The following is a 50,787-nucleotide window of genomic DNA, read 5'->3' as shown; positions in this document are numbered from 1 at the left end:
TCTCAACATGTCTTTCTCGTTGCTTAGATGCTAGGCATAAAGGAAACATTGATTTTGCAGAAAGCTTGAACCATTCAACAACAATTACCATGTCCCAATAGAAAAAGTTCATCAAATACAAAAGACATGTCTAAGCAATTTGCTAATCTTATAAGAAAGGCAACATAACAGCAGCTTATCGATTACTGTCAGACCAGACAAACACTGGTTTGTTGCCTCGATCAAAGCATAACCAATTCAAAAAAAGTTAAAACAGTTCGAGATATACTGATTGAAAAGCATCCAAGTGCTTCAACTTGTGGATTCAGGTCACAAAGCAGACTTCATTCACCCTATCATCTTTGATGGCTTTGATCGTCTACTCAAGAGGTTCTGCAGGTCCTTCCAGTGTGGATGCCACAAATCGGAAACATCTAACGTCTATGTACAGCATTTCATGGCTCCTCCAAAGCTTGATGTAATGCTTTGGCATCTTTGGCAAATATGTAGATCCAAATGATGTTACTGCGTTATTTGCCTGTCGCCTTATTCCACTAAATAAAACCCTTGGAGTTAGACCTATGAAAGTATGCAAAATGATACATAAAATTTTAAGAAAGCTATCCAAGACCTGTTCAGAAATTTACCCTGCTCTTGTGAATGGTTATCGGAAACCATCTTGCTTGTTTGTAGGAAGTGAATGTTTACTATGACAGAAATACCACTCAAGAAGACCCTTTAGCAATGGCAATGTACGTCTTAGCCATTGTGCCATTGATAAAAAGACGAACACTAATGACACTTGCCAAGTTTGGTACGCAGATGACGCTGCCTGTGCTGGAAAAATAGACTCAACTAGAGAATGGTGGAAATGGCTTACAACAATTGGGCCTAAATATTGATATCATCCTATGGTGCTAAAAGTTGGCTATTAGTGAAACCAGTATGTTTTGAAAGAGCCAAGTCTACTTTCATCAACACCAACATCAATATCACAACAGAGGGACACCATTATCTTGGAGCTAAAATTGGTAATCAGAGGTAATCAGAGCTTTCGTGATAATTTCTTGACTAACAAGGTCAAGGATTGGACAAAAGAAATTGAGACGCCCTCTTTCTTTGCTCAATCACAACATCAGGCTGCATATTCAGCTCTTATTCATGCAGTTATTGGCAGATGGACCTATGTGGCTAGGTGCAATGAATGTCTATCAGACTTTGTACAACCTTTGGAGTCAGCAATTCAATCTAAACTTATTCTAGCTCTGACTGGCCGTCTTTCACCCAGAAAATCATGGAGAAAAGTCTGCTCTTCCAGACTGTCTTAGTGGTTTGGGAATAACTGATCCAACTTCTCTATGGGGCTGTCCGTAAATAGCGGTAGTTTTTCACTCCGTAAACTTTACGTTTGTGAGTGATGAGTCTCTGAAGTTTTCAAAGTAAAAAATATCAATGACGTCTCTTGACACACTTTGTATTGAGTGTATGTGTCCAGTTAAAACAACTCCTACTGACAGACACAGTTTGCGCATATAGCTAACCAAGTGTCAACCACATGTTAATCACATGTCAAGAAAATGGCTGTATATAGGCGACGTTGTTTGGAACTCTTCTTCGCAAGGGACATTTCTTTAGATGGTTGGACGAACCTGATAAAACATGGATATTATGCAGTTATTAAAGCACTTTGGACACTGCATAAATCTAGCGACAGGACTTCCTTTTTCACGGAAGCACAGCAAAAGTGGACTGTAACTTATTCAAAGGACGTGGAAGCGAGAGCTCAGCTGTTGCAGAGAGCTGATCGCATACAATCAAGAGAGAAAATGACGATTGGCTGCTTGGTTTACGAAGACTGGGAAGGAACGAAGCAAAAACACAGTTGTAGCAGATGCTGGCTCTGAAAGTCCAAATGAAGCATACTGGTACATGTGTCTTCAATATTTTATGTAGCACAAAGCAGGACGGTGGGTGGTGGGTCTGGGAAACTTTAGAAAATTACAGAGTAAAAAACTATCGTTATTTACGGACAGCCCCTAAGAGATGAATATGTTAAATCCCAGGAAGTCTCTGTGTAATCTCAAACTGCAGCAACATTTACACCTTGGAAATGACTCACAGCAACAGAATTATATCAAATCTAATCTAAAACAACAGACAGTATACAAATAAGACAAATGCTGAACAAGTTGAAACTGAAATTACGTCAGATCTGAAGCGTGCACTACAACTAAAGAAAAAGGCACGTCCACTTGGCTAACAGTTCTTGCCTTGGACGAATACCATTTCTCATTAACACAAATCGGAGTTCCAAGATGCTCTCTGCCTTCACGATGGGTGGCACCTTCTTCGTCAGACTGACCAATGTCCATGTTAAATCATTCACAATTGATCATTCAATGTCATGTCCAACTGGTGGATTTTCCACAAGTAGACATAATGAAGTAAGAGACCCCTTTGCTGCCATGTTAATTAACCAAAGTTTGCCATGATGTTGAGATTGAACTGGTTCTTCAACTACTAAGTGGAGAGATATTACCGCAATGATGTAACAAAAGAAAAGATGAAGCAAGACAACATTTCTGCCTGTGGTTTTGGGAGGAAGATTTCCAAAAACATTTTTTGACGTCAGAATTTTAATATTAATGCTTGTTGATATAAATCTAATGCCATTAGCTCTTGCTAAAAGAAGAGGAAATATGAAGAACGTATTAGAACAGTAGGGCAGGCATCATTTATAGCTCTTATCCTATCTTCCTATCTTGCACTGAAGGTGCCAGCCAACATTCAACAAAAGGTTGACTCCACAACTGCCAGAAAAGAACGACACAACATACAGCACCACAATCTGTTGGATAAGATGTCGGCTTGCGTTTGCACTTTTGAGGTCGTTCATTATGTGCATATGTGGCTGCAGAATACAAAGACATCAATTGAACACTCAGGACAGCATCATTATTCCATTAAAAGACTAAAACCATTTAATTAGACAAATCTGAGTCTTTATTACTGTACTGACGCGAATAATACCTCACCCCCATGGTTGGCTAGCATCAAAGGTAAACTAGGGGATGGGACTTTACTCAAAACCTGACACCTGGAGGTGTTAATTGGTAGAAGTAATTAACTTAATCAATTGACAAGTAATTAACCACCTGACATGTGTCTCACGCAACCAGATAATTTGTCGGCAAAATCTGAGGTCATCTTGATAATGCTTCGGAAGGGCTTGAGATTCATTCATTTTGCGCCGTAGTCCTACGTTAAAGCATTGCTTCCACCTGACAAGCCATCCATTGCTTGCTTTAAAGCCTACAATGTTTAGTTCTGCAGCAACTAGCTTTGCTTCGTCTATCAGTGTGACGCTAGAAACTGCCAGGCCAAAGTTTTGCCTCTCTTGCAAAAATTCAAACACCTGGTCATAAGCTGTACACTTAATGGTTCACGTCCGTCGTGCATCTTTCTTGCTTTCTTTCTTTTTGGAGTTGCTTCATGTCGCTTTAGTTCCTCCTATTTTGCATTCCCGTCCCCACACACTTCCTGTCAATGCTAAATTGGTTGGCGGTTTTTGACACCACCGAGCCATTGCCTCGATGCCATTCAACAACGCTGATCTTGTGTTCAACAGTGAAGCTACGATATCTCTTGGGCATAGCTGCCTAGAACACGTTGCCAAATGCGTAGGCAATTAAAGAAGCTAGTCTATATAGAAAGCGCCAATTAGCACCAATTAAAGAACAAAAAGGTATGAAAATCTTAGGACCTGGACCAAAGGTGGGGATGGGACTTTACTCGAGGCCTGGGGTATTAATCGTGTCAGTACGGTAGTGTTTTATTCAGTAGTACTTTGCTGTTAATATGTATACTTAGTCTATTAGCTGAACTTGTCAAATACACCATGTCTTTCAGTAAAGCCTATCTGTAAAGACCCCTAACTAACGTCCATTCCCAAATAGGAGAGTACGTGGGAACTGCGGATAACATATTTCCTCAAAAGAACGCCACGGTGTTCATTTGTTTCAAAAGGCCGGACCCTTCAGTGTTCATTTAAGGGCGATGTTCTTTCAATGTCACTTTCATTTTACAGTACCACACGCATAATCCACACGTCTGCATTAGCCTATGATCCAAAACCTGAAAATCCCTTTAAAACTTGATCATCGTTGCACCCCTCGTCCGACTTTAGTTCTTTGCTTTTAAAATGTTGGTAGACTTATATTGAAGAGAAATACGAATGTTGCCTTTTAAAATTTTTGTCCCAAGTTAGAGATTTTGAAGACTTTTCAATTGTGCACTCATGATCAGTACTACGACGCCACATTGCATGATAGTAGTGTGATTCTTTTCAGTTTTCATCGCGTGATAGACAGTTGCTCGTGTAACAAAATGTAATATCTATATAGTAAGTTGCATTGAAAACGTGAAGCGACGTCATCCTGATGTAGGAAATTACTAAACCGGTAAGTTCCAACATGTAAGGATCCTTACTCCAAGGCCATGTTGCGTGGTAGTAGCGATTCTTTTCCGTTTTCATTGTGTGATAGACAGTTGTTCGTGTGTAACAAAATGTAATATATAATAAGTAAGTTAGTATAGATTTATTGATTGAAAATGCATGCATTCAGCATCTAAGAATGAGGTCATTTACGTAACTAGGCAGACTGGAAGAGTACAGCTGTAGCGTTAGATGTATAGTAATGGAATTGCACTCAGTATATTAGGTTAACGTTATATTGGATCTGATGTCACTAGAAGTAGCTCCAAAATAGTACGGATACACATAGTGTTCTGAAAGTCCCGAGTTTGCATCAAGCTTTTCAAAATGCCATGCAGGTTTACTAAGTGACAAGTGCATGCAACTCAATGCTGGAGGTATGTAGTAGTCGGCTAACGTTTGTGAATCAGAGTCTACACAAGAATAAGCGGACACTCGATTTCCATTCATGACCGACAGAAGTCAGAATTTCGGGACAACGCTTTCAGACTTCTGCTTGGTTATTTGCGCAACGGATATAGCTATATGAAGTCACAGAGAACCACGACATGAAGACAACTGATTGACAATGCCGTTTGTGCAGAACATTTGATATTGAACGCTGTTATTAGTTAAATGTCGTGCAACCTAGGCTTTCCCTAAAAAGCACAATCTTTCCCATATGCCAAAAAGGTTTTCATCAATTTCATAAGTTTCTCCTAACCTAATGAAACCTCAATTGCCATATAGCCAAAGCATGCATGCATTTCAGCCTCTATGCATTTTAGCACGACCTGCAAATGAGCTGGTGAAATCACATCCAATATAAATGCATACAAACCGACGAGAGCTTGGGAAACTGGGCCTACAGTGCAAGACATTGCGGACAAATTGATAAAACAAACTTGCTGTTTTGTTCCTGTTCAAAATATTATTGCACAAGGAAATTTTGGGGCAAGAGTTCACCCTGTAATGGTGACATCTGTGTCGAGTAAAGGAATCATGAAACTAGTGGCATGCCTTGCATGAAGCGGCAATTCGTTTCTGAAGATCCGACATCATCAGCTATGCAATGGTCAAATCAGTTGCCGGCTCCAGAAGTGTTAATGGCATTCATTTCATGTTCTTGCAGCACTAACTGCACTCTGGGTGCTGCTTCTGTTAAGGCAATGAACGTTTCCAGTGCACTGATGCTTCTAGGTGCTCCCAGGAGCTGTAGGTTGTAACAAAAAGGCAGACCGTAAACTAGGTGATACCGCAATGTTGTCTAAAGCAGCGATAACTGACTCGTTCTTGATAAGATTTTCTTTTAGTGTTAGACATTCCAAAGTTAGAATTGTTGAAATGTAGCTCTTCTTAGTAGATTAGTAATACTATAAAGTCAATTAGAACAATACTACTCTACTGATCATAACAGTTGCTCGTATAAACCACTCGCATAGCACATCAAGTCACTAGACTACTAAAGTGTTGTGTTTCAGATGATTTATACTGCACATATAACAAATCAAGTACAGTAGAATATGTAGAGCTGTTGTAATGTAAAGTTTTCAATACAAGAAGTGGTTAAATTACACAGAAAGGGTGTGTATGGTGTGTGGTTGCCAAGGCAATGAGCTCATCGCTTGTTTCTCCTATTTAGGACACTTTAATCAAAGGGCAACATTTGGATTTGCAATAAGCACCTTTTAGTTAGTACAAATCCACTGAAAGATAAAAGTCGGACGAGGGGTGCAATGACATGTCACGATTCTGGAGTTCGATCATAGACTAATGACCCAAGGCTGATCTTTCTTCCTCTTCTCTTTAAACTTTTCCTTGTACCAACATCGGCTTTGAGGCTACTTGTCTTTCTTGTCGCTCGAGGTTTCTAGTCTCTTTTTGCTTGCCTGTTCCTAAAGTGCCGCGCGTACTGTACTACTTTGAGTTTAGAGGCAGCCTTGTATGAGAGCTTCTCTTCAGCCGTGCGGTGCGGTTCAGACAATTTAGGCACGTGTCAAGCATGCAGGAGGTATGTATAATGAATATAAATTACCTGTCCTGCAGTGTTCATTCAACTTAGCAGTGAGAGCCTGCGATATTTATTCAAGGGCAGCATTCTTTTAAGGCAGCATTCTTCGAGGAAATACGGTATAGTTAAGGAATTGATGAGCAGAGATGGCTGTAGTTAATTACTGCTACTGGAATAAACGGTTCCAGTATAGAAACAACTACATAAGCTTGCTAGCTACAGCTGTTTTACTTATCAATCCATTGTTCAAAGTAGGTCCGCTTCAGATTTCAAGTGGTGGGCGCTACAGTGGTGACTTTGAAGTTATCTGACTCCTGGTGTAATGGAAGAGTAGGACAGGACCAAGCGGGTGTCATACAGGAAGTTACTAATTGTGTGATGTCATACTAAAGAAAAACCCACGAGGACGTCCACTTCAGGAGATACGTTTTTCCTACATATTCTCCTATTTGGGAGTGGACTTTAGTAAGTACTAGTAATACGTGAACCTCAGTTGAGCGTCGCTTCAAATGAAAGTTACAAAGCAATCAATACAGTAGAACCTCACTAATCCGAACAGCTCTGTACCACTGTCAGCACAAACGAGTTCGGATTTGTGAATTGTTCGGATTAACAAACAACGCTGTTTCTAGGTCTTCGAAAGAACAAGACTTCATAGTTGTTGATCGTTTTGCGCCCAATTCAGTGATCTTTTTCTTGAACTGGCGTAGCTTGGGCTCTTTTTTCTTCAAATCAGAAATAGTGCCACGTCCTACGCCATAGCGCTCGCACAGAACCAAATAGGACACAAGTCGGCAGGTCGTCCAGTAGAAAATCTTATCTTCTATTGTCAATGTTTTGTGACGACGCTTAGGCTTCATGGTGTTGTGTTGACTACTGTCTGTTCCGAAAATCATCAATATCTCCGCTGTTTTTTGGACTTTTGCGATGATCTCAGTATCGTTAGAAACCGCTAGGTCTGGCATTTCTGTTTATCAAATTATCTAAGCCTTTCCTTCAAACAAAACTGCAGGAAAATACTTTTGCATATCAAAGACAAATAGGTGGAGCAATGGCTATTATCCAATTATCTCGTAAGACCAACGGCTCAGTAACTGAAACCATTTAAGATAAATAGTGTAACATGGTCCAACTGGAGCAGCTCTTAGTGCTCTAATGAGCACACCTGGTGGGACCTCTACGTCATTACTCACTTCTGAGTTCACACTTACGGGAACAGACAGTAGTCGACATTGATTCTCTCTATTACGTGCCAGTAATGACCCGGATCTGCTTGCTTCGGAATTCCGAACCTGATCTGGACCCGCAAGGCAGGGCACCAAGACCATTTGGATTAGCGAGGGTTTGGATTAGCGAGGTCCGGATTAGCAAGGTTCTACTGAACTAGTACGTAGCTTCTATCTGCAATAGAGCTGAATCGAAATTGATTAAAACGTTTGCTATCATCTAGACAGCAGATTCATGATCATCTAATAGAGATCTGTTAGTTACTGTAGAGATGTTCTACCTATTCCTACCCACAATGGTACATACAGTTATTCCTATGCATGCATGACTCGTTACTTCTAGCTTAAAAACTGCTTTTCTAGTACTGCAGATTTGATATGTAATCTTAGCAATGAAGTTCCGTACGTAATACCTTCATTAGGCTTCACATTTGTGCGTACTACCGTAGACTGATCAAAATTGGCGTCTTCCAATTTTCTCCAATGCTATAGCAATGTAAGTATGAGAACCACTCATAATGGTATCCTTGCCATAAGCTTACGCTTTAAACAGCATCCTGCACACCTTGTAATGCTAACTTTGTTTGCATGCCATATTTTCTGTTTAAGTTTATTTAATTAACGTGACTCTGTATTGCTTTCAGTGTTGTTCCCACAGCAACATCTGCTGTTTTAATGCATGTTAAAGAGAAATAGGTTATAAACCATTGTATAACATTTATACCATGGTCACGTGGTGTGCAACCAGTCATGAGCGCATATTGAAATGGTGTATATGCCGTATTGCACAACAAGTGTGCAATAAGTTACTTCTAGTTAGCTAATATCACAGTCTCACTTATATTTTATACATGTCACGTGACAATGGTACATGTAAAATTACTTATCGTATGACTAGCGTGCTTTAGGACTGTTACCAGCAGTCAGAGCGGGGTTACAGCCCTTGGCTTTGCCTTGAGTGATAACCCCGCCCCTTTGCTGGTAAAAGCCATTTAGCACGCTAATCATACGATAACCTATACATGCTATACTACAGACTATACAGTACACCATCATCACAGACATGCACTGTGACCTTGAGATGTCTAAATAGAAGTGTGTAAAATTCACTGTGACTGCACCTTCAAGTTCTGGCTCTTCACCAAGACCTCCCATTGCTATTGTATTTACATTCCACATGCCTTTTGTAAAGCCTTGCTTTTTGATTTTCAACTGTTCAACTTTTTTCTGTCTCTCCCTTCAAGCAAACATTATACTTGACCGACCATCTTACTCTTGATATTGAAAAAATGCTGTTGTTTCATCACCTTGCTTTTGATTTTCGCTGTTCTTCTTCTGCCTTCCTCTGCTCTGCAATTTCCTCATCTTCTGAGTCATCACCTTCTGATTCATATAGATGAAATATGTGATGAAGGTAGTCAGACTCCTAATTGCAAATATCAGTCACCCAACAAAAAGCTTCAAAAGAAGTAATGACTGATCCAACTTTTCGTGCCACAAATTTTAGAAAATCGTCTGTGTTAATTGTTGATTTCCACCATAACCTCCAATATTCATATTGACGTGATATTCGTAGCATTTCTGATGGTACCAAAAGTAATGAATGTGTTTTCTAAAGAAACAAACAGCTGCAAAAGAGACTCATCCAAGACAACAACAAAAGCAACCATGTACTCTGATGGAAGAGGGCCATTATACTGATTGCTAGAAACACAAATGCATAATAATTAATAAGGTCCACCATCAACATGCATTCTATAAATAATATACAACTACAATAAATACAACTTACTTTAAATCAATATATGTCTCAGAGTCATTTTACATGAAACTTATTGAATAGAAAATCCACTCTGTTTAATTAGACTGTTTGTGTCACCTCATATGGGCAATTGATTCAACATCAAATAGCAAGGAAAGATAGACTAAGACTGACATCTCACATCTATCAGAATGAACATGCACAGTGTGCAATAGACTTGCAGAAGCTGTTCTCATGTATTCAACAATGCCAGGAGATTTCAAACGTCATCATCTACAATCTCCAAGCTAACCTAGACATTCACACGTAAGCAAAATTTCTCTCAAAAGTAAAGCTGCCTCATAAAGTCAAGATCCAACCACTAAAGCAAGTCAATAATGCATATCCTATTCCTTGTCTAATACCGTAAACATGCAGTGAGAATAATGTCCATTGCAATAACTAGGTTAAGGTGGGTTGCTGCTTGATTACATCAAGACACTTTATAGTAATGTTATGTACATGTTTTGACACTCTTGACAATAAATAGCCAACACCAATGAATTAATCATTTAACCGGGGGTGCTCTGTGATATAACAACATGATCCAACTAAACAGAGTGAGCTGCCTTACAGTTGTGGAGAAACATAAGCCCAATCAAGAAGCATACAGTCAAACACTATTCGAAACAAGAAAGTAACTTCAAATGTGCACACTAATACATAGCCACCTTGTCACAGATCATTGAAGGACGATAAGTAGCTAGGTGTACACACACAGCGGAATTAAGGGACACACTGAAGAAGTGGAAACGGCGGATGACTCACACAACTATACTTTGATGATAAACAAAACAAAAACTAATTTACATGTATTCAATTGTACATGTTACCGGTACGCAGTCATTTTACTTGAGTCATTGTTTGCCCCTCCTATTTCTCCAAATAAGGTAAATATTAATTAATAACCCAAACTACATTGCCGCTAACATAACACCACTCCCCTCCAAGTTGATCCATATAGTCAACGTCATTAAGCGGGCGACTGAGAAAGTCTGCGGCATTGTTATCACATCCTTTGATTGTCTCTATCTGCATCCTGAGGCCTTGGAGAGACAGAGCCCAGCACATTACACGATCATTAATGTACTTTAATTTATTCAGATGTAATGGATGGTAGTCTGTCTGGACCATAAACTCACATCCGTATACGTACAATAGATATTTCCTAACCGCCTATATGGCTAGACATTCCCTTTCAATGAACATTTTCGCTCTGCATCGGTGAGCTTCTTGCTTCCATAGACACAACCGGTAACAATTTTCCGGCATGACATTGAAGTAACACAGCTCCAATACCAACCTCTGATACATCGACGCACAACGTATAAGGCTTGCCATGATTGGGAATATGTAACACGGGTTTGCTTGTCACTGCATGTTTTAGTGCTGTATACACTCTCTTGTGATTCTCCCAACTTGATCTTGTTGGGTTGTCGCTGTTTAGTAAGATCGGTAAGAGGTACAGCCACCATACTGAAGTTGGGAATGAAGTCTATAAAACCGACAAGAACTATGAAGGCTTGAAGCTCCTTCTTAGTTGTTGGTCGTGGTGTGTTGCGTACTTTACAAATGTTCTCTTCCTATCTTTGCAGGTATGGTGGCCAATGAAATCCAAAGTCTCAGCTCTGATCAAGCACTTTGACAGTCTCACTGTCAAGCCTGCCCCTTCAATCCGCTCCAATAACTCACGAAGAAGTTACATGGTCCTGCCTCGTCAATGCATGAACAATGATGTTGTCCACATATGAGTCTCCCGTACCTATCCCTTGACTAACTTGTGGCAAGGGGCAATGGGAAAGCCAAGTTTTTGCAGTTTGAAGCGTGGTATCCTAGTTTTCTTCAAGTTCCAGTTGGTAAAACTCCTACATCTCTGATCAAGGGGAACTTAGAAACCACTAAGACTCAGCAGCAATTATGTAGTATTCCGCAGCCAGCTCCTCCTCCTCCATCTACTTTCAGTGGTAATGCTCACCATGTTCCCATGGGGTAAAAAGGCAAGCCACTGATATGTTTATCAATACAAACACAACAGCGCGTATGGTGCATGCCATAATGCTAAACTTTTAAAGTTCTTGACGTTTGTCATACCTGATGAAGCAATCCACGTTTACATGTGGGCAAATTACCCCCTAAAAGAAATATTATGCAACACTGCTAAGTGATAACATGAAGGATTAGTCTCGCGTAGCAGCTCCCCTTTTGGCCATCCAATAATAGAAAAGTGGGATGGGGTGGCTTACTCAAGACTAAAATGTAGCCGCAATTCCCATAATGTCTTATATAATTGTAAATGTGTTTCCTGTCTGTTTGCGATGGATGCCTAAACCACTGAAATAATCATAAAAATTATTGGGAAGGTCATTCGTCTTGGTCTTGCAAACAGCACGAGCACTGTAATTAGACTAAATTATTATCCGTTAATTTTAAAACAAAATATACGTGTAAGTATCCGGACCGTTATATCCGGGTCTTAGTCAATATTCCATTTGGATTGTGATGTAGCAATAGTTGATTATGATACAAATGGCTCTAACAGTCAGAACAATGACATTTGTCTTCTTGAAAAAATGGACTGTGCATGTACCAAGTTATAACAACAGTAAGTGTTTCTAAATCTTTGGCAAAGCATTTGTCATTCACAGTCTATAAAGGCAAGGTGGTACTGATAATTGCTCCAAACAAACAATCAGTCCACATTACAGATACATATGTACCACAAAACCAGAAATTCGTGCAACCCTAATATTGTGCAAATTTGCCCCAAATGAACCCTTCAAAAACACTATATGGTTTCAATTTGTGAGATATCGAGACAGCTCAAATATCTACTCAAGTATAATAGTAACAGTTTTACATTGACCAAACAATAACCACCATTACAACAACTACAACAAGAAAGCCTCTATGCATAGATGTTTACTGTCTGTTCAACTTTATTCTTGAATCATAGCGTCACGGATTTACAGAAAAATTGAGAGAGAAAATGAAATAAATACGCATGCGCATGTCAATGCGCAGTACAAATTCAATTTGTGCGATAATATTTTGATCAAACGATTTGCACGATTTAACTTATCGGCATGAATTTCTTGTGATACATATCTTGCCAAACTGTAAGCCATAAACAATTGTATGGGATTCCACTGATAATGAGTTCTTGAAACAAAAGTCTCAGTCACAGTTTTGTTATTAAATTAATGTAAAGACAAATCTGAGCCGCACGGGAATACCTACCAACCGCCCTATTCCTGATTTGCTATTGTGCCTATGGTACCTCATAATCCATTCTTGTTGATCCTTGCCAGACCATGGCGGATGCTGTGCATGACGAAGATCTGCATTTATGATACGACGACTACGACGATGGTGTAATGTCACAGAGCTGAACATATCATTGATATTAATCTTGCCCTCAGCAGTAGGCTCAATAATCTCATCCTAAACACATGACCGGCCATTAATTTGGTAAATAATACATGCATGGCAAGTGTGGAGTGTGTGTGTGTGTGTGTGTGTGTGCGCGCGCGCACACGCGTGCATGCATGCATAGGTGTAATGTGTGTAAAAGAGTAACTGACCTTGTCATAAATCAAATGCTCATCTTCTACTGTCTGCATAATTTCCTCATAAACATGTTTAATTTCTTCTCCACGATACAAATTTCTGTCCATTAATTTTACTTCTTCGGGAGAAATCTAACCAAGTAAGCTATGAAGGCAAGCCCATTTACACTGAATGCTGTGTTCATACCTCTCCCAGCAGCTCATTGTAAATTAGACCACAAGGCTTCAGAAGGAGACAAGATTTAGGTATCCTTTCTGAAACCCTGACATCTGACATCCGAACAACATCGACAACATGTTTGTACTGAGTGACAAAATTAAATCATATTGACGACAGTTTATAACAAATTGTGAACAGTCAGTTCTAACCAAATCTGGAATTCGAGTTGTAACTACAGCTGGCTGTACATGTGGCTTATCACTAAATAAAACGCAATAACTAATTGAACATCAGTGCTAAGTAGTCACCCATACTTAGTAGTAGTCTCCTCATTTGATGAAGAGATGTCATTTTTTGTGTCATCCTTTCTATATCATACACAATACCTACATCAAAACAAATAGGCTAAGTAGTCAAACCTACTTTTCCTTGTCTCTTAAAGATACTTCATTAAAGTTTTCCATGCCATCATCTCTAAACAACCCACAATAACCAAATGAAAACAAACAACTAATTAGTCAACCCTACTTTTCTTCATCTGTTTGAGATTCGTCATTGTCATCATCTCTAGACAAGACACACTAACTAATCAAACAAAGATCGTAAGTAGTCAACCCTACTGTTTTTCATACATTTGAGATTTTTCATCATCTTTTCCTCTGTGTCTGGAAGAATCCCGAGACTTCCTGGAGGATATTAAACCACTCCATTGACCAACAGCCTACAAACCACAAATTATACCAAGAGTATAAATATGATATCAAGCAACTATGCAATCTTCATCAAATTTGTTAATGCATTCTTCTCAACCAAGTACTCTGCAAGTGGGAGCAAAAAATTTCAGTATCTTTCTGCCACACAACCAACCAACCAAACAATGCACTTTCAGCAAATAACGAAGACAACACAACTGCTAAGTTTGCTCTTGTTAGAAGTGCTCCTTGTGTTGTTTATGTTTATCACATCTCACCTAAACCCTCAGTTACAGTATATTGCAATGAAAAAATCTGTGTGTTGCACATGATGGTCCACAAATGTTGTGTTTCATATGTTGATCTGGAAGTAGCATTGCTTAGCTGTGACACAGCACACCTCACAGCCTTCAATCGTACATTCAAATGCTGTTGACCATCTGTGCTTTTGGCAAAACAACAGAGTTGCAGTATATATAGCTAATTAAGAATACATGTACATTATTCTGTTTAACATGTTCACCCACAGTCTACGCTGTAGCTAGAATAAGTCTCAAACTCTTCTCCATCAAACATATGATGACATACATTGTATATGTACTAAAAAAGGCTAAATCTTACTTGCAGTAGAATGGGTAGGTCATCGATTCTGGCTGTTTCTACAACTGGAGTAGAACTTTTAACCTGTAAGAAGAATAACTGCTGCATAAACACCTCAAATTTCATATTCACCAAATTAACACAAAGTGCAAAAACCAACCATCGGTTTTTTGCAGGTTAAAGGTGCCTCTATCTTGCGTAACACATCAGTGTCTTGTACATCACCATCCAACAAATGATCCTCTCCTTCGGATTTCTACAGAAAATTAATTAGAAAGATCAAGCTGATAGTAAAGTTAATAGCAAAAAGACACCTTACACTTGCAATGTCCGTGCTAGAGAAACCGTGAAGACTGCCTTCAATAGCTTTCTCTGTACATAACAACAAACTTACTAAAAATGCACACATTTGCAATTGGTAACAGGTAAGTGTTAAGTACCAATTTCATGTTCGTCCTTCATTGCCACCAATAGAGAAGAAGACTCTTCTTTCACTAGCTAGACATGCATGAAAGAGTAAAATAACTAGCTGCACATGTTGATGTATGTAGGAGAACCCAACAGTCACACAATTTGACACACACACACACACACACACACACACACACACACACACACACACACACACACACACACACACACACACACACACACACACACACACACAGGGATATGTAAACGCACACACGCACAAATGCTATAACCATAAACCCAGTCCATCTCGAAAGATAATGGCCTAAACAACGAAAAAGCAAATCTCTACTCAGTTCATCTACTATTACCAGTTTGTAAATGTACAGTGTCCTAAATCGTTCAATTCTTCATACAGCAAGAGATGTCAAATTGCTGCTTCTTGCTAACCCGGCAGTAGAGATCGCCCACACGCACCACAGACAATCTTTCTGCTTCTTTCCATGCTGGTGAACAACTTCTTTTGTCCATGCCAAGCCACCATTCTCACTGTTGGACTATGTGCACATGGCCTCCATGCCCCTCAGCGATAACCGGAAATAGATATAAGATCATAAAAATAAGTACTTCAGCATAGCAAGCGATCGAAGCATTTTACAACATGGGAGTAGCACGACGATTGCTCTTCGCAAAGAAACATGTTACCATACGCTCGCTCCTAAATGCTAGGTGTGGCACTCCTGTTGATCTGAGATGGTTTATCGTACGATGATGGTGTTGCAGATATTGCAGAATAAAGATGGTAAGTGGGAGAGAGTAAAATCCTCCAGAGCCAACATGCTCAGGAGGCTGCCATGGTACAACCAAGCACACTCACCCTCCCCCCTACAAACATTATGTTCCAGGGTTCACCCCAAAATTTTAAAGAGTGAAAATTGATATTAATTACGTGACATCACATGATTGACAATGGGCATTGATTGCTGATCGCAGTGGCTCGTAATGCGAAAAGCTGTTATGCTTGTCTGTGCCATCTTTACACACGCTGGTAGTAAATGTAGCGTACGCAAGACACGTTTGTTGCATTGTCACGCCCATCCAGAAAGGCGGAGTAACGTAATGCTTGTCTGCGACAACTTGCTTTACGCACACAGGTGCTATTTCTAAAGCTAGTGTATGCAAGACACGTTTGCGCTGTTCCTGAATCTAGCGTATGCAAGACATGCTTGTGCATGTGCAAAAAATATTGACACGCCCACCCACAAAGGCAGAGCGGCCCGCTCTGCTGAGAGATCCTGGGGACAACTCTGTCAGTTCATAGTCGATACAGGAAAGCAAATACAACTGTACATTCACCCAGCAGCCATATATTGTAATACCCGTGGAAAGTGTTGTATCTCTTTTTCTAATTCCTCTCTACGCAGTAAACACACATCACCAACTGTTTAAGCAGTACAAGTATTAAATATCATTATCATCACCCTTTGTGCAACTGATGACTTTCAGAACTTCGTTGTTGCTCTTGTTTGTGAGATTCAACTACAATACACCAAGTAACAAACAATACACAGCAAATAGTTGACAAATCAGCCCTATAACCCCACTGTCATTTCCGCCTCCCTGTTACCAACAATACCTTCTGCCTTACCTTCAGCTAGTCTGAAAGAGGTGATGGTTGGCATGCGCTGTGTGAGCTGCACATATTGCAAAACAGAAACACAATCATGATACACATTATCAATACCAAATTACAACATACATCCTTAATTTCGTTAGCAATAGCTCGTCTCCTCTCAACTTCTTCTGACACTGTCTCTTCATGTTTTGCACCAACAGCAACACGCTGGAAAAATAAATGATAACAAGCTGTACAAAATAATCAGATTAGAAACTTTGATAATTATGCAAACATGTCCATAATCATTCCTCAATGTCAACAGACAACATTAACTAAACTTCATGCGCCACTACAAGTTAACTTTAATTTCCAATACATTGTTGGTTTATTAAAATTCATTACCAAGATTTGATTACAATGTCCCCAAGATTCCGTAACACCGTAGTGCCAGAACCAGAACCAACTGGGAGTCTGAGACGGAACTCTGTATTCATGACACATTTGATCACACAAGGTTTTATTCTAATCTGCACAGCTCCTACTGTATATCATCATGATGATAATACTAATTAATTTTAATTAACACTTGCAGGTGCCTCAGTGATTGAATATGTTACCCATGCATTTAGTTACTTCAACTCACATACAATTAATAGTCACAAAAATTTCACTGATTCACTGAAACTTAGTGCTACCAACAGCTGCCTGTTCTTCAGTTTGGACAAGTGTATACAGCTTGGTCAAAGTTGTAGTAGATATTGAAGGACTTGGTTAGATAACTCTTTTTTCTATGTCTTCAAAGGAGCCATGCAGTCCAAGTGTTCTTTGTAGTTTGATGAAAGCTCATTCATCAACATTCTATAAATGTCAACTTTGGACTTGAAACAAGTCTACTATAAATCAAATAACTGCTGGTTAGAACAACAGTGAAAAGAATTTGTGGTGTTGGAAGAAAGTCTCATGCTGACATAACACCAGCTGCTGGTGTTATGTTGTTTGCATTGACGCCTTTCACTGATATGGTAAGAAACACAAAACTTCACTTTATGTCTTCATTGTTGGAGTCTTCTAATTATTAAGTATGTATCGTCGGTTCTTGAATGCTGTATGAAGTCATCATTTTTCAGTTCCATCAGAGAAATAAAATTGCTTTACGGTATTAGATGCAAATACTCAATCTCCACGAACAATTAACAGATCGATTAGCTCAATTTCTGAGGATGATGAAGGCTGTGCAGTTATAGCTACGGAATGTCTGAAAAGACCAATGCATATTTGTCGGGGCGGGAGGGGTTGTCACAGTTCTTGCGTGTTGTTTTTCATTTGCATGCAGTGGTTCAGCATCCTACACTCATCCTAGATGATATTGTAACCAGAAATGATCACACGTGATCATATATTCACCACAGCACAGTGCAGCATCTCTACTCCACACTGTAAGAAACCACTGAATCTTAATTAATTGTAATAACGTAATGTTATGTTGTTAATTCAATTAACTTCAAGATACAATAATTACAACTAAAGCTAGAACTACAACATCTAGTACCATTTACAACAATTATTAGATGATATTGAGACATATCACAACAGATAATACATAAGCATCATGTACGTACAACAGTAGTTGTTCTGCTTTTGCCGATTGTTGAGTCTGATTTCAATAATGTTAAACAACGGCGACAAATTAATGAAACGTTAAGTCTGAAAGGAGTCACTGTCAGATGCAAGACAAATAGAAACATAACAAAAGTGAACTTACTCTCTGTTTGCTTCAACCGCAAGTAGAGCTTTCAATCGAGTTGCATTAGCTGTGCTGTCAAAAACCTTCCGCTGTTGAAGAGCTGTACACAACAGGCAAGTAAGACTATCTCACAAACTGTGGTGGACTTGTGATTTCTGCTTACTCAATGGTTTGGCAATATATGAGTTGAAGAGACTAACAGCAACAGAAAGAAACTCAACAGCCACCATTCTAAGATCATAATGTAAACAAAACCTGCAGTATCGTCAGAGTGTTATGACAAAGCATAGTAACCTGTGTAATTCTCTGTTCTCAGAGAGTGTCTTCATGTCCATAAAATAAACAACAATCACTCCTTACATTGTTCATGTGTAAATGTCTGTCTACTGACCAAGAATGGATAAGCAATCGGTTTCTCTAAATTTTGCCAATAACCAGCTGCCTCTCCAATTATAACGCGAACCTGAGTAAGAGAAATGTGTGAAAGACAAGTTAGTTCAAACTGACATCACAAAACAATCAACTGCAAACTCAATAGTATTGTAGTATAATATGCTATACTGTACATCTCTGCTTTATGTGTGTCTCTGGTTACCCACCAACCAACTCAACTGCATGCTAATCTGTCTGTATATTTGCCTGTCTAAGTGTTTATCCAACAATTGGCAAACCAAACAGCAGTTGTTGGAAGCATTAATTACAGTGTGACATTATTTTCCCAAAGATGAATGACTTCAAAAACTAATAAATAGATGCTGTTGGAGGAATTTCAATCTTCAATCAAAAATTCTTTGTTTAGGGTGACATAAAGTAAAAAATCACAGTCGGTCAGTCAGAATTTTTTATTTTCCAAAATTTTTCCCCAGTCATTCACAACTCACAAGCAATGCACCGCACAATCTAAGTACAATGACATTCATAGACACCAACCAGGAATCCGAGTCCAGTAGTCCTGAGAAGATCAATAACGTCAGCAAACATACATAGTCTTGCGTAGCTAGACCTTCTCCGCCATCATACTTCCGGCGAGAAAGCGTCTGGAGAAATGCCTATGCAATTCTTGTTCTGCGCCCCCAAAAATCGTGGGAGATAAAAACCTCTTTATAGATAAGTAGGTGTCACTCAATCGCATTCCAGTTGTGTAGCGTGTGCTGATACCGTCAATTACAATTGTAATTAATCAATGAAGATGTATAATGCCTGTGAATGGACATCCAAATATAATCAGAGATCTGACGTTCATTCGTTGACCTTGTGGACTTTGAATAGCACGTTGAACACAGTAGCACAATAACAAGACCAAGAAAGCATGAATCTCAAGGCTCTGTGATCAAATTCCCACAGCCATAATGATAGCGCATTCAAACATGCTACAACAAGCAACAACTGAATGAGACTTAAGAGGCCGAACGGAGAAAGAGCGTACATAGGTAAGGAAAGGTACGCCCCATGCCTTGCATCAGACTCACAAGATCACAACAATACATCAAAATTAGCGCCAAGTCAGACATCGATCGGTGAAGAAGCTCAGCTTCACGGACAATTTGGAGCAATTTGGTCACAAAACATCCGTCTTTCCTGCAGCAGGTAAGTAGTTCAAGGTCAACAGTGCTGATGAACAAATCTCTGATTACGGCATCTGTTCGAATTCAAAGGCATGCAACAAATATGACCGTAATCAGCATACACGACATGAGCAAAATGCAATTGAGTGTCACCTGCTTAGACCTCCTGCTAGCTTCAAAAAGATCTTTATCCCCATTCTTGGGAGCGCAAAACAAGAATTGATTAGGCATTTCCCCTGACCCTTTCTTGCCGGAAGTATGAAGGTGGAGAGGGTCTGGCTATGTGAAACTAGACAATCCAGGCTGTACTGCCAGATCCAGATGTAGGTAAACGGGAAATATGGTGCTCCAAAGCCTTCCGCATCAGAACATTGCTTACACTTTCAGCTGGAACTTGCTGACAAGTAAGTTCTCAATGCCGGAGCAGCCTCCAAGGTAAAAATACAGGACGCCTATCAAACTCAAAATATAATCCAACATCGTCATCCGGCAATGCATTATAGCGAGTTTCTGGATCTGATGCTGTCTGCACAAACATCATGCAGACGCTGTTCATGATGAAACAACCGCCATCCAGAACCATGACATGACAGAAATTGCAGGCATGGCAAGTGTGTTTTACTGTGCAATACTAGCCTTGTGCCCTTATGCAATGTGTGTGACAGAAATAAGTGATAGACGCACATGCATGCAGCATGTTCAAAGACATGTGCTGCAAAAATTCAAAAAAATCAAGGCAGCCTCCACGAGACAGTCGGTCAACTCAGGTTACCCAAAACCAAGAATTTTTGGTGTGGCCTAAGCATATTACTGAGTGTTATGATGCTCCTTCGTTCTGCTGCCATCCTATCCTAATATCAGATTACAAACCATTTCTGCTACTAAATATCCAACTCAATGTCAGATCTAATTCCTAATTTAACTTGCAGCGCGGCATATTTTTATGTACTCTTAAATTAGTTAAGGTTTAGCAAGCTCATGCACACATTCATGTCTATTATCCACGCCTTAGTCTATAAGCCGTACAGACATTGCACAATAAGGAAATCGAAATAGCGCTGTCAACACGTTACATGTCTTCTACACCTAACTAGCATTACACTACAATTAGAATACGTCAATGTTTGAGATCAAGTCACGACATACTAGTCGTGTAGTACTACTCAAACATGACACATAGGGTACCTATCTGCATTATACTTCCAAATGGCCGCCTTGCTACCCAGACAGATGTGCCAACTGTTTGGTAAGTACACTGCACAGTCGGACATGACCATGATTTGGTTGGACGACAATTGCCCGCTGACAGACCATTATACCCCACACTAAAATAATCTATCTAAAGTAACTGTTATTTAGCGTGACACAAAAATCTGTCACATTAACCAAATTGTCTGTCACCATGGCATAATTCTTAACACAAGAGCAGGGAAACATGGATTAGACTGTTCAGGCATAAAGCCTTCTCATAAAAGTCAACGGTTTCTGATTGGCTGTCCATGCATTCATTGTCTGTGGTTGTACAACTAAACACCAAACAGGATACTGCACAGTGAACAAATTTGACTGGACCAGAACATAACATACACACATAGATCGTGACCCAAGTGCGTAGCCACATATCCTCAAACTTCCAGACCAGAGAGCATGTGCAGCACGCAAACTCTAGTCTGGACAAGAACGGTACTAAAATGATTTCGAAAATAGCCTTCTAAGTCAATCTGCCTCTTAGAACCAGAACGTCAGTTGTAAATTCTGATTGGTTAGCAGTAATTGGTTATGCTAACTGCACTAATGCTGATTACGTGCATGTCAAATCCTTATGGGTGCTAAGTGCATGCCAGAGGCACTAAGTGCACACCAGAGTCATGAATCGAGACTCTGGTGCACACACGTCTTAGTTTAGTTTCAGCTCCAGTTCTTTGAGCTTGTGGTGACAGGGCATGCACAGCAGTGTTGCTACACCATCACCTTTGGCAACTGGTCGAACGGTAGTCTCGCTAGTCGAGTGGTTAGACTACCTAGCATTCTGCCGCAGAATGAAAGAGTCGTCAATTCACGCTGTCCACCAAGATATCGCCGCAAACACGGCAGGCCTCTCTTCTTTGTTTGTGAATCTCATGACATTTATAAATAATATGTTTGTGTAATGCAAAAGTGCGGTATCTTTCCATCTCATTATTAAACCAGGTAAAACAATCCTAGGCTGTTAGACTACCATTTAGCATCGCTTTTTGATAACTACTTCCAAAATCATTTTAGTACCGTTTTGGTCCAGACTAGAGTTTGCGCGCTTTGCACACTCTCTGGTCTGGAAGTTCGAGGCTAATAGCCACAATACTTTGCATCATCACAGGACTTTTACAAAGTGCCATAAATTCACGAATTAGTTTTTAGCTAATCTAGACAACATTCATCTATCACGTGACAAAAGTTTAGGGAAAATCACAGACTGATTGCCTAATTGAATCATAGTTAAACATATGATATGATATGATATGCTGATATGATACGATATATTTCTGTCGCACCTAAATATGTTCAGTAAAACAGTAAATAAGCATAATGTAATCGTGTGTAGGTATCTTGTTTTTATATTACCGGTATGCTAGATGTATGGGCTACTGGAGTACACAATTAACATACAAACGCCTGTTGATCTTCTACTGTTAATCCTGAGATTCCCTTCTGTGGTTGCATTCGAGGCAACAGAATTTTCAACGCATCATCTAGAGTCCTTGGCGGTCTCACAACAGCCTCCTACGACACGAAACTTTGCAGCCACCGTACATGTATGTCCACTGGTCTACATCAATAAAGTAAATTTCTAAAGCGATTACTTACGTTGACCGGAGACAACGGTCGTCGGTCTTCTTTTTCGGATTCTTCAAAATCGTCTGAAGTTCCAGCAACCAAGGTAGGTAATACAATTATCATGTCAATCTTCAATGGAACTAACCTACGATTGACGGCATCATATTTGCGAAGAACGAAACGAGCGAGATGCTCTACAATGTAGAAGATGTGAGGTGTCACCGTAGCAACATTGACACACAAGCCCGGATAACCCGGGATTCAAACTTTTGCTATAGCGCTATGAGGGGTCAAGTACGATTGATTGTGAAACACCCTCGCTTCTGTATGTGTTGCAAGAAACCACGGGCGTCAGTGATCATATGTAGAAGTCTAGTGGTCGGTACACACTGCCCTATGCCTTCTCCATCCTCATCAGTAGAGCTTCAAGTAAAAGAGTATCGGGAATTGCTGACATTTTTTCCACCTGGCATTTCTTTAGCATTTGCGTATGGATCTGGTGCTTTTAATCAAGGGAGCGTAGTTAAGAAAGAAGATAACATGTTGGATCTTGTTTTCTCTGTTCATAATTCATCTCTGTGGCATGAAGAAAACTTGAAGATTAACCAAGAGCACTACTCAGCTCTACAAAAGTTTGGACCTAGAGTAGTCACACAGATACAACGAAACTATGGGGCTTCAGTGTATTATAATTCATTAGTCAGACATCGTGGTCGTCTTATTAAATATGGTGTCATCAGTGTAGACGATCTGATTGATGATCTCAATCACTGGAAAACTCTTTACATCAGTGGTAGATTGCACAAGCCGGTTATGATGATTGTGAAGAGTCAAGATGAACAACTTGTTGCGGCACTTAAAGCAAATTTGAGACATGCTGCAAGGACTGCTCTGCTTTGTCTGTCTGAGACATTTAGTGAGACGGAGTTTTATGTACAGGTTGCTGGTCTCTCATACATGGGTGACTTTAGAATGACTTTTGGTGAAGACAAGAACAAAGTTACTAATATTGTGTTTTCGAATTTGAATCAATTTCGTGGCTTGTACTTTCCAGTCTTAAAAGAACTTGGATTAGAGAGACATGAGGAGAGACTGCAAAACACTAACTCAATGGAACACACTGTTTACTTTAAGCAAAATCTTAAGCTTCGGCAGAATCTTGTCACAGCATTGCCATCTCACTTGAAGGAAAACTTAATGAAAAGACTGAAAGTAAAGGGAATGAAGCTTGATTCAAATTGTGCCTGTGACATCGATGTCTCTTCTGATATTCAGTGGGCAGTTAGTTCTATTGTTAATCGGTTCAGCTGGACTCAGAGTGTGAAAGGAATAGTGACTGCTGGTATATCCAAATCAATAAGATATGGTGCCGCGAAGGTGCTCAAGATGTGGCAAAGTTTGTTTAGGTCATAAGTAATTATATTTGTTCAGCTGCATAGGCTTTAGGTGATTTGTTAGATGAGTCTGATCCTTCTGCATTTTACACATGTCAAACAATTGTTGTGATTTCTACTTGTTTTTGGTCACAGCCATTTGCAATGGAATAGATTACATATACATCTAGTACACACACACACACACACACACACACACACACACACACACACACACACACACACACACACACACACACACACACACACACACACACACAAGACATCACACCACGCCCACGTCTTCAAGTCTGCATTGTTCGCGCGCGTTACTCTTACGGTTGCTAGGCTACTCTGATAGAGCTGTTACTGACTGAAGAATTGTCGTAGGGAAAAGAGCATGGTACGCAGTAAGAGGGCACGTATAACATTACTTTACGTCTGTGTTCGGCCTATCTTCTGTATTAGTTAATGTTTTCCTACTTTCCAGTCTGCGTCTGATATTGAAGAAATTCTGAAGAGAATCGGTGGCTATAAAGGTGTTATCGGCACTATTATCGTCAACAGTGAAGGTATCTTTACATAGGTAGTTGGACGGTTAGTTGGGCCAACCCAGGGTCTCCTTTGAGGGTTAATTGTCACGTGTGACAAAATAGTGAAATTTTGCGTGTTTGATGATAGGAATTCCCATCCGTACGACGTTAGACAACTCGACCACAGTCCAGTACGCTAGTTTGTTGCATCTTTTGACCGCCAAGGCGAGACACACTGTGAGAGACATCGACCCTCAAGTAACAATAATTCATTAAATACCAGGATATTGTGCATTGCTTGGAATTTAAAGTTCACCTTTTGTGTTGAAAGAATGACCTGACGTTCCTCAGGGTGCGGTCCAAGAAGCATGAAATCATGGTTGCTCCAGGTATTACATGTGTAGTGCAGTATGCATGTATACTCTGTGTAGTCAATGTTTTCTTGTACATGTTCTATAGACAAGGAGTATTTCCTGGTCGTCATTCAGAATCCGAACGATTCCTGAACCGCAGACATTACCTTTACCTGTATTGAGTTGTTATCGTTACTTAGCTGATACTCGCTAACGTCTCTAGAGTAGATGATAGCTATCTCAAGATCTTAATGACCACATTGTGATTATACAAAATATAAGTGACAGAGAAAATCTAGGTTTCCAAGTTTATAATATATTAGTTGGTAGAAACACTAATGAATTGTAATTGCAATTATTATAGCATAGCTCCTGTGTATACATTAGACCCTATCATGGATCTATTAGACTATGTGATCACACTTCTCAACAAACATGATGTCTAGTGTTTTATTTGCATTTTAAAGCTACAGTGGTTGTTATTTTGAGTTGATAACTAGCCGAATGTCACAATCCAAAACGTGGTATAAAAGACTTTTTCGGTAAATTAATTATGCACAAGCAGGCACTCACTCACCCCTCCCCTACACACACACCACATGCAAGCACTAGAACTTCCTAAAACAGCTAAAGTCCTAATCTGGTTAGCAGGTACATATACCTACAAGGACTTGTTTCAAATTTATTTGTTTGTGCTATCAAGAGCTGAGAAGTTAACTGGAGAGCATCTAACATGACATAATGTATATCATAATATATTTAATGGTATAAAATGTGATTTTTTGATAATCATTCCAATGTGTTTGAGATAAGAAAGCTTCAAATGTTTAGCTTGTATTGAAAATTATGCTCGAATGAGTCCAGTTGTGGATTAATGAGTGCATTGTTAGCCTTTTTGTGTGATTATAAGTGATCGACTTTATGTTCTTTTTCAATTTCTGACAAACTTTATCGACTGTTCATTATAAATTTCAATCGGTTTTCAACAGCTACAAACTGCTGGGCACTTCTGCTGTCGAGTATCAAACAGCCATGTGCATGTACCATGGTTGAGGTGACAAATTAGGTGGCACCAGGAAGTCCAGAAGCAGCACTGCATAGGAGACTATCTAGAGCAATAACCTAGTAGACTAAAAGTGTATACTTGTAGATAGAGATTTTGTGTTTGTTATTTATATTGTATTCTAAAAATATTAACAAAGCAACAAAGCAAGCAATGGTTCTGACCACATCAGTTGCACTTTTGAATTAACACTGTACCTGAAGGTATAAACTGGATTTCAGCAGAACATAACTGTCACTATTTCGTTCGTTTCAACTTGCGTGCATTTCCGTTTGAATGTACCAGGCCTTGACATACGGGTCTAAGTTAGGATCGTGCAACCAAGATGTCTAGATTGCAGACTTTTCGTCTTTTGTTTAGTCGCTATTGTCTGCTGCAAAGCATGAATGTGCGGAACGTATCAGACTCAGGAGACTTTACAGCCGCTTTTGCTAGCGCTCAGGAGAAACTGAAAAGCGTGGAGACAGAACCGAACGACAAGATCAAATTGGAATTGTATGCTCTCTACAAACAGGTAGACTAGAAATAATTTTTTTGGGTAGATTAGTTGATGGATTGTTAGCAATTACGGTAGTACGGTATTGTGTTGAATGTTTTTCAGCCGGTTGGCCCTAGTGGCCAGACCTTTGGAATAGTCAGGGCAAATAGGGTGTGGTCTCTATCACCGGCCGGGTTTACGTGGACAAATAGAATATTAAGTGACATGACGCCATCAATAATCACCTTGCCCAGTAGCTACAGTTGAGAATTGTGAAGTCTGATTGATGATTTGCGGCACAATGGCCAGGCCAATTGAATTTTTAAACGAAGAATTTCATTAGAGAAGGTTGAATGCCTGACTCTGTGAGGTGGTAGTTGACTGGATATTATAGTCATGAATAGACTGCGTGCACATACTCTGTAGAGGCATCATGAAACCTGCTAACCATCATCTGTTAAGAGGGTTCTTCAACGTCCATCATTTACCGGGTTTGGAGGAGTTCATAGCTGAACTTTGATCGCCATCATCAAAGAACACCGAGCTGCATTCAAACTCGTGGCTCTACCGACTTGTGCGAGAAAGTTAGAAAAGTTGAAGACAATGAGGGAGGATTTGAGTGAGAGGGAGGCTCAAAGACGACAACAGATGGACGTTGTTGGTCAATAGTCATTGTACGGCCTCTAGTGTGCTAGTTTTCTCCCCTCATGTACTCACTTGAGGTGTCAAGTGAAAGTCAAACGTCGTTGTTAGCTATGACACACAATGCTTGTATAGTCTCCAATAACAGCCAAAGTTTTAGCTAATGTTTGCATGAGTATGGCCACCTGTTATGCAGTTACAGGGCGGTCTTCATAATTCAATGCAAGGTCACATCTCTTATTCCCAATTTTAAAGTGATTGGGCACGCCAACATTCCGGCGTGGGACACAAAACCTGGTAATAGTGACCAGACTCTCCCCTATCCGCCCTGAGTACACTGAAGGTCTGGCCACGCGAGACTAGTTTCTCCCCGCCCCTTCTGTTTCCCGTATGTCACTCTGAGAAGGGAGAGTGACATACAGGGAACAGTCAAGGGCGGGGAAAGACAGGCTTGAGGCGTGTACTAGGCGATGTAGGTAATAATCTGTTCAGCATACGAACACGCACTTAAGGCCTGTCCACACTAGACAAGAATGGATCGCGATTAGATTGCGATTTGATCGGGCTAGCGAGCGTTCACACTTCACTTTGAAAACGATACCTTCGCCACACTTTTGGTATCACGGGACCGATGACCGATGTGTAAGTGTGGGTTGTTTGCTTGTGGAAAGCGTTGATTTGGTGATGTAAGGTGAGCGAGAACAAAGATGAGAGAAGATAATGAAGTTGTTTCGACTACACTCGTATACAGAAAAGCATGATTGGAGATATTGTCACTGTCTAACATGTGGGACAGGTTACTTCAACTCTGAACAACACAGTGATACAAACTTGTGTATACTGCATTCAAGGGTCGATACAACTGAAATGCACCTAATGAAATGAAAGATGGATTCAGAACACGGATACCTTGAAGTACAGTATGTGCTATCTGTTTACCCTACTGTTCCTAATGTTTTTTGAGTAATAATGGTCTTTTCAAAAATTTTGCCTTTGAAATTATAGGATAACAAAAAATATTATTTTGGTCTTGAAAATTGTTGGTTGTCCATGCTTTTTGGTTTTTACTCGTGCGCATGAACCGTCATCAAAAATGGCCATTAGACGGAAGAGTGCAGCTCAAGATGCCAAATCGGCAAAACAGCGAGCGACTTCTTTTCTAGACTATGGTTCCCTTTTTTCAAACCAAAATGCTATGCTATTACCACTTTCAGTGCGATATATTGCTTCTGTGGAGAGTCAACTATTATAAAACTTTTGCCGCAATATTGTGCTGAGCATCGTTGAGAGATCACTCGATCTTGTCAGTGGACGAAGAAAATTTGTACCTCATGTTGGACGGCTGAAGTAGCTCACACCGACCTGTCTTTCACCTCTTGAATTAACAACTGCTGCCAAGTGCACACCGTCTACCAGATCAACTACCACGTCTACGAATGATCAAATGAGATCAACAAAAGGTAATACGAAATAGACTGAAGATCAAAAAAGGCTTGTACTATCTACAGCTGAGACCTAGAAAAGTCTGACCTAGGTGTAGAGATGAACTAGGAATGTTTAGAGAGTTGAATCAATTTGAAAGAATAAATAAACAAATAACTGACTCAAAATGACTAATATAGCATATCAAGACTTTGAAAAAAAATTAGGTTTTGTCAAAAAAATTCTAAATTATTTTTGAAGTCTCGAAAAGGATTAATCTAAAAAACAGTAGGAGCAGCAAGGAAATTAATTAATAGGCTTGATGTAGGACAATAGATTATGCACTAGCTACATTAGACAACTATTAAATGTAGTACTTGGCATTGCTTTGGAAATGTATGTTATGAAGAGTTGGAATTGGAAATAACTTTCATTCTCTTACATGCTTTAATTAAACAAATAGTTCATGGTCCTTTTGGAGGCATGAATGGATGATTGCAGTTAATAGTCTTGAACAAAATGTTGACAAAGACCCAGATAAGAATTATCGTCTTCTAACTTTCAAAGTTTTAGTGGTTTGCACTGAATACAGATAGAAAGACACCACTGGTTAGCTTGAATGTTTAATTTACACTATTGGTACATGTGTGTAGAGCACGTCAACGTGGTTTATTTGTTTACAGCTACAAATGTTGAGCCTGTGTACCTATGTTCTCCGAACTCTCCCCCAAACTTAGTGATGATTGGCTTAGTAGTTTGGGCATCCAAGGCAAACATGGTCACACTTATGTGTAAGAAATGAAAGTACTAAATTTACAGTTAGACAGTTTGTCAGTAAACTAACCTACTTTACTGTTCAGTTTGATATCGTTTTTTGTAATTTGCAGATTAAAACCAAATTGCTTGTTGATTTTCTTTAGGCTACTATTGGTGTCTGCAATACTCCCAATCCAGGGGCATTTGATTTTGTTGCTAAAGCAAAACGAGATGCTTGGCTATCACTTGGTGACATGACCAAAGTTAGGACATAGTCTAGACATAGTTCTAAGCATATATTGCATTTGTTTGTAATTATTATTTACTCTTTTTGCTTAAAGGATGATGCACAGAAGGGGTATGCGAAACTCGTAGATCGAATCACAGGCAAATCTGGCAGTGGTGCCTCTTAACTGCCACTCAATGATGAGACTGCTACATTGTGGTTGGCAATTGTAATGCTATACCGTATAGAATGTTGGTGTATTGTCATGCTGATAAAAATTGTTAGCAAGAGCCAATTTGCAAATATTAGTTTACCTTATTAACTAGTGCAACTGTAGACTTGGCTTTTGGGCCACAGTTGACATCTTGTTATCTCTAGTTTGTTTGATTAATTAATTAAAGGGATTGTAGGTTGTGTATCACAGTAGTGCATTCATGAATAGACCAGTGTCAACACCTTCCAAACATTCATACACGTATACTCAAGATATCAAAACGTTGCTTGCCTGTTAACTTAAGCTTATCGAGGTAAAGAGAGGAAACACGAAGTTGCAAGAATTGTAGCCATTCCAGTAGGTGCTGGAGCTAATTAATTAATGGAAAATACTACCTGTATTTAGTATAGTCGTGTTGCAAGCTTCTGTTGTCTTATCGAAATTTATAGAATTTAGCGCAATCAGTGGCTATCACCAAATGTGGCAAGTCGTGTGTGGTAAGTGTACATGGTCTTAGAGTAAGATGGTATGACATAATCAAACAATTTATAGTTTATTTAAAATTAAAATTTTGCACAAGCAAGCTATGTAAATTTATCAGTTTGTAGCTCTAATGATTATTGCTTGGTGGACACCGAATTGGTGATGGAGCATTTACTCACTCTTTCATGAATTTATGTGACAAAGTTACAAACATGCTTTATTAACCTGTGGTTAGAAAATGGTAAACGTTGTAATTTAGAATGGGGTTAATAATTAATGTGTTGTGATAGGCAGGCAAACAACCTGGCATATGTTGGCCATCCATGTATCATAGTAGAATGCAGTTTCACTCACAATTATCTTGTAGTGGGTTGTACTGATCTAGTCATGCATGCAACACTCAGCCAAGAACCAGAAAGAAAGGGTATCTAAAACATTGGCAAAGAACTACGCAAGTGACCACTATTAGAGATCCAACCAAAGCATAAAATACTATTTTCTATTCACTAGGGATTTCATTCCGCAAAAACTAACAACTAGCTAGCCTCGTACCAGACCCTCTCGCGCGTCGTGCCCGGTTCCCGTATAACACGAGGCTACAACTAGCCTCTTCCAATAAACACGTGATCTTGCATGCCATTACAAATTTGTAGCGTGGTAACGGACTGCATGGTAAAGTAGAACTGATACTAGCAGGATTGTGGAGAACAGGACAGACTGGAGTACAGCATGACTGTTCTATAGGCTTTATTCGATAATTATATTTCCCCCAACACACTCGGAGTTGGCGAATGGAACATTGACACCATCTTGGACACTAAAAACATCACTAACTGTTCTTTACATGAACGATGAACAATGTTCTCCCCAGAATATCTCAAAGGCGTGGCGGTCTAGGCGTGGCTAAATGGAACTTACAGTACTTGTGGGCGTGGGCGTCTGAGTGGCGTTTGCTGCCTTTACGGTGCAGTGCTAGAGCAACCTGGGGTGCTTGTGTTTGGTCTAAAATGTTAGCTGTACAACGTTTCTATGCGTGGACAGAGTACAACACAAGCAAGCTATCACTAGCCCCCCTTTTTATACGGGCTACTTTCTAATCTGCATACATGTCAAAAACCTGCTCCTCCCAATGTATTCCAAGTCAATACAAATCACAAAATCGATTATAATACCTTTAGTTAGTAACTTAGCACTAGTAGACAACCTCACTACGCAGTCGGTGACAATTTTCCATGGCGATATCGATGCTAGAGACGTCCGCAGCGTATCTGCATGTTCGCCGAGATCTATCGAAACTGCGAACACGTCTACACTAGCATGAGCAATGCTTTTACTAACTTTGGCTTTGGGCCGATGCCTTTCAAGAGCGTTTTGGCGTCTGTAATGAGTGCATTGTCTTGCATCCTGAGCAGGGTAATGCCTCCCAGATCGGCTTCCGTAGGTGCCAAGAACGCCACTAGAAGAACGAGAAATTGGGCTATCATTTCAACAACACAATTCGACGCATTGATGTACTTCGCCTTGCGACTTTGTATTCTCTCAACGCACCAGTAACGACTCCACGGCACAAACGGCTGCCGAGGGCGTGACTCACATACGGATTGGAATATGGGCGAATACACCATCAAATGACGTCGGATCGGATTCGAAACAACGTCATAAGTATATTTTGGACATAGCGATCTCTATGACGTTGCTTTTGGTCTTTCCACAACAACAACAGGTGTTTTATTCATATGAACAAGAAACCCAAACCAGTGGTTTCCCATTTCTTGCCTAGCACATAGATAGTAAGGCGTAGCGGGCATAAGTCAAGGCGTGGCGGCGTTAGCCAAGGGATGACGAGATTGGGTGTGTCCTTGTAAAATTTAGCCAAGGCGTGGCGGGCCGCCACGTCTTCAGATGCCTGGGGAGATGAAAGTTTGCTTTGCTGACTAAATATTATTGACATTGATTGCGCATGCGCGCATGACTCAGCACGAAGCAGGAAGTGCAACTTATCACTTGGAGGAGCTCGTACCCGGGACTTAGGTGCGTGAATTTTCGCAAGTTAGAAGTTCTCGTGTGTGAATTGGTTGCTTTGCTTTACAAGTAGCGTAATTACCGCGTGGAATGCGGCCACGCCCCACCAAGTAATCCAAGGGATAACCACGCAATTTTCCCCATAGAACACAACTCTAATCCAACACAATACTTAGACTTAGCACTAGTGCCTACATTATCCATGGTGTCTCGGCTACCTATGTTATGTAGTCTTTTAGGTAGAGTGGCGTCTTGATTAGGCGACCGCTCCTTGTTAAGCCTGGTTGCTTCTCCTTTACGTATGTTGAGCTTTCTCTCTCTGGTTCTTTGCTGGTGATATCTACCTTTGATTTGTTCTGCTCTGCTGGTGTTATAGATCGCTGGTTGGCTGACTTACTTGGTCTTGGTCTTGGATCCTGTTCCACTCGTGTTGTACTTCGTTGGTTGGTTAATGGACGTGGTCTTGGGCTTAGATCCGGGTCCTCCATTTCTGTGATCCGGGTTGGTTTTGGTATTGGCTCCTTACTTTTTCGCGGGTGTCGTCGATTACGTCTGTACTGGCGTTCATCAGGTGTTCTGACCTCATATGACTGGTATGGTAGTACTTTCGCTACTGTGGCTATTTCCCACTCCTTCGCTTTGACTGGCTGGATTCTGACTGCATCACCCCATTTTAGAGGGGATAGATGTTTTGCATTTCGATTATATGCGTGTGCTTGCTTTTGTTTGATCTCTTGCATTTGTTTTGCTACGCGTTGCTGAGGTTCTGGTTGTAGCAGCTCCCTCGATTCTCATGGGTATTAGCCCTCATGTCCGTCGGCTAAACAGGCGCTGCGCTGGACTGGAATTGAGGGTTGCCGACGGTGTGTTCCTTAAGTCCTAAAGTGCTAACGTGGGATTGTGTCCTGATTTCACTGCTTTTTTGAATAGTCTTTTTACTGTTCGTACGGCATTCTCCGCTTTGCCATTTGATTGGGGATAGTTGGGCGATGATGTTTTGTGATCAAATTGCCATGATCGCGAAAAGTCTCGGAACTTTTCGGATGTGAATTGGTTGTCCATTGTCTGTAATGACCAAGTTTGGAATTCCGTGTCTGGCGAAATGTTGCTTTAGCGCTCGTATTATAGATCCTGAGGTTGTTTTTGTCAGGTAATCCACTTCAGAGAAATTGCTAAAGTAGTCAACCGTTACCATGTACTGCAGCTCCTTCTATTCAAATAAATTGTCTGCTACCTTTGCCCATGGTCTGTCGGGCACTTCATGTGAATGTAAAGTTTCTTTCTGTTGTTTCATATCTATTGAACGACATATCTCGCACTTGGTGTGAAGTCTTTAATCTGTGCATTCATGCTAGGCCAGTAAAGGGAGTCCCTGGCTCGTCTCTGACACGCATTCACTCCTCAGTGAGAGCTGCGAATTGTCCTCAACATGCTAGCTCTTTGCGGGGGCGGTATCACTAGGTGGTACCCTTGGAATTTTAGTCCATCTGAAACCGTTAGCTCATCTCGTATCTGGAAGTAGGGTTTGGCACTTTCTGGTAGGGTCGTTTTCTCGCTCGGCCAGCCTTCCGTGATTGTGCTTCTGAGTTGTTACATTCCTGAATCCTGCGATACGTTGTGCTGCATCTCCTGAATTATCCCCTGTGACACCGGGAGACTGTCCACCATGTTCACTGTTTCCAGCTCTCGACGGATATTGCATGATTTCACACTCCTCTGCTGTGTCTTCTATGAAAGCACGAGGCAACGCGTCGGCAATGTGCATTTCCTTCCCTTCTTATGCACTATGGTGATGTGATACTTTTGTAATTGGAGGAGCATGCGCTGTAGTCGTTTGGATGCAGCATCCAGTGGCTTTGAGCTATAGCCTCCAATGGTTTGTGGTCTGACTCAACTGATATTCCTCGACCATATGTGTAATGGTGAAATCTCTCACGTGCAAACACAACTGCTAAGAGCTCCTTTTCAATCTGTGCATGCTGTTGCTCTGACGATGTGAGAGCTCTGCTGGCGAATCCAATTGGTTGACCCTATTGCAAAAGCGTTGCATCTAATGCAGTGGATGAAGCATCACATTGCATAGCTACCGCTTTTTTGCATCAAAGTACCGGAGAACAGGCGTTCTTGGTATTGCCTTCAATTTTGAGAATGCCTTTTCCTGCACGTGTGACCATTGTCATTCATTGCGTTGTTGTGTCAGCTGGTGTAACGGCTCGCATAGATCGGCGAGTTTGGGTAGGAATCGTGAGAGGTAGTTCACGAGACGAAGCATCCTTCGGACTCCTGCTAAATTTTGCGTGGGTGGCATCTCTACTATAGCCTTGATTTTCCGCAGGTTTGGTTTCAATCCATCTTGTGTCAGTAAGTGGGCATGTCGGCGATATTCTTCATTCGTAATCGAAACTTTTGCTTGTTCAACTGTATCCGTGTTTGTCTACAGCGATCAAGGAACTGCTGTAGTTTGTGATCGTGATCTGTAGATGCTTCTTCATCTGTTGATCCCTCTCCTACAATCAGGATATCATCCACAATAGAGAAGACACCCTTTAGTCCTCCAATGGCCGTCTGCAGCTTAAGTTGGAAGATTTCAGGAGCAGTTGCAATGCCAAACGGCATTCTGGCCCAGCGTTATCGGTTAAATGGGGTACCAAATGTGTGAGGTCTTTTGATTTCTCGTCTAGTTCACATGCCAAAAACCATGGCGTACATCTGTCACACTGTATACTCTGGCTTTGGTCAGTTCCGGTAGCAGATCATCAAGTGTCTGGATCGGGAAATGACGTCGTGTGAGTGCCCGATTTAACGGCTGTGGATCTAGACAAAGTCTGAGAGATCCATCTGGCTTCTTGACTGTTATTAGATGCGACACCCAGTCTGTTGGATGGTCCACTTTGTCTATGATCCCTGCGCGCTCCAAACACTCCAGCTCCTTTTTCAGAGGCGTCTTCATGGCTACTGGTACCCGTCGTAATGGTAGCGGTTTGGGTGTTATAGACGGATCTACATCTAGATGTACTACACCATCAAAACGGCCTACCTCTCCTTCAAATACATCTCTGTATGCTACCGCGATGTTGCCTTGCTCATGATCGCCTGAAGCTGTGGGCTGAGGTGGATCCTCCTGATTTACTGAGTAGATCTTGCTGTTTCGTATCTTGATGAGTCCCATGTACTGTACTGTACTGGCGCCCAAAATGGATGTTGGTGCCTCCTGTACCACAATGAACGACCCTTTGTATCGTTTTTCATCCTTCGGATTCTTGAGTCTCAGTTGACATTGCCCCCGTGGTACCAGTGTGTTGCTGTTAAACATTGAAAGGGTTTGCTTTGTTGTTTCAATTTTTGTGTTTGCGGGGAGATCTCCTAACCTCACCACATTGCATTTAGCTCCAGTGTCTACCTGAAATCTTGTTTGGCGTTTGTCTCGACTCATACCAACTTGCATGGTTGCAAATTTCTTCTTCTGATATGCTCTACTAGTCAGTGAGTGTACATCCTCTGTACTGGTGTTTTCTGCTGCTGGCTGAGTGGTGAGATAGGATAGCTGCTCATCGAAGTCACTCTCATCTGTGCTGCTCCCAATTTCTTTCATGTGCCGTAACTGCTGTTTGTGTTGGCTTCTTGCTTCAGACGGCATTTCCTCGCGTAGTGGTTTGTCTTTCCACAATTTGAGCTCTTCTTGCCATATGCCGGACAATTCTCTCGTTTGTTTCCGTGTTGTAGTCCACAATTTGTGCACTCGATTTCTAGTTGGCTATATGTTGTTGCTGTCTTCGAATTCTTTGTTGTCCTTCCTCTCTGTATGCGTCATTTTACCACTTGAATTTGTTCTTCTTCTTGTATGTCTTTCATCTGTCTCATTGTGGTTTTATTGGCACGTCACATATCGGTGCACAAGTCTAGTGTTAGACCCCGTTTCTGTAGCAGTTGCTTCCGTACAGTGTTGTCTCTCACTCCACAAACTAGTCTGTCTCGCAGTAGTTCTCCCTCCATAGGACCAAAATTGCAACCCCATACAAGTTTTATCAAACTTGCTAGGTACTTATCAAAGGTCTCATGCTCATCTTGATGTCAGCGGTTGGAACGAAACCGTTCGTACGTAACGTTTTGCTCTTCAACGCAGTGTTTGTCCATTTGCTCCAGTACCTTATCCATATTTTGTTGGTCTTCTTGCGTCTCGTTCGTGAGGCCATTGAAGATCTTTAGCGCCTCTGCCCTAGGCAGGTGATGAATGTCGCGATGCGGTAGGCATGTGACTCACGGTCTAGCCTGGCGACAACCTGGTACGCTTTCCACAATTGCTTCCATTCTTTCCAATGTTAGGCTAGGTTGTCTTTCACCTTCATAGGGCCGGGCGGGCTTATTCCCGCCAATGGGCGCGATTTCCTCTGCCTGTCCGCGCTTTGTCGCTGTTCTGGCGATTGCTCTCTCTCCACTAGCTGCTCCCTCGTGTGTCAGACATTGTATCAAACGTTTTGTCTTCTGGTTTCCACTCCTGACACCATGTATTGGTAGTCTAGTCGGCCGTGAACCACTGTGTAAGTGAGCGGGAACACAAGCGTTCTATTCTTACTACGAACTCCCGTATATTCTAAGACCCGTATATCCTACAGGCACGTGTCTGATCGCCGCGAATTTGCTGCGAGCGCTGTTAGTCACCGCTCGTATCCGCGAATTTACGATGTGCGCATCCGCTGTGACTCGTCGGGATTCGATGTGACTTGCTGCAAAATCGCGACAAAACTTAACCCACCATGAATTGACAGTGAGACTTTGTCTAGTAGACGTTATCATGAAGTCGTTAAGCATGCAGCTGGCTAGTCTAGTCTAGTCGTTGACCATGCATCGGTTCGTAAATTAGAACAAACGGCTCTAGATCTGCTACTAGAAGGTGTCGTTACTGCCGTTGACAGGTGCAGAATACAGACCACAACGTGATTTTGCGTGAAGAGCGCACTGCAAGTCGTCGATTGTGTACCGTACTCTTGATAGACAGCAGATCACTACCACGCCATGCATGAGATGTCTTCATTGATTACAGCCGTAATTGGAAAGGTAACGCTAATGCTGGTCCTAGGAATAACCGCAATATGTTGAGAAGAGGCGGTACCATCCCAGACTAGTGGAGGACGGTTTTGAATCGGCGCTACACGGGTCTAGGAGGCTAGGTTACCACCCCTTCGATCGGACAGTGTCAACGAAGCTGGTTGGCAAACCGAAACCATTTCCCCTGCCGTTGTACACTGATATGCCACAAAATATTATCACAAAGGATTCTTTTCAATCTCGGCGTCCTCAGCAAACCAAATTCATTGCAATCCGGGACTTTGCCAGCCGTGCGTGCCAGTAAGACAGCTGAAAGAGTCGATGGATGCGACTCTTTTCTAGTTCTCGCTTCTATTTGATACACCAGTGATCACGTTGGAAGGGTTTTGGCAATAGCTGAGGAACGCAGAGCTCGATAGATCTCGAGATTTGCAACGAGAGTAGTTGTGCTCGTAACGATGTTTCTGGGCTCTCGTTCTTGTGTATTAGGCAAGGCTGCGTCTTCAAACAAAGAAATTGACGAACTTTAGTATATTTCGATCTGCTGGAGATACAAAGCTATATACGCCCACGTTTCCGGACACAAAAGCAATAACCAACCTTTTTGTAGCCTGCTAGACATTTTTAGTATTTTAGTAAGATAACTAACTTACTAGAAAGAACGCAAATTTGCGTTTACAACTGTGTAGTTACAGCTTAGTTAATTAATCAATTGTGACAACAAAGTGGCAAAATATTGGAGAAGTTATACAACTGTTTTCATTGATGTCTGAGCTTTAGTAGAACGTCAAAACCTTGCAAAGAATTCAACGGACTACCAAAATAGTACTTTCTATTGCATTTTGTATCCAGAAACGTGGACATTACATATATGTATCGTGTTTCCTTGGCAGACGCAGCAAATCGAAATTATATAAAAATCGTCCATTTCTTTTTATGTAAAGACGCAGCCTTGCCTACTACACAAGAACAAGAGCCCAGAAACATAGTTACGAGCAGACTACTCTCATTGCAAATCTCGAGATCCATTGAACCTCTGCGCTCTTCAGCTATTGCCAAAACCCTTCAACGTGATCACTGGTGTATCAAATAGAGACAAAAACTAGAAAAGAGTCGTAACCATCGACTCTTCCAGCTGTCTATTATTAGCACGCACGACAGGCAAAGTCTCGGATTGTTATGACTTTGGTCTTACTGAGGACGCCAAGATTGAAAAAATTCTTTGTGATGATATTGTGGCCTTTCAGTTTACAACGGTAGGGGAAAATGGTTTCGTTTTGCCAACCGGCTTCGTTGACACTGTCCGGGTGAAGGTTAATTGGAGACCACTCACTAGACAAACACATGCACCACATACTCATAAGAATACACATACGAATGCCCGATGAACCCTTCCTAACCTTCAGCAACAGTGAGATCACACGTCGAAGTGTGAGAATCTCCATATCCAGCCTTCGTCTCCATGTCGGTGTTTGAGAATTGGTTGACTTTGTTGTCGTTAAGCCCCACCTTTTGGACACTAGTGAAGCAGCAGAGCATACCAGATAACTGATTTCACTCATATCTGGTTCATCCTTCAACGAACTGATGATCGTGTTAAGATCACCAATAAGTTCCAGGGTTCCACTGTTCACAAAGATCCTTGGAAGGCGTTGACTTTCACTGATAGGAATTTGCTTGACTTTCTGCAACTTCTCGAGAAAGTCTCGACGAATTATAGGTCCACAGCAGCATCTCTATCAAGCGGTAGACCATCCTCCGTTTGGCAGCAGTCTGGACTGAGTTGAGATGTAGGAGTTTCCATCTTTTCTAGCTGAGAAGCTGTACTAGGATGTGTTGTTATCAGATCAGAGCTCACAGAGTCACAAGGGGATGGTGATTCCCTGATAGCACTGCACTGCACTGAATCCAAAATGTCATCTACGAATAGGATATTACCACTACCTTCTGCAGATGAGCAGTCCTTAGAGAGAACAGTGACTGACTGAACAAGAGAGCCATCTTCCAAGTTATTAGACGACTCATGATCCTCTCCCGTATTTAGACATTAGACAGGCTTGAAATAATTAGGAATGGTTGCTAGCAATATAGTTCTTAGAAATTTCGGTTTGGTCCTGACAAGATGAATGCTCTGGCAAAGTAGAACTTATTTCTTAGTATAGCTAATGCGACAATGTTCTAGCAAATGTTTCTAGCCTGAAGGTGTATAATATAGTGCAAATGCATGTTGTTTGTTTTATATAGTTGCTCATTGTGGAGCGGAGTAACCACCAATTACTACTTGCATTGTTGTTTCTGATTGCAGTTATGGGTATTCGTGGATTGACGTCATTTGTGAGAGGCATTCCTGGTGTCTGGAAATTACAAAAACTGTCCAATACTCAGCTAATAATTGATGGGAACAACCTGCTTTTTCAGCTTTACGATTCTTCAAAGCTAGACATGAAATATGGTGGTCAGTACATAGAGTATTACCGACTGGTCAGAGTTTTTTTCTCAATCCTGAAGAAGAATAAAATAGAAGCAATTGTAGTTCTGGATGGAGTATATGAAGATGACCTAAAGCTTGAGACTCAAAGAAAGCGAACTATTGAAAGGATACGTCGTCAAGTTAAACAGAACGTTTCTGTTCCTCCTCTTTTCACATTGGAAGTGTTTTGTCAAGCAGTGGCTGACTCCAGCGTTGAGATCAATATGTGCGACTATGAAGGAGATAGAGTAGCTGCTCAATTGGCCAACAGTCAGAACTGTCCGGTGCTTTCTAGCGACAGTGACTTCTTCATGTTTGATATACCTATTGGTGTTATTCCTTTTGACAAGTTTTACTGGAAGCACAGTAGAGGGCCAATATCTTGCGAGATTTACTATCAAAAAGGTTTTCTTGACTGCATCAAGTTGTCAGCTCAGTTTCTTCCACTTTTGTCAGTTCTGTTAGGCAATGATCTAACTAACGCGGATCAGCTAAAACCATTGCATAAGTACATTACAAAGAATGTTAATGGTATGCCATTTCAGTCACTTGAACCAGCCACTGTCATTGCCTGGCTTAGGAAATACTCAGATTACATTGAAGCTGAAATAGCTTTGTTTGCTAATTTGGAGAAGGACTGTAAAAAATTTGTTGAAATTCTGCAAAAGTCAAGAGAGCTATATAGCACTGGTTCGTTGTCAGATAGAGCTTTGAGGATGGTCGATGATATTGCTTTCCCAGAGTGGGTGATTGAATCATTCAAGAAGATGAAGTTCTCTAAGGTTGCTGTCCAAGCTGGCAGCCGCAGTCGAATAGGGATGCGCGTTCAAATGGAGCACATGGCAAGGCCTAGCTCACACACATGCTCACGTCCCATAAGACAAGTCATGTATGCAATTCTCTTTAGAGGAACTATAGATACACAATCTACCGTGACTGAAGTTGGCAGATTGGACAGCCATGTCGCACTGAAAGAGTACGAGGTTGAAATCCCAATGCCTGATAATGTTTGCAAACTTGCAGAAATTCAGTCAAGCTGTTGCGAAGAAAGACTACGTGTATTGCTTTCAGTGTTAGGTTGTGATATCCAAAAACTTGAAAATTTGGAAGAAGATTGGAGACTGCCTGCAGCAGCTCTCTACTATTGGTCTCATCTGGAAGACCATCCACCTTCAGACAAGGCAGTCTATGCTGCTGTCTTTTCTTTCGTTAGCTGCTACTTAGCATTCGATAAACTCGTCAACGAGGCTACGAGTAGTTATTCTTTGACTTCACTTGCCCAGCCAGTGATGCCACTGAAGGAACTACCACCCGAGCGGCCGGACGTGACACTTACTCATAGTTTTGCTGAATTTCAAAGCATATTGTATTACACCATAGTCCTAAACTCCGTGTTGAATTTTCCATTGCCCAATTTCAATGCAGCTCAACTCTTCAATGGAATTCTGGTACATTGTGCTGCTGCCAAGTACGATACATACCAAGAATTTATTGCAGGGTTAAAATATTCAAAGATGTTTGAAAATATTTGTCAACTACTGGGCAGACGACCTCCATTGGGCAGGCGGCCTCGTAGGAGTGTTGGAAGCAGATATGCATGTCTTGAGTCTGACAACAGTAGTGACCCTGATGATGATCTTACTGCAAGTGCGAGTCTCAAAAAATGTTGAAAACGAACAAGGTGAAGCATCAGGTGAAAGATAAAAAATTTAACTAAGCTAACTGTTACTGAAATGTTTTCAAACTGAATCGTTGGCAGTTTTTTTGTATGTTAGCATTATTGTGAAGACTTACCTGCGTAGCAGTTTAAATGTTTTTCATACACTTTTTGTATAGCTATGAACGCATTATTCGTTTTAGTTGACATTTTATTAGTAGCCGGTTTCGGATCAAGCTAATATGTGTTTGGTATTAGGATTTGTTTTCGTATTGCAGTTGTCATTTTTTGTGAAGCTTGTAGCTCATGCAACTACCGAAAAGTAGATTATCACATTACCCTAGAGGCCTCTTATCGCAGACCTAACCAAATTCACCATGCGAAGTGTGTGACGATCTGTATTGTGTAGTAGTTTCTTTGCAAGACCTGCGTACCGAACACTCAGCGTGAACACAACACAACTTGTTCAGCGCTTGCTACCAGCTACGCGTGTACACACCAGAACACCAGAACAGGTGTCGAGTACGTCCCGTATGGCAATTGCCGAGCATAGCGAGGCTTTTAATCCGGGTCGCACAACAAAAGGGGCGTGGTCCTATATGTCTCTCATCGGACTCTCGGTATCATCAACGCGGTGGGTTGCTGTAAAACGCAGACTGCAGACTACTGTGAAACGCAGACTGCAGACCATGCAGACTGCAGACTGCAGACTACGAATGGGGACTTGGCGGTCTCAAACGCGTGCGCACATACTTATGCACATACTTTCACGTGTTGATGTTTCCGGCCTTGCACTTCAACTGTTGGCAGTGAGAATTTGTAGCTCAACATGATGTTCGATGATCCTCTTCGAAGCGCGAGCGCGTACGTCGTACGTCGATAGGATGCGACAACTAAAGTGAATTCGAAACCAGGCGACAAGACTTGGTATTGCTTTGGAAATGTATGTTATCAAGAGTTGGAATTGGAAATAACTTTCATTTTCTTAAATACTTTAATTAATTAAACAAATTACAGACATGGGCATAATTATGGAGCCACCCTGAGCATGTGACTTAGATTTAAAAATTATTGGACTTTCTCAGACACTTGCAAGTACGTGCATCTATATGTGACAGCTGCACTTTAAAACAAGTTATAATGATAAGTTAATGGCTCTGATTGTGCCATCCTGATATCTGAGATTGGAGGTGATGTTTGATCTGTTGAGATCGATACACGACTGCTTCTTGCATGCTGTCAGTTCAACCAGTAAATTTAAAAATTGATAATCAAAATCGTTTTTAAAAAGCTTCTAGGCAATAAAATGACTTTGTTTATGTCAGAAGACATACTCAAAGATTAAATAGAGACTATACGTTTCAGTTTACTTGAATATTGTGAGTCTGCTCTTGTGACATCACAACATGAACGCGGGTTGGACATGGTAATGCATGGCGGCGGTGGTTAGTCTGGTCATTCTCTTGATCTTTTTGTTGCTATTGGTTGTCAAAACGTCCAATCAGAACAATATAAATACCCAAATAGCATGATTTGATGTAGAATCAGCGGGTCAGCAGGTGAATTCACAAATCTTCAGTGTTCTTTTGACTTCCATGCCTAAGCTGATATGGAGTGTGGCTCCATAATTATGCCCATGTCTGTAGTTCATGGTCTTGATATAGGTTGCCTTTTTGGAGGTATGAGTGAGAATGATTGCAGTAATAGTCTTGAACAGAATGTTGACAAAGACCCGGATGAAAATTGTCTTTCAACTTTCAAACTTTCAGTGGTTGCATTGAATACAGGCATCCAAGTGATTGCAAACATGGTCACAATTATATGTAAGAAATGAAAGTACCAAATTTACAGTTAGACGTCTTGTCAGTAAACTATCCTACTTTACTGTTCAGTTTGATGACTTTTTTTGTAATATGCAGATTAAAACTAAAGTGCTTGTTGATTTTCTTTAGGCTACTATCGGTGTCTGCAATACTCCCAAATCAGGGGCATTTGATTTTGTTGCAAAAAAGCAAAACGAGATGCTTGGCTATCACTTGATGACATGACCAAAGTTAGGACATAGTCTAGACATAGTTCTAAGCATATATTGCATTTTGTAATTATAATTTACTTTTGCTTAAAGGATGATGCACAGAAGGGGTATGCGAAACTCGTAGATCGAATCACGGGCAAATCTAGCAGTGGTGCCTCCTAAATGCCAACTCACTGATGAGACTACTACCTTGTGGTTGGCAAATGTACAATGCTATACAGTATAGAATGTTGGTGTATTGTCATGCTAATGAAAATTGTCATCAAGAGCCAATTCGCAAATTTTAGTTTACCTTATTAAACATAAGACCGCTCGAAAGACTTGTAAACAACCGGACGCGCGAGCGCGCGCGCGCGCGTGTGTGTGTCTGTGTGTGTGTTTGGTATGTGTGTGTGTGTTTGGTGTGTGTGTGTGTGTGTGTGTGTGTGTGTGTGTGTGTGTGTGTGTGTGTGTGTGTGTGTGTGTGTGTGTGTGTGTGTGTGTGTGTGTGTGTGTGTGTGTGTGTGTGTGTGTGTGTGTGTTGATATTGAGCACGTAGAGAGTACGCAGGCGCTAGTTGAAAAGGTGCGTTGTGCTGCGTTTATATTGCCTCTTATTAAACCAGCACAAACCCTACGGAAATGGACACTGGACATCCACGGCAAACTTTACTGTAGAGAAAGCTAATCGTCACCGCCCTCAAAAATACTGCTAGACGGTTTTGTATAAGCAACCTCGTGTGTGTGTCGCGCGTGCATCACGTGTTCATTACGTGGCTATCAAAGTAAAAATTTATGTCAGTCTTATTTATAATTGGAAATAACAAGTTACTAGTTATACGGTATCCGTAGGCGCCTTGCGTTAGCTAGTGAGTAACACGTCCAACGGAGTTTTCAGACTGTCTACTGAAACGCCGAGTCCTAGCTAGACAATACGTATTTGTTGAAACCCTAGCTTTCATGGAAGTAAAAGTACCAACTTCCTAGTAGTTTAGATTACGTATACAGGCCTGGTATAGGTAGTCGTCGTTTGCGATCGCGATCAAGACAATTGAAATGTACAGTCTAGGTAAGCACTCAGTTCCGTTGTAACGACAGTGGTATGGTATTTACTGACATAGAAATTGATATCAGCAAAACATTGACTATCGACAGTGTTAGATGCAGCACAGTGTAGTAAAGGATTGATTGTAGTATGGAACGTGTGAATAGTTGACTGTAGGTGGCATTCAACTCCTGAATGTGTTTCTTGGTTGTCAAGTACACACAATCCCTAGCTACAATACAAAAGGATGGGGCGACGTAAGTTCAGGAAGCGTTTTCTCCGCAATTTGGTCACTTGCACGAATAGTTCGTAGACTCATCTATAGTCGGACACGGAAACGATTTTTTACGATAGGTCCTATCGTGTCCGAGGGGAGTAGAAATTTGAGATTTGTGTCTACACACACACACACACACACACACACACACACACACACACACACACACACACACACACACACACACACACACACACACACACACACACACACACACCAAAAGCTTGATAGAGAGCCATATAGGACCACGCCCATTTCTGTTGTGCGACCCGGATTAGAAGCCTCGCTACGCTCGGCAATTACAGTTTGCAGCTCTCGTCTTCGAAACGCAAACGATGCGTGAGCGCCATAGGCAGCTCGCAAAACAGCAGCCACTGAGAACAAGATGTGAAGCGACGCTGAGCTGTGTATACTAGGGACGGGACAGTCACCGCGAAGCTTGCAATTGCTTTCTATACAGTTAATGAAGCTACATTCACAGTAACATACAGGATTGCTGTAACTCACCTGACGTTCGTTCATTACAAACGTTAACTACGTTAAATAATCTTTGATACGTACATGCCACGTTAATGTCTTGCACGTTACAGATCACCCGTATAGGAGAAAGCCTTTATAGAAAGTGTGACGTACACGACGAAAGAGTGGTCAGACACCTTCTCGCTTTCATCCTTTCTTGACGAAGAGTTTGGCTATACCTGAGACAAATGTGAGAAAAAATTTAATTAAGATCCGCGCTCTCTCCTTGCAGCGAAGTTTAAAGCCGTGTCCATGTCAATTTTTAGACAGTTAGATAATTATCCGTGACAAAAAAGATCAGAAGCGATTGAAATATAGTAAATAGATCACTAGCGTTCGATCTTACAAACTCAGAATGGAACATCTCCTAAACCCCAGTGATGAGAGAAGCTAGAGACCAATAATTATTAAATTTCTGGGAGCTTTAATTTTAAGTGCCAGGCCATACCTGATTAAAGCAAATTGCTAATGACCGTGTAGGTCAGCATCCGTCCGCAATCGATTAAATTAAGTAGGGCAGATGTAAGACTGATTATACGGATTATTCGAGGAGGGCTGTTTAGAGTTGTACCCGGCTGTTGGCGGGAGATTCTTGAAGTCTGACCTGCTGTTGCATTGCGTGCGGTGCGCATTGCATAGTGTTGATAGCGCAAAGGGTAACGTGAGTTACAGTAGGTAGTCCTCGCTTCGCGATCGTAATCAAGACAATTGAAATGTACACTCTAAGTATGCACTCTGTTCCGTTGTAACGACAGTGGTATGGTATATTTGTTGACATATAGATTGATATCGGCAAACATTGACTCTCTGCAATTATGTACAGCATAGTGTAGCAGGCCCGGATCCAGCAATTTTTGAAAGAGGGGTTGACATTGTAGCAATTATTTATAGTATTACTAATTTTTTTCTAGTGAAATTATATGAAATTATTGAACCACGGCTATTGGAAAAGAGATGGTTTCAACCCCCTGAACTCCCATGTGAATCCGGGCCTGTTGTAGTAAGGATTATTCATACTCCTTAACTGTAGTAAGGGACTTGTGAATAGTTGACTGTAGGTGGCCTGGTTACCAGTCAGCTTCTGAAGGTGTTTCTCTGTTTTCAAGTACACACGATCCCTAGCTACAACACAAATGTATGGGGCGACGGAACTTCACGAGCCGTTTTCGTCGCCGTTTGATCCCTTGGGGAAATTTGAGGTTTCTGTACACACAAGCACGCACGCACGCACTCACGCACACAAACACACACCTTAGAGCTTTATAGATAGCCCTATAGGATCACGCCTCTTTCTGTTGTGAGACCCGGATTACAAGCCTCGCTACGATCATCAATTATTGACATTGATGACGCATGCGTGATTGAGCGAACGGGAGACGAAGCAGGAAGTGCAACTTATCACTTTGAGGAGCTCGTACCCGAGACTGAGGTAATTGCAAGTTTTGCAAGTTAATAGTTGTGGTGTGAGTCGGACTTACAGTACAGTACCGTGGAATGCGGCCACGCCCCACCACGTGAAAATCGAATGGCTAGATACAGTAGCTAGATAGGGGCTGATTACTATTGCGCGTGTCTGAGGAGTCGAAATTTTTTGGTGGGCGTACGTTTGATAAGGAGGAATTTGTAGAAAGGTGACGCTAGAGTGGGGTCAGCGTCGTTATGGGAGTGGCCTATGTAGCTAGGAAACGCAAACGAAAGTTTGACAAAACTGTGTAGCTAATTGATAAAATAGGCTTTTAGCGCAGCTTGCTGTTTCCTTTAATGTAGCGCAGGCTAAGTTTCATGACGGCTGGGGATTAGTCACGTGAATTTGTACACGCCCATACAATTAACGATACTACTGTCTGTTCCCCATAAGTGTGAACTTTGAAAATCATCAATATCTCCGCTGTATTTAGGAATTCCGCGATGATCTCGGTATCGTTAGAAACCGCTAGGTCTGGCATTTCTGTTTATCAAATAATCTAAGCCTTTCCTATAAACGAAACTGAAGGATAATACTTTTGCATATCAAAGACAAACGGGTGGAGCAAAGTTATTATCCAATTATCTTGTAAGACCAACGGACCAGCAACTGGAACCATTTAAGATATTCATAATTGGTGTAACATGGTCCAACTGGAGCAGCTCCTATTGCTCTAATGAGCACACCTGGTGGGACCTCTACTTCATTACTCACTTCCAAGTTCACACTTACGGGGAATAGACGGTAGTGTAGATAGACATATATGTATGTACGTAGAATATATTTAAGAAGGCACCTCGAATGATAAAGTACCGGTTTTCTACGAACATTCAACCTGTCGTATACTGTGTGGTTCTACTCTAGGCCTATGCGACACAGTATATATACAAGTACCGTACGTACTACAGTCTAACCAGCGACGAAGTGTCTCTCACTGTACATGCAAAATTTGTTGCCTGTTAAATTATTTTTGAACTACAGAAACGATTTTTAAAAATATTACTTGTTTTTGTTATTACATGAATTGAATTCTTGTATACATACATAGGCGTATGGCAACCGGTGGGCACGGGTGGCACGTGGCCCTCAACTTTTCCAGCTGTTAGGCTAGTGACCTACCATTATATAAGGATCGATGACAGACGTAGAAGCTGATGACACTGACATAACATACTGCACTAACGTTATAGTGTTAATTTTGGTTTTCCGATTTTGCTGTGTAGCATAGATATTCGTATATACATGATTAATTAACAATGCATTTAGCCTCGTTGTGCAGAGCCACGCCTTCTTAAAGTGTGTGCTCCTCAACCAAATCTGAGTTCTTACGCTACTGTAGGGTACACAAACAACTACATGTCACCGAACAACTGCCTTTTCGTTGTATACAGTATTTCCTTGTCTAAACGCTGCAGCGTTTATTGACTTCAGCATCTGGCAAGTTAACATCTTTCTTCTACTCCACCGTGTTTACCTAAACAAATACCAATACCGTATACCTCTCTTACTCCTCAATTTAGACCAGTTAATTTGCTCCCAACTCATCTTCATCTTCTTTGACTTCTTCAACATCATCTGTAATGTGATTCCTTTGGTATTCTGAGATACTTAGTTTGCTGCCTGTAATGCAACTTCATCTTTTCTCAAGAACTGCCGTCTCATTTGAGAGAGACGTTTATGTAGGACGGTGTTTATTGCTTTAGCCTCCTAAAGGTGGAGTTTGTTTCTAGAGGAAGTACTTTAGGCAGTCACGAGTAGTATTTGCCAGTCCAGCTACATTTGCTAACAAGAAGACAAGCAAGGTGCGTTAGCAATAATAGATGTTTGCAAAGATCAATTTTGTTTCATTTGTTGTCGATATCCTTGAATAGTTTTCAGCTGCCTACTCGCTCGTCTAACAATTTGTTTCTTCTCCACATGCTTACTACTGCTTGACAAATTCAAGGTTAGCTGATGTTTCATTATTGCATTCTCATTGCTTTAGAAAAATTTCTTTAGTCAAAAAATTTCTTGGATGTCTATACAGTACTGTAGTATGCGGCTATGATACCATTACAGCAGTTTTAAAATATATGTCATGCGCAAAGCGAGGGTATGGACAAGCCACTGATTTTCAGCTTTTCCGGGTAATGTAAGGTGTAAGGGCAAGGGTAAGGTAGGAGTAGGGCTACGGTTATGGTTAGGCATGCATGGTTTGTATTGGTGATCCATGGTTTGTACAGGATTGTACCGGGCAATCTATGAATTTTCCGATCTGGGGTTTGCGCAGAACACACACACACACACACACACACACACACACACACACACACACACACACACACACACACACACACACACACACACACACACACACACACACAAACACACACACACACAAACACACACGCACGCACACACACACACACACACACACACACACACACACACACACACACACACACACACATGTATATATATATATATATTCAAACTCAAACAATTCCCTAAACATCTACAAACCAACAAGTCTTAAATGACACTATGTACATCCCAACTATCAATGTCTTGTACTTCAAGCTGAATTCTCTTGTGAATCATTCTCGAACTAGGTTTCCACAATTGAATAGAAAGTTGCTGCATCGTACTTTGGAAAGCCTGGTGGAATTTAAGGCCACTGACTACTGAGGTTTTAGAAGCAATAGCTTTCAAAGTTTTGATGCTGAATAATGACCAGAGCCCCAAGGTCTCAACTACTAAGGGGTATAAGAGACCATCAGCTGCACGAACTCTGTCTTCAAGGCGAGCATCTTTTTGCTCTTTACCTGCCTCTGCTGCGGCTCCAGCCCTTACAGCTGATTTTGTCACATACAATTGCTGCCTATAGTTTCTAACTGTTACGTCAAAATAGGCAGGTCGACCCTCCAAGAAATCAGCCAATAAGGCCTGGAAAATAACTTCTGCCAATGCATTGTGTCTACGTGTGCGCTCTGGACCAAACCACAACTAGGAAGGTGATCTACAAAAGTGTCAATTTGTTGACTACAACTGCACAGGACAGATGCCGGAGGAGAAGGAAACATGTTGATTCCCAACCAGAGCCGTACTGCAATAGCAAACTCATGAGGAGGCATGGAAAGGCCAATATTAGACTTGGGGATTGCTTGCAACCAAGCCTCTGCATGAGGTGTACTGATTGAATTTAAACGTGCTCTGTCTCATAAGCCAGCAGTTTTCAGCAAATACTTGGACTAAATCAGAGTCAAATTCTGATTGGATTTGTCGTTGAGTAGCAGTGCTGAAATCTAAAGTCGAAAAACCGTGTTGTTTTTCGAATAGTGACAAATCTTAAGACGACTTTCGGATTCTTCTGATAGCAAAGGCCTTGAGAAATGAAAATTTGCCATATCCAGTGAATTGCAAGCCTTTTTGAGGAAGTCCTGTACCATCTTACGAGTAGAATTTGAACTCCCTACATAAGCAGCTGGTGAAGACTGGACTGCTTCTCTCAGACCAAATCCACCAAGTTTATTACGCTTGCAGCCATGCCATATTTGTAACAGAAGAACGATAAATAATTTCTAAAGATCGACGAAACCCTTGATCAAAGCGATGTAATTGTTCCAACTGCATGGCAGGAACAACAGTTTGTGAAATATGATTGACTTTGCAAACACTCTGACAGCTTCGAAGAATATGCAATTCAACTTGTGGATCATCAAGATTACCAAGATTTGACTGAGACTCCAAGATTTTGTCAACACGCTTAGCCGTTGAGGACTTAAAAATCCGACAGATCCTTGGACTGGTGATCCTAGCAACTCGATGCCTTCTGATAAGCGTCTGACTTCTGAAGGACATTTAGGAAAAGTTTGGTGTCAAGAAGGCCAACATAGTTTACATTTATTTAAGTTGACGTGCAAGCCAAAAACGGGGACTCTTCCAGTAAACTTGTAATAGAGACCACATTGATTCTCTATTAACAACGAAAAAGCCATTCATTATGTATGTACCACAGTTGAAAGTGTAAGGCAAAATAAGAACCCAAAGAGTCTAGTAATTTCAGAATCACAAGAGAAAACAACAGAGG

General features: G+C 41.0%; 8 protein-coding genes across 8 annotated transcripts in view; 5 read left to right on the top strand and 3 right to left on the bottom strand.

Moving 5' to 3' along the window:
• LOC134178537 (coiled-coil domain-containing protein 87-like) overlaps positions 1–3,632 on the bottom strand; it is a 13,177-nt gene extending 9,545 nt beyond the window's left edge. The window contains exons 1-2 of the mRNA XM_062645410.1: positions 3,569–3,632; positions 2,817–2,858 (exon numbers count right to left, since the gene is read on the bottom strand). Coding sequence (XP_062501394.1) covers positions 2,817–2,858; positions 3,569–3,632 — 106 coding nt within the window. The remainder of the gene's footprint in view (positions 1–2,816; positions 2,859–3,568) is intronic.
• A 4,878-nt stretch (positions 3,633–8,510) lies between these two features.
• Positions 8,511–22,892, bottom strand: LOC134178423 (uncharacterized). Its single transcript, XM_062645302.1, has 28 exons — positions 22,807–22,892; positions 22,692–22,744; positions 22,494–22,607; positions 18,674–18,745; positions 18,577–18,605; positions 18,446–18,513; positions 18,301–18,382; positions 18,158–18,242; positions 16,680–16,763; positions 16,569–16,614; positions 16,402–16,459; positions 16,300–16,336; positions 14,950–15,007; positions 14,829–14,881; positions 14,670–14,765; positions 14,531–14,593; positions 13,850–13,938; positions 13,746–13,784; positions 13,641–13,691; positions 13,532–13,585; positions 13,427–13,478; positions 13,245–13,361; positions 13,073–13,189; positions 12,769–12,932; positions 9,358–9,394; positions 9,177–9,302; positions 8,998–9,116; positions 8,511–8,927 (listed from the first exon to the last, which is right to left on the bottom strand). Exons 1-28 carry the CDS (start codon positions 22,823–22,825, stop codon positions 8,585–8,587), a joined length of 2,325 nt encoding a protein of 774 aa, XP_062501286.1. The 5' UTR covers positions 22,826–22,892; the 3' UTR covers positions 8,511–8,584.
• A 44-nt stretch (positions 22,893–22,936) lies between these two features.
• On the top strand, positions 22,937–24,167 carry LOC134178775 (phosphatidate cytidylyltransferase, mitochondrial-like). Its single transcript, XM_062645667.1, has one exon. The coding sequence runs from the start codon at positions 22,944–22,946 to the stop codon at positions 24,072–24,074; it is 1,131 nt and encodes a 376-aa protein (XP_062501651.1). The 5' UTR covers positions 22,937–22,943; the 3' UTR covers positions 24,075–24,167.
• Positions 24,168–24,350: 183 nt separating this feature from the next.
• Positions 24,351–25,214, top strand: LOC134178649 (dynein light chain roadblock-type 2-like). The gene is made up of 5 exons (XM_062645536.1): positions 24,351–24,437; positions 24,525–24,606; positions 24,716–24,825; positions 24,899–24,956; positions 25,027–25,214. Exons 1-5 carry the CDS (start codon positions 24,435–24,437, stop codon positions 25,071–25,073), a joined length of 300 nt encoding a protein of 99 aa, XP_062501520.1. The 5' UTR covers positions 24,351–24,434; the 3' UTR covers positions 25,074–25,214.
• A 1,068-nt stretch (positions 25,215–26,282) lies between these two features.
• LOC134178853 (acyl-CoA-binding protein-like) lies at positions 26,283–29,916 on the top strand. The gene is made up of 3 exons (XM_062645760.1): positions 26,283–26,497; positions 29,446–29,544; positions 29,623–29,916. The coding sequence occupies exons 1-3, from the start codon at positions 26,309–26,311 to the stop codon at positions 29,692–29,694; spliced, it is 360 nt and encodes a 119-aa protein (XP_062501744.1). The 5' UTR covers positions 26,283–26,308; the 3' UTR covers positions 29,695–29,916.
• Positions 29,917–32,275: 2,359 nt separating this feature from the next.
• Positions 32,276–36,156, bottom strand: LOC134178388 (uncharacterized). The gene has a single exon (XM_062645265.1). It carries the CDS (start codon positions 35,861–35,863, stop codon positions 34,904–34,906), a length of 960 nt encoding a protein of 319 aa, XP_062501249.1. The 5' UTR covers positions 35,864–36,156; the 3' UTR covers positions 32,276–34,903.
• Positions 36,157–39,453: 3,297 nt separating this feature from the next.
• On the top strand, positions 39,454–41,731 carry LOC134178768 (protein asteroid homolog 1-like). The gene has a single exon (XM_062645660.1). The coding sequence runs from the start codon at positions 39,580–39,582 to the stop codon at positions 41,410–41,412; it is 1,833 nt and encodes a 610-aa protein (XP_062501644.1). The 5' UTR covers positions 39,454–39,579; the 3' UTR covers positions 41,413–41,731.
• Positions 41,732–46,584: 4,853 nt separating this feature from the next.
• LOC134178273 (protein asteroid homolog 1-like) overlaps positions 46,585–50,787 on the top strand; it is a 12,533-nt gene continuing 8,330 nt past the window's right edge. The window contains exons 1-2 of the mRNA XM_062645124.1: positions 46,585–46,682; positions 48,449–48,663. The gene's annotated coding sequence lies outside the window, so the exon portion shown is untranslated. The remainder of the gene's footprint in view (positions 46,683–48,448; positions 48,664–50,787) is intronic.

This window comes from Corticium candelabrum, chromosome 4, assembly GCF_963422355.1.
Source record: "Corticium candelabrum chromosome 4, ooCorCand1.1, whole genome shotgun sequence".
NCBI lineage: Eukaryota > Metazoa > Porifera > Homoscleromorpha > Homosclerophorida > Plakinidae > Corticium > Corticium candelabrum.
The sequence above is the reverse complement of the archived record's forward strand: the minus strand, read 5'-3'. Positions and strand labels throughout refer to the sequence as shown.

Excerpts from the sequence above, each read along its gene's own strand:
- LOC134178649 (XM_062645536.1), top strand. Across the intron at positions 24,826-24,898 it reads TGAGAGACATCGACCCTCAA|AATGACCTGACGTTCCTCAG; the intron begins GTAACAATAATT and ends TTGTGTTGAAAG. Across the intron at positions 24,957-25,026 it reads TGAAATCATGGTTGCTCCAG|ACAAGGAGTATTTCCTGGTC; the intron begins GTATTACATGTG and ends CATGTTCTATAG.
- LOC134178768 (XM_062645660.1), top strand. The coding sequence starts at position 39,580 with ATGGGTATTCGTGGATTGACGTCATTTGTGAGAGGCATTCCTGGTGTC.
- LOC134178775 (XM_062645667.1), top strand. The coding sequence starts at position 22,944 with ATGAGGGGTCAAGTACGATTGATTGTGAAACACCCTCGCTTCTGTATG.
- LOC134178423 (XM_062645302.1), bottom strand. Across the intron at positions 18,746-22,493 it reads TAGAAGATCAACAGGCGTTT|GTTCGCGTTATAATTGGAGA; the intron begins GTATGTTAATTG and ends TCTCTTACTCAG. Across the intron at positions 15,008-16,299 it reads AGATACAACACTTTCCACGG|CTAGTGAAAGAAGAGTCTTC; the intron begins GTATTACAATAT and ends ATGCATGTCTAG.
- LOC134178388 (XM_062645265.1), bottom strand. The coding sequence starts at position 35,863 with ATGCCGTCTGAAGCAAGAAGCCAACACAAACAGCAGTTACGGCACATG.
- LOC134178853 (XM_062645760.1), top strand. The coding sequence starts at position 26,309 with ATGTCTAGATTGCAGACTTTTCGTCTTTTGTTTAGTCGCTATTGTCTG. Across the intron at positions 26,498-29,445 it reads TGTATGCTCTCTACAAACAG|GCTACTATTGGTGTCTGCAA; the intron begins GTAGACTAGAAA and ends GATTTTCTTTAG. Across the intron at positions 29,545-29,622 it reads CACTTGGTGACATGACCAAA|GATGATGCACAGAAGGGGTA; the intron begins GTTAGGACATAG and ends TTTTGCTTAAAG.